We start from the raw sequence: 72,089 nt of genomic DNA, 5'->3' as shown, positions 1-72,089 counted from the left end.
CCCCCAAACCTTCCCACCACCTCATCTACAAAGGGCCAATGTGATACTTCAATAAGTGATGAGGCCTTTATGAATGATGCATTCATTTGTTCAATAAAATATAGATAGGCAGAACAGTTTTGTTTACTGTTGCATTTTAGCCCTGAAGAAAATGACTAGGTTGACATCCTGAATTTGTTCCAGTCTCATGCTCTCTAAATGGTTCTGCTTTTAGAGAACAGTAAATAATACATCTATAGAACTAGAGACCATGAGCTTCTAGTGCTTTCTATCAAACCTAGCTGATAATTAGCTACAAATGTGTCCAACATAATGGTCTGTTTTTGACTAAATGTTTCTATCATGGACAATGATCATAGCTAGGGTTGCAAAAATCCGGTTACTTTCCCAAAATTACAAGGTTTTCCAGAAATCCTAGTTAGAAGATTTCCAGAATCAGGAGGGAACAAGAAGGGAATCCAACATTTTTGGAAAACCTGAAGATTTTGGGAAATGTATTGAATTTTTGCAACCCTAATCATAGCCGTTGGTTGTTGGTGGGAATCAGCTAACTATGTAATCTATACATAAAACTCTGGCAACATTATCACCCAAATCAAAAGTAACATTGAAAAATAGTCATCAATATATAGAAAACCCAGAATCCCAAACACCAAGCATGATGTTCATAAATCTGAGTGTTGTGTAGTGTATACACTTATTATGTGTCATTTGAACATGTTTATTTGCTAATTGCAGTTGTACACAATGAGAGAATGAGACAGATCTGGGTGTCTGCTGTAGACATGAAACTGTCAGTAATTTGCATGTTTCATCATAGAGATACAATGTAATATATTGAACTATGTGGTTTTCATAGTAAAGTGCAGTGCAATAATGATCAGTAATGCTGGCTTGTTCCCAAGGGCTGAGGGAGGGAAAAACGAGAACATCAGGCACTGCAGAAACCCCTCCCACTTCCATTCACATTCAAATTTCAGTTATTGTCCACAAATAAGTGACTTCATTTTCACAGCTTGAGGAAAACAATGAGACGCATGAGAAATAACAACCGGCAATTTTCCCACAAGGCATTTCAGAATTCCAAGTAGAAGCAAACAATAATGTTCCAAATGATTCACTGCAGTTGATCTAAAATTCCTACGTGGGCCATATTGCATCAGAGATATGCATATTAAACCAATAGCATAGACTAGAAACATGTCTTCTAGCTAGGGTGAGACACTGATTTATGTTGTCATCTGGTATCCCAGTCTGTATCCAGTGTCAAGGATTACTTTTGTATTGACATGTCGAGGTTCAGAGATCCACAGTTAAGACACTGAAGCCTCCAGCCAGCAACTCCTGGCTTTACAGGCTAAACCACTCCACTGCAGCCTTAGGTACCCCCACAGCGAGACTAAGACCTGAGTCAATGTGAAGAGATACAGTAAACAATTGGCAAAACGAGTGAAGTGGAAGATGAGGTGTGAGCAGAATAACCTTAACTGCAATATTTCCTCACTCTGTAAGAGAAGATTTCGTGCTGTTTGTAATCTGCTCTTTGTAGAGATGCCATCAATCGGGGGAGGTGATTTCTCTGAGACAGAGAATTGTTGCTTAATGCTTTGAGGTAGGGTATAGCAAAAACCTACTCACGTATACACACGCACAACTACCTCTCCCCCCACACACACACTCCCCCAACACAGCTTTATCCTGTATCCTCCCATGAGGGCCCAGGTTGCTGCAGGTCTAACAGGTGTGCACCAGTATCAGCAGGGTTCCCTAACCCCCGTCAAGGCTGCTTCCCCCTGGGGTAACACCTAGCCTAGCGGAGTACCAGGTCTCATCCCCTCAGCAGCTCTCGTTCTGTCAATCACCCAGATGGAGCCAGGAGACAGGCAGAGGGATAGGAGATAGGGGGGTCTTCCTCTCTCAGTATGAAAGCTGTGGGACTCCCAGAGTGGATGGGAGGTAAGCCAGTGGAAGAGCATAAGTTTCAGCTCCTACTCAGGCCTTTTCATTAGCATACTCCCAAGCCAATACTGACAACCACACACACACCATGTGGGCTAGCAAGTATAAAGAGAGTACATAGTCATTATGGGTACGAAGATGCTAAATGTTTTAGTACAACTCCATATGAGTGCTGAACAACTCATGTCTGTATAACTCACATGACCCTCAATCTGCTGGAACATGTGTACTTGTTGTCCATAGAGACAGGACAGCATCAAGGTTGGTTATTTTGATCTCTATGCAGATGCATTCGTTTTTGTATTACGCACTGCGGACGTGACCAAACTCATGAATACAGACACATTAACAATGTGAATGTGAACACGAGCAAAGTGACTTTAGCTAACATGAACATGATTTCCCTCCATTCAGCCTCATGTGTCTCCTTTTCATGTGCACATTACACGTCTGCATTCGTCGCTGTAATATGGATGGACACTTTCAAAAGGTTTGGGCCAGAGCCGAGGAAAGGAAAGTAAAATCATCCCCAGGGATAGGTTTCCATTGTCCTGTCTGCTGTTATGATATAGAGTTGAGTCCAGTACAGTAGAGTTATGACATAGAGTTGAGTCCAGTACAGTTATGAATAAAGTTGAGTCGAGTTATGATGTAGAGTTGAGTCCAGTACAGTAATGAATAAAGTTGAGTAAGGTACAGTTATAGAGTTGAGTCCAGTACACTACAGTTATGATATAGAGTTGAGTCCAGTTATGATATAGATTTGAGTCCAGTACATTATTTATCTGTTATTTTACCAGGTAAGTTGACTGAGGAAGGGGATGAATGAGCCAATTGTAAACTAGGGATTATTAGGTGACTGTGATGGTTTGAGGGCCAGATTGGGAATTTAGCCAGGACACCAGGGTTAACACCCCTACTCTTACGATAAGTGCCATGGGATCTTTAATGACTTCAGAGAGTCAGGAAACCCGTTTAACATCCTATCCGAAAGACAGCACCCTACACAGGGCAGTGTCACTGCCCCTATTTTTTTAGACCAGTGGCCACCTCTAGCAGCATCTGGTCTCCCATCGAGGGACTGACCAGGACCAACCCTGCTTAGCTTCAGAAGCAACCCAGCAGTGGTATGCAGGGTGGTATGCTGGGTGGTATGCTGCAGGATGGTATGATATAGAGTTGAGTCCAGTACATTACAGTTATGATATAGAGTTGAGTCCAGTACATTACAGTTATGATATAGAGTTGAGTCCAGTACATTACAGTTATGATATAGAGTTGAGTCCTGTACAGTACAGTTATGATATAGAGTTGAGTCCTGTACAGTACAGTTATGATATAGAGTTGAGTCCAGTAGATTACAGTTATGATATAGAGTTGAGTCCAGTACAGTACAGTTATGATATAGAGTTGAGTCCAGTACAGTACAGTTATGATATAGAGTTGAGTCCAGTACAGTACAGTTATGATATAGAGTTGAGTCCAGTACAGTACAGTTATGATATAGAGTTGAGTCCAGTACAGTACAGTTATGATATAGAGTTGAGTCCAGTACAGTACAGTTCAGTAGCGGATGTAATAATAGTGGCCTGGACTTCCTGCTATGTCCCCTGGCTTGTTCACTCAATTATTTAAGAGAGATCTCTATCTGTGTTTTGTCAAAGGGTCAGAGGACACACAGCAGCCTGACTACAGCCTGTTAATAGTGCCAGTCTCCTATTTCACATTAGTCAGACAGACGGCAGAGTGGACACACACATGCCCATATGCAGATAGGCAATCAGACTGACAGGATGCACACACTCACACAGACACATACACACACACACACACACACACACACACACACACACACACACACACACACACACACACACACACACTGAAACCATTATACAGGGGTAACATTTGTTAGACTGATGGATGTTTATAATTCTCTTATCACGAGGGGGATGAAATATGCCATAAAACTTAGTCTTTCAATTCCACCGTGGAACGCTATTTAGCTCCATTCATCACAGGCCCATTGATACTGTGTGGAGGTATCTTCCACCAAAGTACAGTGGAAATGGAGAGGCATCTAAATGGTGTCTATCGCTATCAGGTAATGGCATTGAAAGGAGCGATCTAAAGGAGATAGTGTGTAATATCAAATTCTATCTAATTATCTCTGCTTGTTACACAGAGAATAAAAGATGCTGGGTCTATTTTTAGCATCATTCAGTCCCTTTCCTCCACGCTGCGCCCTGAAGACACTACTACCATGTGTGAGAATGCATCCATTCAATTAGCATTGGGTTTTTCAGGGTTGACGGCTGTTCACGGCAAGTTAAAATTGCTTATTTTTAATTTGCGTCTTTGGTGCTTCCACGTTCCCGTGTTCCCAAACATCCCCTCCCTCTACCAACCCCATTCTCCTGAAAATCTGATAATGAGGTTTTCATTTTAATTTTTTAAGTGGCCTAGTTTTTAGCAGAGAGCCGAGGAAATGGGGATGCATTGTGTTGCTCGCTCTAACACAAAACTACAGTATGAGAATGGTGGGGGAGGGATTCTGTGTGTGTAACTGTGTCTGTAACACTGGTGTATATCCACATACTTTCTTAGTATTTAGTGTGGGTAGTGTGGGTCCAACAAATCCCGGTCTGTTATGAGGGTATTGTGTCTGGTAAATGGCCAGGAGAGGAGCTGGCCTGGGGGACTCATAGATTAAACCTTACAATACAGTGGTGGTCATCTCAGAATATAAATGAGGCAGTTTTCACTCAAGGGACGCGCTCTGTTCACAGAGAGTCTCTTCTCTGATTTCTCAGCTCTTGTACAGGGTAGTGAAATGCCTGTTGGATATTTCAAGATGGTTGTGTGTGTATAAGCATGTTATGATGCATTTAATATACACATTTCACAATAGATATCTTCCTTGTTTTACTATACATTATTAATAAATGTGTTATACATCCATACTGTATTGAGAGGTATGTATACCTGGTGTAGAAGCGTAAGTATTATATACAATGGAGTAAACACATAAGCTACTGTGAATAGTGAAGGTTGTGAGATGAGAGAGTGTACCAATCGGCCACACCTCAGGAAGATGGGATAATGAGTGGGCTACAGGAAAGCTCAGGCCAGCCAGATGATTACCGATAGATCACAGGAGGCTCAGAGTGCTTTACTGTAGAACACAAGGGAGCCATTTTACATCTCTCAGTCTCCTGCTAGCTAAAAAGCCTAGCGCTGAAGATGTGAGTGAAATGCAAACAGGTTTGTTAAGACATGAGGTGAGATGCTAGATAATGTTTTATAGAGAAATAGTCATCAGTTTCCACCAATGGAGGAACGACTCATACATGGAGGAATGTGATGGTGATGTTTGGTTTGCTGGAAGTAATAGAGGTTTCATTCCAGATATGAACTCTAAAGTGAAAAGGTTAGCTAAAGCTTTCAGCGATGCAGGTCTCTGTCATGCATACTAACTACAGACAATACAGCACAGTTATCACAAGCCAAATCAGTAACAAACAGAAACAGCTCTTGATGAAGTCTCAATGAGACAACAGTGTCTTTCTTTAGGGCTGAGACACAGAGAGAGGTATCTGCCTACTCATTTGCTTCAGATGTAAATGAAATGCACGATTGTCTGACACACGTGTTCGGATTGCCTCAGAGAAGTCGATGTAGTGTTTTACACAAGGGGATTCAGGCAACCACAGAGAGAGAGGAGGAAGTAGAGCCTGCAGTGCAATGCTCTCTCCTCTGGAGAAGATTGTGTTCCTCATCGCAGCTTCGCTACTCCTTCTCTCGGTCTCTCCAGGGAATACGTTGATGAAAAAAATAAATATGTTTACGGCTAAAGCTCTTTGGTTGCGTGCGTGTATTCCCTGGGGTTCCCGCTTTAGCGTGCTGGTCTTCTGGAGGGAGAGAACAGACAAGGTGGGTGGCGCCAACACGTGTTGTCAAAACACCCTCAGGGCGACCTCTTAGTCCTAAACCACAATGCATGTTTCATAAATCCATACGCACACATACATACATACACGTAAAGACAAACAAACATGCCTTTTGAAATGTATTGCCATATAAAAAGGGCATTAGCACCTCGGAAGCTGGCATGTCCTGAAGCCTACTGTGTCTTTGTCCTTTATCAATGTAACTGATAACAGGTGTTTGCATGCTGGCCCTATGCATGTGGCTAGCATAGAGTGAAGGCTCTGAGACCAGCAGGAATCAATGGTAGACAGTATTTGTATAATTTTGCATTCCGAGCTATGGAGATAGCCAGGTGCAATGTCGGCCAAATACTCTGAATGGTGATTGGGAGCAAATCACTCAAATTAACTGCAATTACGGCACTGGCACTGCCAGGTGAAGGTCTCATCTCCCTAGTTAATCAGGCAAGGGGGTTGTGGCGAAATTACCATAATGCCTCTAGCCAGTGGGCTCTAAGCATGGACATTGTCATGACCAGCTGTGGTCAATGGTTAATGACTGCCTGCTGCCAGATCAGTGGTCCTTGGCTAAGCAGAACAGGTTACCTGTGGAATTCTTCTTCACATATAATTATTGTGATAGAGAACCTGCTGGTTGTGTAACACCAGCCTTTGTTTAAGACATGGAGTTAAGAGGCTTGGGCACCGCTTGTGCGCTTCTGCTCCCAATAAACAGCAATGAATCATTTGAGTGATGAGATGCAGAACCTTCTCTCTCTCTCTCTCCTCACTCATCCCCCTCTCCCTCTCTCCTCCCTGCCTGCTGCAGATAGACCCTCTGCCAATGGGAGGCTTCTAATCCATCCTCTCTTTTTTAGAATGAAAGAGAAGAGGAAAGCCTAGTCAGGCTCTGACATCGACACCTTTTCATGGCATCCAAAGATGCTTCTCTTAGTCACTGCCATCCAAAACATTTCAATTTCTCCATTTGACATTTCAGAATCCCCTCACTCCGTCCTACCTTCTGACAGTGATGGCTTAATTGTGTACTGCACAGAACAGCACAGCCATTTTGGTTAAAGTTTGTATTTGGAGGGAATTTCTTTTATGTATAATTATCCTCTTTCTGCAATTTGCATATGGGTTACATCAAAGGGATATTTGTCATCAACTTTATTACTCTTATGTTTATTTGATGCGATGATGCATCAGAGTATTTAAGATTGAACACTTAAAACCATACACACCAACTGCAGTAGAAAAGAGCCAGAAGCACAATTCAGCCTAGCTTCCTAGCATAACACACCTTGAAACGGTTATAGTGCTCAATAGTGCTTAAACCCTATACACCACAAGCCCACAGGAGAGAAGGAAATAGAAAAGGAGTGAGATCCATAAAACAAGACAAAAAGAGAGAGATCCATAAAACAATATTAAGCACTCATTACAGAACGTCGCCATCACAGCAGAATCAATCAGAAAGTGTTTAGAGAGGGGCCTGGGGAGCCAGTCTATTGGATTAATGTTACAATAATCAAAACACATGGTCAAAACACAACAGAAAGAGCCATATATCCTGGTTGTATTGTGGCACTGATTAGTTTTGAATTGATCATGCCATATGCTTTGTTTTAATAAACAAACACCAATTGAACTGCACAATCTGTACATTTATATAATGTATACAGTAGGCATTTTAATAATGTCTTCTTGGTTTCCCCTCATATGATTACAGCTTAGATCATCACTTTCTATATTGGCTGGAGCCATATGCTTTCAGTGCCCAGAGTTAAATGTTCTCTTAAAATAGAAACTTCCGCTATCAGCCGAGCAGGGCTATCTCATAGCCTCTGAGAGACTACAGTATGAATGTGGGTTTGAGGGCTTTCTCCTCTATTACTCCATTTCTCATATCTTCCCCATTGCTGGGGTGGGCTGGAGGAGGTTAAGGGTTAGGGTGAAGCGGCGATGAGGATGGGGATGCAGGCTGTGTGTGCCCGGGGGCTCTGTAATGGGTATTTTGTGTGTGTGTGTGTGTGTGTGTGTGTGTGTGTGTGTGTGTGTGTGTGTGTGTGTGTGTGTGTGTGTGTGTGTGTGTGTGTGTGTGTGTGTGTGTGTGTGTGTGTGTGTGTGTGTGTGTGCGTGCGTGCGTGCATGTGCGTGTGCGTGTGCGATCGGTAAGGCTCTGTGGGTGCATTCCACCAGCCTTTTATCACTGTGATGCTCTGCCCCATTGAGCTGCTTCTCAGCTACAGCCTGTAACACACTGCCATTACTGGAGCAGGAGAGAGAGGGGTGGAGATTGAGATAGATGAATAGAGATATGGATACAGATGGGATTATGGATAGGAAAGAGTTGATGAGAAGAAAAAGGAGACAATGTGGATGATTGAGCCTTAGAAAAGCTGGAGGGATGATGGGAGAAGGTGCAGAGGGATAGATAGAGTAAAGAGGAAGAGAGAGGAGGCAGGGTAGATATAGAGAGGAGGGAGATATGGGAGTACGGGATCAGGTATAGAATATGCTGTAGAGGAAAAGAAGAGGAGGAGGAGGAAGAGAGGGTAATGGAAGATGAAGAGGTCGATGAGAGGAGGGAAAACAGAAAGTAGAGTGGGAAGAGGAGTGGGAGTGGGAGGGTAATTCCCCACTTGAGCTACCTCATTTCCCTAAACCCAACCATCATATTGGCTGAACAATAAAGGAGGATAAGTAGCTTACTGTAATAGACAGATGAACATACACATATTTTCTATGAAAGAGAGAGAGGAAGAGAGAGAGAGACACTATAGAAGAGACAGACAGATATTCATAGAGAGGCCCTAGTGTCTCTTAGTTGCCATGGACACCAAGAAAGCTGACTTGAGGCTGTGCAGAAAGAATGTCTCACAATTAACACACACCAACACACACACATACACACAGCACCATTGCCACCACCCACTTCTCGCTTCAGCTTTCTCCCCTCCTTCAATGGGGGATGGTGGAGTTTTGACACAGAAAAATGCCTGTATGAGAAAGAAAAAATGGTATACAAATGATGTGCTTTTAACAGAACGACTGCGGTAACCGGCGCACAGTTCTCTGCTGTTCTTGTGTGATAAGTATGCAGTGTAGGATAAAAAAAAATCTTTATTGAATGCAGGAAAGCACAGCACGCCATTGGAGAAGCGGAGGAGGGCAAAAGCGGGAGTGCGAACACAAACTGGTTACAGTTCACTGTGAGTCGTGCATGTCTTTGATGGCATGAACACTGCTGGAATCTGTGTTCTTATTCGAGAGCAGGCAGAAAGCACATGAAGGCTCACTCATCTCTCCTATACTCCCTCAAATTCTTATATATTCTGTGTGTGTGGGGGAGTGGGGTGTGAGTGTGTGTGTGTGCGCACGTGTACGTGTTTGCGGGGTGGGTGTGGTATGTGTGTGTGGGTTGGGTGTATGTTTGTGTGTGTGTCTGTGTGGGGTGTGTGTGTGTGTGTGTGTGTGTGTCTGTGTGTGTGCGTGCGTGCGTGCGTGCGTGCGTGTGTAAAAAAACAATTCAAATGTCACCATATTTGCAAAGCTTATACCTTCACTGTATCTCCTACTCGACAAACGGGGATAGAAAAATCATAATTGAAAGATGATATTGTTTTCTCAATAGTGATACTGCATTTAGTGTGGATACACTGAGATGGAAGGCTCTGATCATGTGTCTCACAGATTAAACTTCATACAGGCTATGAAATGACCCCCTGATCATTCAGTCTGTTCTGATGTAGACTATGAATTGACCCCCTGATCATTCAGTCTGTTCTGATGTAGACTATGAATTGACCCCCTGATCATTCAGTCTGTTCTGATGTAGACTATGAATTGACCCCCTGATCATTCAGTCTGTTCTGATGTAGACTCGACCCCCTGATCATTCAGTCTGTGATAGGCTATGATTGACCTTCTGATATTCAGTCTAGTCTGATATAGGCTATGATTGGACCCTCTGATCATTCAGTCTGTTCTGATGTAGACTACGATTGGACCCCCTGATCATTCAGTCTGTTCTGATCTAGGCTATGATTGGACCTTCTGATCATTCAGTCTAGTCTGATATAGGCTATGATTGGACCCCCTGATCATTCAGTCTGTTCTGATGTAGGCTATGATTGGATCCCCTGATCATTCAGTCTGTTCTGATCTCGGCCTTGATTGGACCTCCTGATCATTCTGTCTCGTCTGATGTACATGTAGGCTATGATTGGACTCCTTAATCATTCGGTTCAAAGTAACTGACATACCAGATAGTTATTTTTATCCTGTCAACCATGTTTTCATACTGGTGTTCAGACAAATGGTCAGCATAGTTGTTTCTTCGCAGCACATTATGTATAACAAAGCCAACCTACAAAGACACTATGTCAGAAGTGGAAGCCAAATTAGTGCTGTGTCTGCTTCCTATACTGTTTACTGTTTCATCATGTCTTCCTCCATCTCCCAACATCACTAAAAATGTGGTTTCTCTCCCTTCCTGTGATGTAGAAGAATTGTTTGATGTGCTGTTGCATAATAAATTATTGCACATACTGTAGATCATAATTTTTCTATTTATTATCCCTTGTGGTGACCTAGGTTCGAACCAAATTATTACAGTGGCTTAGTATATGGTATGTGCTGTATGTACAGTGCATTCAGAAAGTATTCAGACACTGACTTTTTCCACAATTTGTTACGTTACAGCCTTATTCAAAAATTAATTAAATTGTTTTTTTCCCTTCATCAAGCTACACACAATACCCCATAACGACAATATTTTTTTGATTTATTTACCTTTATTTAACCAGGTAGGCCAGTTGAGAACAAGTTCTCATTTACAACTGCGACCTGGGAAAGATAAAGCAAAGCAGTGCGATAAAAACAACGACACAGAGTTACACATGAGATAAACAAACTTACAGTCAATAATACAATACAAAAATCTGTATACAGTGTGTGCAAATGAAGTAAGGAGATAAGGTAATAAATAGGCCAATAGTGGCAAAGTAATTACAATTTAGCAATGTACACTGGAGTGATAGATGTGCAGATGAGGATGTGCAAGTAGAAATATTGGTGTGCAAAAGAGCAGGAAAACAAAAACAAATATGGGGATGAGGTAGGTAGTTGGTTGGATGGGCTATTTACAGATGGGGTGTGTACAAGTTTTGAGAATGACACAAATATTAATTTTCAAGTCTGCTGCCTCAGTTTGTATGATGGCAATTCGCATATACTCCAGAATGTTATGAAGAGTGATCAGATGAATTGCAATTAATTGCAAAGTCCCTCTTTGCCATGCAAATTAACTGAATCCCCAAAAGACATTTCCTCTGCATTTCAGCCCTGCCACAAAAGGACCAGCTGACATGTCAGTTTCTGCGCGGGGTGCAGAGCTGTTGGCTGGGGTTGTGGTAGACAGGTGGAAAGCTCGGCCAACCGTAGAGAAATGCTTATTGAAATTCTCGATTATCGTGGATTTATCAGTGGTGACACTGTTTCCTAGTCTCGGTGCAGTGGGAAGCTGGGAGGAGGTACTCTTATTCTCCATGGACTTTTCAGTGTCCCAAAACGTTTTGGAATTGGTGCTGCAGGATACACATTTCTGTTTGAAAAAGCTATCCTTTGCTTTCCTAACTGACTCTGTGTATTGGTTCCTGACTTATTGTATGGGGTATTGTATGTAGATTGATGAGGGAAAAAAACTACGTAATATATTTTAAAATAAGGCTGTAACGTAACAAAATGTAGAAAAAGTCAAAGGGTCTGAGTACTTTCCGAATGCACTGTATATGACAATGTTCCATTGAAATACACTTGGATCATGGGAATAACCAAACACTGGTTCCTCTTCAAATGAATCATACGAAACAAAGATGTCTATGAGTTCACTGAATGCCTATTACATACATTTTTTTTGCCCTTTGGTGCAATTTTCACTCTTAGTACAAAACTCAAAACAGATCATCAAAAAGGCAGTTGTTTCAAAACTCTAAGCACAATTTCAATTGACAAAGTACAATACACAAAATCATACAGTTACTTTTTTACCTAGAAATACATGTTTGACGTTCCAATACATGTTAATAGAAAGTAATTGCTTTTCACAATGCAGTGATCACATTACTTTTGATATGATTATATTCTCTTTTGTTAAAATTCATTTTACTATTACTTAATCCGACTGCTCTTAATTGATGGTCACTTAAACGTTTGGTTTAAAATTGCATTACCCATGTCGTCCAAAAAGTTATACTTTTGACTCATCTGTCCATAGAACATTCTTCCAAGTGTCTTGATGATCATCAAGGTGATTTTTTGGCAAACTTGAGTCAACATTTTGGACTAGATAGGTCCCATTATGTCTGGTGAAAACCAAACACTGCATTCCACAGTAAGAACCTCATACCAATGGTCAAGCTTGGTGGTGGTAGTGTGATGGTTTGGGGATGCTTTGCTGCCTCAGGACCTGGACGACTTGCCTGTAGCATATTACATCCAAAGGGCAATTTATCTTAAAAGTTTTGCTGTTGGATGAACTGGTTGTTAAAATAACGACATTGAGAAGATATCATTATGTTGTGTTTTGGTGATTAAACCAATGTACTCATTATATTTTACATTAAACATTAGTTTGGATTGTTAAGTGTTAAGTGAAAAGCTCTTAAGTGAAAATAGTACCAAACCGCCAAAAACAATGTTAACATGTATCCAATGGTGCTAAGCTGTACAGGTCCAATTGTTGCTCTTTATGAGGTAACCATGCCCTTCAGCATGGAAAGGGTTTGCTCTCATTCATTATGGAGTCTGATTCTACTCCTGTATAAGACTCTATGGGGCTGGTAGCTTTAGCTCCATTGTGCTGCTTAAATAACTATTTGGTGCACAGGCTGTTTTCATTCATTTTTACAAAACTGTCTGGACAAGGGTTAGACAGGAATGTATTACATACACCTCAATTCCCCTATAGTTCCATCTTTAGATATATAGATCAAATACATATACTGTACATGCATGCATGCACACACACACACACACACACACACACACACACACACACACACACACACACACACACACACACACACACACACACACACACACACACACACACACACACACACACAGGCACACACACGTACACACTCATACAAACACACATTTCCACATGGTTAATACAGTGCCTGTCAATCACTGAAATGGATTGAGAAATTATTAAATTGACTGCACAATAAAAGAGGTGCATACTGATCAATTGTGCAAATCTATAATAGAATTAGTCATCAACCAGCCTCACCATACAGCCCTTAATGGCATTGACATAGTGTATATCCCAAGATAAACAGGTAGAACAACAATCCTACCTGGCCAAAGGATAAACAGAACAGTATAGAATACAACTGAGACAAACAATAGGAATTAATGCAGTAGCAGAAAACATGCACTTAATACTAAACAACGTGCACAATCAACACCACTAATTAGTTCGTTCTCAGGGCCAGTTGTATTGAAAGCCAGTTGGGCGTCACTCTTGACGTGCATTTGGATGACAGCCCTGGGGTCTCGGCGCAAAGAGAGCATTGGGGGTTTAGTGTTGGCGGCGCGGTTAATAAGCGGAGCGCTTTGAACTGTGGAGAGTCGGGATCGCGCTCGCTCATTGCTTGATGGTGAATTGAGCGACTGGCTGCGCGGCGCCGGTCATTCACGCATCGAAAGAGCGCATGCACTTTTTCAGCACCAATTGAGTGTGGACAGCGCACGGTGCCTCATAGCCTCCTGTGAGTGGTCGGACATTCAACCTGTGGCTAAATTGTACGATAGGCTACTTTTGATGGGGAAAACCCCACAATTGAATACTACACACTCGAACAGGGATGCCCGACGTTTGGAAAGAAATAAAGGAATATGATGGTTTTTTTTACCTAGTATACTTACCTGTTCCTCCTCCGCTACCCTGGTTTTCAGACAGCGAGAGTGGTGCTGAGCTGCTGGGTGTTGGTGACTCCGCTTCGGGTGGAGTGGTGCGCTGCTACTGGGGCTTTAGTTGACTCTGTGCCGGGAGGATTAGTGTGATTCTGCGGGGGCTAGTCGACTCTCTGGTGGGCGGGGTGGTGTGGTGGTGCCATAGGAGCCCCTCCATTCAGAAGGATGCTGGTGGGAAATGCCTGGCGACAGAGAGGACGAGATTTGTCAAAAAGCACTAGAACTACTGTCTGATCTGTGCTCTAAAGGGGAAGTACAGAACGAGAACTGTCTGGATTTCATTTACCATTTCCGGGACCTCGCCAGACCACGCTACACGGACTCAGGTACCAGTCAATCCTATCCAATTAATCGGCCCTGAGAGCAGTGTATGTGTATGCAATGCGTGTGCGCTTTTCGGTTTGAATTATACAGATGTAACTTGCTCTGAAACACTTTGATCTGAATATATTTTTTTTACACATTAAGTTTGGAGAGATAGGGTTCCATTTCTGCACAGAACTTGTTGCATGGAGATTAGGAGTGGGGGAAATTATTTTATATAGGGTTTTGCAGGAACAAATGTTTGATAAAAACAAAAAGTCAGTAGGTTATATTCAGCCTTGCCAATAAATGTAGTGTGGGATATGCAGTGCGCACTATGGATTTGTTATATGTGCATTTATTTCTGGTGCACCTGAGGTGGATGGGGTGTTAAGTGGGGGATGGGGACTAGTGCGAGTTTGCGTAATCCTTGGTCGCATTCATTGAAGCTTGAGCTCGCGTGATACCCAATGCTATCTCATTTTTTTGCATTGGCACATGCGATGCAACACTCGGCCACACTAAAGTTCTCAGCGGATTCGTTTTGTAATCCCTTACCCATTTACCAAGGGTTAGTGGTGAGTGCATGCATATACGTGCTAGCCTCAGCAAGAGAGGGCGACAGTGCTAAGGGTGGAGCGGGAATTTTGGGGAACCTAGCACGCCGTGCGAGCGCGCCTGGAGACGAGGGAGGAGTGCATTCTTAGTAATACCGTATCACACTAACCCACGCGAGCTGTTTGTGTGTGTGTTCGTGCGTGCGTGCATGGACGTGTTTTTCACTCTACCCACTGATCCATGGCTGCCTGTTGCAGACCCTTGTGATTACTAGAAGGTTCACAGGAGGTTTCTGGAAGGCATAAAATGTTACATATTGTGAACCCAATGGCCTGAGCTTGATCTAATAACCCAAACTTCTGCATTTCTCACATGCCCCTGATTGCTGAATTGTTCAAGATGTGGCCCGTAACCCCACCCCCATCCTTTCAGTCAAAACCTCTCTTCACTCTCCCATCTCCTTGCTCCCTTCTTCTTTCTCCTCTCCCCTCCCCTTCCCCCTATACCCCCTCTCCTCACCCCTTCTCATTTCTGCATACTATCTGTCCCTGCTCCTCTCCCCTATGCACCATTTCTTCTCCCTTCAGCACTATTCTCTGTGAACTCTCCCTTCTCCTCTCTCCATTCTCCTTTACCTCCATTCTCCCCTCTGCATTGACAGCCAGGTGGAGTGTATGGTGGGGTTATTGAACTGCGATCAGAGGCAGGGTCCCTTGAGTCCACAGTCCCTGGTTTTATTAACATATCCAGCTGAGCCATGTCATCCTGTCCTGGATGACTGGCACCTCAATAAAACCAGAGAGAAATACGGATGAAAGAGAGAAGAGAAAAAGATATAGGAAGATTGACAAGTCTTTTTGCGTTAGTCTCTGGCATTCAAAGATAATATGTGACCCAAACGGAGAAGAGTGTGTGTGTGTGTGTGTGTGTGTGTGTGTGTGTGTGTGTGTGTGTGTGTGTGTGTGTGTGTGTGTGTGTGTGTGTGTGTGTGTGTGTGTCTGTTTCTGTGTGGAGGGTTAAAAACCAACCATGGCTAACACATTTGCAGTGTTTGTACAGGCCAAGCGACCCCCTCACACCAGATCAGGTCAAAATGAATGTCTGCACCATACTCAATGTTAATGCCCCTGTGAAGCTTATTATTTTAAATCATCTGGAGAATGAAAAAAATATCTTACAATTGATCTCTCACCTTTACCAAAATAACTTCACAGACATCTGCCTGCTGTCTATACATTAATGTAGTGCTGAGCATGTTGCTAAGCACTCAGACCCATTATGCACATGGATGTGATTCTGGGCTATATGTGACGAGCTTGTGTTTAGAGGTAGGTGAAGGAGTGAAGCGCAGGAGAGCAGAGATGTCCGAGATGCGTTATTTAATAGGCAAGTCCACAAACATACAGGTCAGGTACAATACCAAAATAAACGCCCTAGACAACAGAGGAACCAGTACTCACGGAAGGAAGGGGGAAAAACAACGCTCCTAAACTTATACACACTTGGTATAATATGTGAAAACAAATAAGGCACAACCTTAACGAGCAACATCACATGAATAATCCCGCACAAACCTAGGCAGGCAACAGGGGTAATTATACACACAGGAATTATGGAAAATGAAACCAGGTGTGAAAGAACCACAGACAAAACAAACGGAAAAGGAAAAAAGGATCGGTGATGGCTAGTAGGCCGGCGACGCCGACCGCCGAGCGCTGCCCGAACAGGGAGAGGAACCACCTTTGGTGGAAGTCGTGACACTATATGTATAACATATGCCATTTTGAGTCCTCAGTAATAGCAACCCCGGGGGAAATTAAGCTATTCTATCTTAAGCCAGATCATGGCCATACAGCGAGTGGCTGGGGAAAGAGAGTTTTCCAGCAACATGTCCCCCTGCTGTGCTCACCTTGTAGACTTGATATATAGACTGAGAGCCGGACTCCCAGCTACTCAACACTGTTTAGGTGTCATTGCCACAGTATTATCAAACTCTACTTATACAGTTGAAATCGGAAGTTTACATACACTTAGGTTGGAGTCATTCAAAATCTTTTTTCAACCACTCCACAAATGTCTTGTTATCAAACTATAGTTTTGGCCAGTCGGTTAGCAGATCTACTTTGTGCATGACACAAGTCATTTTTCCAACAATTGTTTACAGACAAATTATTTCACTTATAATTCACTGTATCACAATTACAGTGAGTCAGAAGTTTACATACACTAAGTTGACTGTGCCTTTAAACAACTTGGAAAATTCCAGAAAATTATGTAATGGCTTTAGAAGCTTCTGATAGGCTAATTGACATAATTTGAGTCAATTGGAGGTGTACCTGTGGATGTTTTTCAAGGCCTACCTTCAAACTCAATGCCTCTTTGCTTGGCATCATGGGAAAATCAAAAGAAATCAGCCAAGACCTCAGAAAAAAATTGTAGACCTCCACAAGTCTGGTTCAACCTTGGGAGCAATTTCCAAACGCCTGAAGGTACCACATTCATCTGTACAAACAATAGTACGCAAGTATAAACACCATGGGACCACGCAGCCGTCATACCACTCAGGAAGGAGACGCGTTCTGTCTCCTAGAGATGAACGTACTTTGGTGCAAAAAGTGCAAATCAATCCAAGAACAACAACAAAGGACCTTGTGAAGCTGCTGGAGGAAACAGGTACAAAAGTATCTATATGCACAGTAAAACAAGTCCTATATCAACATAACCTGAAAGGCCGCTCAGCAAGGAAGAAGCCACTGCTCCAAAACTGCCATAAAAAAGCCAGACTACTGTTTGCAACTGCACATTGAGACAAAGATCGTACTTTTTGGAGAAATGTCCTCTGGTCTGATGAAACAGAAATAGGACTGTTTGGCCATAATGACCATCGTTATGTTTGGAGGAAAAAGGGGGATGCTTGCATCATGAAGCCTGGGGGTGGCAGCATCATGCTGTGGGGGTGCTTTGCTGCAGGAGGGACTGGTGCACTTCACAAAATAGATGGCATCAGGAGGCAGGAACATTATGCGGATATATTGAAGCAAAATCTCAAAACATCAGTCAGGAAGTTAAAGCTTGGTCGCAAATGGGTCTTCGAAATGGACAATGACCCCAAGCATACTTCCAAAGTTGTGTCAAAATGGCTTTAGGACAATAAAGTCAAGGTATTGCAGTGGCCAACACAAAGCCCTGACCTCAATCCCATAGAAAATGTGTGGGCAGAACTGAAAAGTGTGTGCGAGCAAGGAGGCCTACAAACCTGACTCAGTTACACCAGCTCTGTCAGGAGGAATGGGCCAAAATTTACCCAACTTATTGTGGGAAGCTTGTGAAAGACTAACCAAAACATTTGACCCAAGTTAAACAATTTAAAGGCAATGCTACCAAATACTAATTGAGTGTACAGTATGTAAACTTCTGACCCACTGGGAATGTGATGAAATAAATAAAAGCTGAAATAAATCATTCTCTCTACTATTATTCTGCCATTTCACATTCTTAAAATAAAGTGATGATCCTAACTGACCTAAGACAGTTAATTTTTACTAGGATTAAATGTCAGGAATTGTGAAAGACAATGAGTTTAAATGTATTTGGCTAAGGTGTATGTAAACTTCCGACTTCAACTGTAGATAATGCCTGTGGTAGATAATGCCTGTGAGGTTTTTGGTTGGTAGCAGCTCACTCAGATTCACATACAGTAGCTAATTTACACTGAGTGCACAAAACATTAAGAACACCTTCATAATATTGAGTAAAAAAACATGTCTTGCCCATTCACTCTCTGCATGGCAGACATACACAATCCATGTCTCAATTGTCTCAAAACTTAAAAATAGTTTTTTAACCGGTCTCCTCCCCTTTATCTACACGCATTGAATTGGATTTAACAAGTGACATCAATAAGGATCCTAGCTTTCACCTGGATTCACCCGGTCAGTCAAACTATGTCGTGGAAAGAGCAGGTGTTCCTAATGTTTTGTAAACTCAGTGCATATTGACTGCTGTTGCTGTTGATGAGTTATTGAGGAGAGGTGTAGGTAATGTAGATTATTACATATCAGTTTGCAATAGGGGCACACTAATTAGTGCTTCCTAACTAATCTCTCACTAATTCAACACCGAACAATCTGTAAGGCATCTTAGAGCAACACAAGGGAATACTACTGTAGGTCCAAGGAAATGCTTAAATCGGCAATATCCCCCCTCTCTCTTTCTGTTGGATGTTTTTGTTAGCTATCGGGGTTATTTGAGACTTTTCAGATATACTATGACTCTCTACCTCCTCAGGCAGTACCAGGGCAACCTGCCAAGTAAACCACCACTAGGCCTCTGGATCAATGTGCTCTCAGGCTACAGGGCTGCCCAAGTCAGTCTATCGCCCTCATCTCTGAGCTCAATAGCCACAGTTCGATCAGATGCCACAGTGTGGTCTAAACACAGCTCACCCCTGGTGTACCATGTCTTTGGCTGGTTGTGACATGGCCTGTGGTTTCACTGATTGACTTATTTCATCAGGAATAGTGACTGATTCTATCAGTAGCTTTGTGATTCAGAGAATGGGATTTGTGTGTTCAAATCCTCCATTCATGTTCAATACTCCACTGCTGGTCTGTGACGGTCACATGTGATGTGTGTACAGAGGACATCAGGTGGACATATGGACAATGCTCTCTATCACTCCAGTATCTCTGCACATTATACATATTGTATTGGAACTGTATGTAGCTTACTTACTTCTTGGGTGTTCTACCTTATGTTATTTTCAACATTACTACATTGATATTGATTACTGCATTGTTAGGTTTAGAGCTTGCAAGAAAGGCATTTCACGTGACTTGCAAACTTGAAGATTTAAATGTGTCCTACACAGCTAAAGAGGAGCTTCAGCACAGGTGACAGGAGTGGCATGACATTAATTTTACAACAGCAAAATGGCCACCCTGCTTAGTGGCATTGCAATGGCATTACTGTCATGAAGCACTCAATCAGCTGATAAAAAGAATGCAGGTACATACAGTATATGAACGCGGAGGTACATTTTCACACAGTTGGTTCTCCGTATTGCAGTATTTTGTGATCCTGGATCATGTTAATAACAGCTTGGAGGAGCTTGAAAGGAGGGATCAGCCCAAGAACATTCATGATTGTTTATGAAGGTTTTTTTATCTTCATAATTGCCTAGAAACACAAATTGAGATATTATGTGTGTGGTATGTTGGTATGACATCATCAAAGCAGAGTGGCCTTGTCCCATTTACCCGCCATGTACATTGTCGACTGTACACACGTTTTGATGAAGTGTTTGCAAGTGCTCTGAGAAATGCAAGAGCGGTCAAGGCTCTGAAGATAATATTTTGGGACAGACTTCATCATTCACCTTCTTCACACTATCACAATGTAGGCCAACTCACTGCAATATTTGAAGTGACACAATTAAGGGTGCATTTATTTTAGACTGCTGTGGGCTATAATCTATTATTTTACTCAACTGTTTGATTACTGATTGACGTGAGAGCTATCGGAACAGTATAATTATTGACTTTGATGTGTGAAAGGTGTTCTATCCCTGACATATCAGAGGGGTATGCACAGGTGAGGTTAAGGAGGAAGAGGGGGAGGGTAATAGAAAGTTAGCGAATGAGCATGTGAAGGAGGAGACAGCAATAAGAGGAGGAAGAAGAGGGGTAGGTGGTGTGCAATACTAGGCTCATTAAGGAAGCCCCAGACTCCCAGCTTGCTTTGCCTCAGCATTCTGAGGGAATATGTAATGGAAGGGGCCATGTCAAAAACAACCCTTTTGCTTTTTACTGCAATCAAAGGTGGTCAGCCTGGCCTTTTACCCTGCATGTGATTTCCCTTGGTCCGCCCAGCAGATTCCACATCCATTAGTGCTGAGCGATTACTGCTTTTTGAGGTTGGTTTGGTTTCTGTTCTATTATTTGGGTGGAATGCTGTAACAACACAGAATAAAACAATTAATAAAAGTCCCGTGATGGTAGTGACTGAACATTACTGTTTATCACTTATTAACCATCATTTAATAAAATAATTCAGTTGTGTATACTACATTTGTTTTATTTGATGACTTTATTATTTAATTCCAAGTCATCATCTCATCTCTGTAGAGCTGCTGCCTATGCTGTCTGACAAAATCAGAATTTTAGTCGTTCTTCAAAATAAATAAGGCATACTTTTATGACTGCTGAATACCAACTATCAATCACTTTGGTCATGTATTTTCAGGTAGAGATACCTGGCTAAGCAGCAGCTGCGCTCTATATCACCTCAAGATCACACATTCTTCTCTCTTCCGTAGCAGGAGTAAAAGAAACACAGATTGGCTAAGTAGATTCACAATGGATTATGGTCATTGTAGTTAATTACTACTGTTTATACTGAGCAAAAATGTAAATGCAACATGTTAAGTCTTGGTCTCATTTTTCACGAGCTGCACAAAAAGCTAATTTCTCTCAAATTGTGTGCACAAATTTGTTTACATCACTGTAAGTGAGAATTACTCCTTTGCCAAGTTAATCCATCCACCTGACAGGTGTGGCATATCAAGAAGCTTATTAAACAGCATGATCATTAAACAGGTGCACCTTGTGCTGGGGACAATAAAAGGTCACTAAAATGTGCAGTTTTGTCACACAACAAAATGCCACAGATGTCTCAAGTTTAGAGGGAGCGTGAAATTGGCATGCTGACTGCAGGAATGTCCAACAGAGAACAGATAATTTAATGTTAATTTCTCTACCATATGACGCCTCCAACGTTGTTTTAGAGAATTTCTCTGTACGTTGAACTGGCCTCACCATTTAAAAAAGAAATCATTCTGATTGGCTGGGCCTAGCTCCCCAGTGGTTGGCCTAGCTCCATGGCTGCACCCCTGTCATGTGAAATCTATAGATTGGGTGATAATGAATTTATTTCTATTGACCGATTTCTGTCTATGAACTGTAACTCAGTAAAATGTTTGAAATTGTTGGATGTTGTCTTTATATTTTTGTACAGTATAGAATATTGGCCTGTTGGAAACTACAACTCCATACTACATCGCACAGTTCAGGCTGGATCTGATTTATCTTTAGAGAAATTGTGCAATTTGCGCATTGAGCTCACAGACAAAAAAACAAACTAAATGGAATTAAAATAATTGAATCGATGTTGTTTAAAAAATGAAAAATAACCAACATTTTGATTAATCGCTCAACACTAAAATCCATGAAACAGACGAGGCATCAGGAGCTGCAACTCTCAACCTGAATGGTAATTAAATTTCAAGAGATTTGCCGTGTTTGTAATTTTGTCTTTCCACGGCTGTGCATCATTTTTACTGTTACTGATGATTGCCAAACAGCTGTCTTCACTATTTTCACTTTCACCCCTGTGGAGGTACAGTATGTAAAAGGTCTACGATAAGATTTCATTAAGATGTGGTCAGTGAGATCCAGAGAAACATGGTATCTCACAAACCCAGACCTTGTTTTAGACAAGATAACATCCTGAGTGTTCTCTTGCATAGCCCTATCTGTGCTTAGTCATTTAGCATACATATATAATTAAACAAATAACTAAAAAAAGCTTTCTCCCAGTGGATTAATTACACAAATCATAATTTCATAATTTCCTACGCCTCAGTTGATGTAAACCCACAGGGTTTCATTAACAACAGACAAACAGGGCTGGAGAATGGGACAGCATATGGCAAAATATGGTGAACTACACGGTACAATACTGTATGGTGCAAAACAATTTACAGTTGAGTGGGTCTGTTTTATAAATGCCTCTAGACAATCTGACCATTTAACTCCTATAAAGATAGTTAGGAAAAATGCCCGGCCTCTGCAGGTGTGCCATTATGTGTAGTAGTGATGAGTGGGGGAGTGCTGATTTGCTCTGTAGTTCGGAAGGTGTACGTTAGTTAGGTGTCATGCATTGTGTTACATTGTGTGACACTAATGTCTGAGAGTTTGCCAAGTCCTCCAAGTTCAAGGGGTGACAGCTGTGCCAAAATGATGAATTCCCAATGACACTGATTCATCTCTTTGAAGATCTCTCTTTGGCGGAACTTCATCCTCTTCAGAAGAATTCCCAGAGAGGGATATCTCATCATCACTTCACTTCCTAGGATTGCTTAGGAGGCAAACGCCAAGATGAATCAGAAGGCTCTTCGTGATTGTCTTTCTGTTCTCCCCCTCCCGCGGTGACTGGTGGACCCTGTGCCAGTGTGAATGAGCACACTTTATTATTCATCACAACACTTTGAAATCTTAATCTTTTATTTTGTGATATTTGAGGCTGCCTTGATATGGCCAAAAAGTGCCTGCAACCGATGTTGCATGGAAACATGGGAACACAGTAAACCCTAAACAGTCTCTCTAGCTCTCATTCTGAATGTGAGTAGTACCACGATGCTCTGTAATTATGATGATGTTGACAGCATTGTAAAGACAAATTTCACATTCATAGGACTGTCACTGCTTCCTACAAGACCGTTATGGGGACAACAAAGTGCAACACATCAATAGCATCATCAACATACAACTACACAACATGTTGCAAGTCATGCTGTAAAAGCTGTCACATGAAAATATAATTACAGGATTACTCGCAGCATTTTCACAAGGCTTCTCACACTGTATACATACCTGTAGTATCTCAGTTCAAACTGTGTAGAGGATGAGGACCAGCCTAGATATAGGGAGATTCTCCATTGGGCATAAATCCATCCTCTCCTCGACTCCTCTGTCCTCCTCCCTCCTGACCCGGAAGGAAACCGATAAGTCGTTACTATATGTAGGAGAATGTCATTTTGTTCATTGGTGAACAGAGAAGTTTGCACCTCTCCTCGATAGCCTTTCCCGGCTGAGAATTCTTACGTATATCCTGCCGGAGTCCTACCAGGAAGAGTTTTGTAATCCGCCACACCCCCTTTGAATCAACTGTTTTTTTCTCAGAGGAGAAAAGCACGCACACGTTTTAAAACCCCCACTTTTAGTCTATAAAATGTCTGTTACAACTAGCAAAATGTGTTTGAACCACTTTATACACAGTTTGCCTGATGACAAGCTTGTGGAGGGGAGTCTCATTTCATCAAGCACATTTGTTTCCACATTTCCTCTCCTCGATTACATTGACATTTTTCAAAAGGAGGCAGGAGAGGACGGAGAGAGGATGCATCCTTCCATGATTCACAATTTCTTCAAAAATAAGTTGAAATTGAAAACGTTGGTGTTCACATGTGTATTTGTCTGATTTACAACTACACAGGACCAAACGCTTTCATTAAAATAAGTACTGAAATTGATTCTCAGCATGTCACGTCCTGACCATAGTAAGTTGTTATTTTCTATGGTAGAGTAGGTCAGGGCGTGACAGGGGGTGTTTGTCCGTTTTTGTATTTATATGTTTAGTTTCTAGTTTTGTATTTCTAGGTTAGTTTCTGTTTGGTATGACCTCCAGTTAGAGGAAGCCGGTTGTCATTGTCTCTAATTGGAGGCAATATTTAAGTTGATGTTTGTCCCACTGGTGTTTTGTGGGTGATTATTTTGTGAGTAGTGTATGCCTGCTCTGCGTCACGGCTTTCTTGTTTTTGTATTTGAAGTTTATTGTATATTGCATTCGTTTCATGACTGAATAAAAGATGTGGAACTACGATCACGCTGTGTATTGGTCCTTCCGAAAGCCCTGACACAGCAGGTGTAATTTATCTCACCTGCGGTAATTTGCAGGGCCAACGGGGCAAAAATAGCCATTAAACCAGCCATTCAACCAGTTGGGTTGAAATCTGGTGACAGAGACGGCCATGGCATATGGTTTACATAATTTTTATGCTCATCGAACCTTAATTAACTCAGTTTCCACACCAGTGTGGAAGCTCATGCTTTCAATATACTTTGTATCCCTCATTTACTCAAGTGTTTCCATTTACTTTGGCAGTTACCTGTATGATGTGATTAGTTGGTACGTAAAACACCTATCCAGGCGTAAGATCTGGCATGTGTCAGCAACGCCTGGGCAGAGGAGTGTGCCTTTTACCTGCACCAACAGCTCTCCTTAGATGAGGAAGAACGTTGGGCATCGTAAAAGGACCTGGCATAAACCATTCAAACCTCTAAACAGGTATTCTGTTCACTATGAACATAGCCTTAGTTAGTGTAAACCTTTATACTGTTCATACGGTCCATGTCTATGGCATAAACATTAGAGTTTCCAATACTAAGGCTAAACATTTCAAATGAAATTACATTATAAGAAGACACACTCGCCGTTTGTTATTTTATATTACCCTACAAAGCACAATGTTTTATCTTGAATTAGATATAAAGTTGAAGTTGGAAGTTTACATACACTTAGGTTGGAGTCATTAAAACTTGTTTTTCAACCACTCCACAAATTTCTTGTTAACAAACTATAGTTTTGGCAAGTTGGTTAGGACATCTACTTTGTGCATGACACAAACCATTTTTCCAACAATTATTTACAGAGAGACAATTTCACTTATAATTCACTGTATCACAATTCAAGTTCCAATTCCAGAGTCAGAAGTTTACATACGCTAAGTTGACTGTGCCTTTAAATAGCTTGGAAAATTCCAGGAAATTATGCCATGGCTTTAGAAGCTTCTGATAGGCTAATTTACATAATTTGAGTCAATTGGAGGTGTACCTGTGGATGTTTTTCAAGGCCTACCTTCAAACTCAGTGCCTCTTTGCTTGACATCATGGGAAAATCAAAAGAAATCAGCCAAGACTGGTTCATCCTTGGGAGCAATTTCCAAACGCCTGAAGGTACCACGTTCATCTGTACAAACAATAGTACGCAAGTATAAACACCATGGGACTACGCAGCCTTCATACCGCTCAGGAAGGAGACGCGTTCTGTCTCCTAGAGATGAACGTACTTTGGTGCGAAAAGTGCAAATCAATCCCAGAACAACAACAAAGGACCCTGTGAAGATGCTGGAGGAAGCAGGTACAACATTATCTATATCCACAGTAAAACAAGTCCTATATCGACATAACCTGAAGGGCCGCTCAGCAAGGAAGAAGCCACTGCTCCAAAACCACCATAAAAAAGCCAGACTACGGTTTGCAACTGCACATGGAGACAAAGATCGTACTTTTTGGAGAAATGTCCTCTGGTCTGATGAAACAAAAATAGAACTGTTTGGCCATAATGACCATTGTTACATTTGAAGGAAAAAGGGGGGCTTGCAAGCCAAAGAACACCATCCCAACCATGAAGCACGGGGGTGGCAGCATCATGTTGTGGGGGTGCTTTGCTGCAGGAGGGACTGGTGCACTTCACAAAATAGATGGCTTCATGAGGCAGGAAAATTATGTGGATATATTGAAGCAACATCTCAAGATATCAGTCAGGAAGTTAAAGCTTGGTCGCAAGTGGGTCTTCCAAATGGACAATGACCCCAAGCATACTTCCAAAGTTGTGGCAAAATGGCTTAAGGACAACAAGGTCAAGGTATTGGAGAGGCCATCACAAAGCCCTGACCTCAATCCTATAGAAAATGTGTGGGCAGAACTGAAAAAGCGTGTGCGAGCAAGGAGGCCTACAAACCTGACTCAGTTACACCAGCTCTGTCAGGAGGAATGGGCCAAAATTCACCCACTTATTGTGGGAAGCTTGTGGAAGGCTACCTGAAATTTTTAACCCAAGTTAAATAATTTAAAGGCAATGCTACCAAATACTAATTGAATGTACAGTATGTAAACTTCTGACCCACTGGGAATGTGATGAAAGAAATACAAGCTGAAATAAATAATTCTCTCTACTATTATCTCTCTACATTCTTAAAATAAAGTGGTGATCCTAACTGGCCTAAGACAGGGAATTTTTACTAGGATTAAATGTCAGGAATTGTGGAAAACTGAGTTTAAATGTATTTGGCTAAGTTGTATGTAAACTTTCAACTTGAACTGTAGCTAGTATGTTTGTGGCAAACAATTTAGCAAACAATGAGTTCTGTGAGGAGAAATGAACAGAGAGGTCCGACGTCGTCACACCAATTTAAACTCTTTCAGAGGATCCATCACATACTTTAATCGCTCAAAATGGCTGTTAAATATCACCTGCTCCCCAGGAAAATCTAAATATTGAAGATTTAAGTGTGAAGTTTCTTGGAACTTGTTCAAGTTGGGTAAATTGATTCCCATAGAATGTTTCTCCACAACACATTTTCTTGCTCTATTCCTATCAGTCAAGGTCAGTGGATTACAGCAGCACTAAAATCGGGACCCTGGCCGCATATGGGACTCCAGAGGAGATAATTAAACAACTTTGGATAATTCCTAATTAAGTTTGTCACGCTCTCTCTTTAAGAGAATATTAAGGGAGAATGAGAAAAGTTCCCGCAAAGCACACTTGTAATTAACCAAGCAATGTTTTTTTTTAAATTAGCGCACAGTGATTTAATCAGTCTTAGGCCGTTCCTTATGGTGTGTCTTTAATACACACAGCTAGAGAAGCCCAAAGGCAAATTATAACATACACTACATGACCAAAAGTATGAAGACATCTCATTTCAAAATCATGGGTATTAATATGGAGTTGGTCCCCACTACGCTGCTATAATAGCCTCCACTCTTCTGGGAAGGCTTTCCACTAGATGTTTGAACATTGCTGTGGGGACTTGCTTTCATTCTGCTGAAACAGGAAAGGGCCTTCCCCAAACTGTTGTCATAAAGTCGGAAACACAGAATCGTCTAGAATGTAATTATGTGCTGTAGCTTTAAGATTTCCCTTTATTGGAACTAAGGGACCTAGCCCGAACCATGAAAAAAAACAGACCATTATTCCTCCTCCAATGAACTATGAATTGGGACAGGTAGCATTCACCTGGCATCCGCCAAACCCAGATTTGTCCTTCGAACTGTTAGATGGGGAAGCGTGATTCATCACTCCAGAGAACGTGTTTCCAATGGCGGCGAGTTAAAAATGTTGTTAAATAATGATGTGATGATTCATTCTCTCCCAAGCCTCTGTCTTGTACATGTGTCATTGATCTTTGTTTGTCTCACTGTGCCTCTCACATCCTTGTATAAGTAAAATTACCCTACTAACTCTCTCCCTTTCTTTCCTCCCTCTCTCCCTCTTTCCCCCCCTCCCTGCATTCTGTAGATGTGTCGGTGAGCCTGCTGTCCCTGGTGGTGACAGCCTGTGGCCTGGCCCTGTTCGGGGTCTCAATCTTCGTCTCCTGGAAGCTCTGCTGGATCCCATGGAGGGAGCGTGGCCTCTCCCCCAGCATCAAGGAGCCCACCCACGGGCACCACGATTCCCCCATGGCACCTTTGCAACCCTACGTCCCAGCCAGGGAGCCAGTCTACACGGCCGTCGACCCTCCCGTCCCTGCCCTCGACCGCCGTGAGTCCCATCGCTGCTCCATTGTCCCTGTGGCATCTGGGACCGTGACGGGGCCGGCGACCCCCGTATCGCCACCCCCCATAGCGGCAATCATCCCCATCCCAGAGGCAGCCATGAAGATTAGCCACACGTCTCCAGACATCCCCCTGGAAACCCAGAGTAAAGGCCGGGAAAACGGGGTCCACACCAACCCTCGTACGCAGAGGCAGACCACTGAGCCCTCACCCTCTGTCCGGTCAATGTCTATACACACAGAGATTGGGCGAGTACTATATCACAGTCCTCTACTATGATGAAGTCGCTATTGTGCTATGTACTGTGCTTGTATACTGTAGTTTTTTATTTTTATTTATTTCACCTTTATTTAACCAGGTAGGCAAGTTGAGAACAAGTTCTCATTTACAACTGCGACCTGGCCAAAATAAGGCAAAGCAGTGTGACACAGACAACAACACAGAGTTACACATGGAGTAAACAAACAAGCCAATGAGACAATAAACAAGTCAATGATACAGTAGAAAAAAAGAAAGTCTATATACAGTGTGTGCAAAAGGCATGAGGAGGTAGGCAATAAATAGGCCATAGGAGCAAATAATTACAATTTAGCAGATTAACACTGGAGTGATAAATGAGCATATGAAGATGTGCATGTAGAGATACTGGTGTGCAAAAAGAGCAGAAAAGTAAATAAAATAAAAACAGTAAGGGGATGAGGTAGGTAGATTGGGTGGGCAATGTACAGCTGGGCTATGTACAGCTGCAGCGATCGGTTAGTTGCTCAGATAGCTGATGTTTAACCTGTTAGGGCTAGGGGGCAGTATTGACACGGCTGGATAAAAAACGTACCCGATTTAATCTGGTTACTACTCCTGCCCAGTAACTAGAATATGCATATAATTATTGGCTTTGGATAGAAAACACCCTAAAGTTTCTAAAACTGTTTGAATGGTGTCTGTGAGTATAACAGAACTCCTATGGCAGGCCAAAACCTGAGAAGATTTCAAGCAGGAAGTGGCCTGTCTGAGAAGTAGTGTTTCATCTTGGCTCTTTTTATTGAAGACTCAGGATCTGTGCAATAACATGACACTTCCTACGTCTTCCATAGGGTCTCAGAGCCCGGGAAAAAGTTGAACGATATCGAGGCAGGCTCTGGCTGAAACACTTTATCGCTTTTGGCAAGTGGCCACTCAGAGTACTATGGGCTTAGGCGCGTGCCCGCTTCGACCGAATGCTTTCTTTTCCTTTTTCTGTTTATCTAAACGCAGATTCCCGGTCGGAATATTATCGCTTTTTTATGAGAAAAATGGCATAAAAATTGATTTTAAACAGCGGTTGACATGCTTCGAAGTACGGTAATGGAATATTTAGAATTATTTTGTCACGAATTGCGCCATGCTCGTCACCCTTATTTAGCCTTTAGGATAGTGTCTAGAACGCACGAACAAAACGCCGCTGTTTGGATATAACGATGGATTATTTTGGACCAAACCAACATTTGTTATTGAAGTAGAAGTCCTGGGAGTGCATTCTGACGAAGACAACAAAGGTAATAACATTTTTCTTATAGTAAATCTGACTTTGATGAGTGCTAAACCTGCTGGGTGTCTAAATAGCTAGCCCTGTGATGCCGGGCTATCTACTGAGAATATTGCAAAATGTGCTTTCACCGAAAAGCTATTTTAAAATCGGACATATCGAGTGCATAGAGGAGTTCTGTATCTATAATTCTTAAAATAATTGTTATGCTTTTTGTGAACGTTTATCGTGAGTAATTTAGTAAATTCACCGGCAGTGTTCGGTGGGAATGCTAGTCACATGCTAGTCACATGCTAATGTAAAAAGCTGGTTTTTGATATAAATATGAACTTGATTGAACAAAACATGCATGTATTGTATAACATAATGTCCTAGGGTTGTCATCTGATGAAGATCATCAAAGGTTAGTGCTACATTTAGCTGTGGTTTGGGTTTATGTGACATTATATGCTAGCTTGAAAAATGGGTGTCTGATTATTTCTGGCTGGGTATTCTGCTGACATAATCTAATGTTTTGCTTTCGTTGTAAAGCCTTTTTGAAATTGGACAGTGTGGTTAGATTAACGAGAGTATTATCTTTAAAATGGTGTAAAATAGTCATATTTTTTAAAAATTGAAGTAATATCTTATCTAAGGATTTGAATAACGCGCCCATAGAGGTTAAAGTTGGTGAGGGAAATAAAAGTCTCCAACTTCAGCGATTTTTGCAATTCGTTCCAGTCACTGGCAGCAGAGAACTGGAATGAAAGGAGGACAAATGAGGTGTTGGCATTGGGGATGATCAGTGAGATATACCTGCTGGAACGTGTGCTACGGGTGAGTGTTGTTATCGTGACCTGTGAACTGAGATAAGGTGGAGCTTTACCAAGCATAGTCTTATAGATGACCTGGAGCCAGTGGGTCTGGCGACGAATATGTAGCGAGGGCAAGCCGACTAGAGCATACAGGTCGCAGTGGTGAGTGGTATAAGTTATTTGGTAACAAAACGGGTGGCACTGTGATAGACTGCATCCAGTTTGCTGAGTAGAGTATTGGAAGCTATTTTGTAGATGACATCGCCGAAGTCGAGGATCGGTAGGATAGTCAGTTTTACTAGGGTAAGTTTGGCGGCGTGAGTGAAGAAGGGTTTGTTGCGAAATAGAAAGCCGATTCTAGATTTGATTTTGGATTGGAGATGTTTAACCTCTATGGGCTAGGTGGGACGCTTGCGTCCCACCTACTCAACAGCCAGTGTAATCCCGTGGCGCGATATTCAAATACCTCAATAATGCAAAAACTTCAATTTCTCAAACATATGACTATTTTACACCGTTTTAAAGACAAGACTCTCGTTAATCTAACCACACTGTCCGATATCAAAAAGGCTTTAAAACGAAAGCAAAACATTAGATTATGTCAGCAGAGTACCCAGCCAGAAATAATCAGACACCCATTTTTCAAGCTAGCATATAATGTCACATAAACCCAAACCACAGCTAAATGCCGCACTAACCTTTGATGATCTTCATCAGATTACAACCCTAGGACATTATGTTATACAATACATGCATGTTTTGTTCAATCAAGTTCATATTTATATCAAAAACCAGCTTTTTACATTAGCATGTGACTAGCATGTGACTAGCATTCCCACCGAACACTGCCGGTGAATTTACTAAATTACTCACGATAAACGTTCACAAAAAAACATAACAATTATTTTAAGAATTATAGATACAGAACCCCTCTATGCACTCGATATGTCCGATTTTAAAATAGCTTTTCGGTGAAAGCACATTTTGCAATATTCTCAGTAGATAGCCCGGCATCACAGGGCTAGCTATTTAGACACCCAGTTTAGCACTCACCAAAGTCAGATTTACTATAAGAAAAATGTTATTACCTTTGCTGTTCTTCGTCAGAATGCACTCCCAGGACTTCTACTTCAATAACAAATGTTGGTTTGGTCCCAAATAATCCATTGTTATATCCAAATAGCGGCGTTTTGTTCGTGCGTTCAATACACTATCCGAAAGGGTAAATAAGGGTGACGAGCATGGCGCATTTCGTGACAAAAAAATTCGAAATATTCCATTACCGTACTTCGAAGCATGTCAACCGCTGTTTAAAATCAATTTTTATACCATTTTTCTCGTAAAAAAAGCGATAATATTCCGACCGGGAATCTGCGTTTAGGTAAAAAGAGGAAAGAAAACAAAGCACAGGGTCGACTCGTGCACGCGCCTAAGCCCACTGTCCTCTGATCGGCCACTTGCCAAACTCGATAATGTGTTTCAGCCAGAGGCTGCCTCGATATCATTCAGCTTTTTCCCGGGCTCTGAGAGCATATGGGAGCCGTAGGAAGTGTCACGTTACAGCAAAGATCCTCAGTCTTCAATAAAAAGAGCCAAGATGAACAACAACTTGTCAGACAGGCCACTTCCTGTAAGGAATCTTCTCAGGTTTTGACCTGCCATATGAGTTCTGTTATACTCACAGACACCATTCAAACAGTTTTAGAAACTTTAGGGTGTTTTCTATCCAAAGCCAATAATTATATACATATTCTAGTTACTGGGCAGGAGTAGTAACCAGATTAAATCGGGTACGTTTTTTATCCGGCCGTGTCAATACTGCCCCCGAGCCCTAACAGGTTAATATGAGTCTGGAAGGAGAGTTTACAGTCTAGCCAGACACCTAGCTATTTATAGTGGTCCACATATTCTAGGTCGGAACCGTCCAGGGTGGTGATGCTAGTCGGGTGGGCGGTTGCGGGCAGTGAATGGTTGAAAAGCATGCATTTGGTTTTACTAGTGTTTAAGAGCAGTTGGAGGCCACGGAAGGAGTGTTGTATGGCATTGAAGCTCGTTTGGAGGTTAGTTAGCACAGTGTCCAAGGAAGGGCCAGAGTATACAGAATGGTGTCGTCTGCGTAGAGGTGGATCAGGGAATCGCCCGCAGCAAGAGCGACATCATTGGTATATACAGAGAAAAGAGTCGGCCCGAGAATGGAACCCTGTGGTACCCCCATAGAGACTGCCAGAGGTCCGGACAACATGCCCTCCGTTTTGACACACTGAACTCTGTCTGCAAAGTAGTTGGTGAACAAGGCGAGGCAGTCGTTAGAAAAACCAAGGCTATTGAGTCTGCCGATAAGAATACGGTGATTGACAGAGTTGAAAGCCTTGGCCAGGTCGATGAAGACGGCTGCACAGTACTGTCTTTTATCAATGGCGGTTATGATATCATTTAGTACGTTGAGCGTGGCTGAGGTGCACCCGTGACTGGCTCGGAAACCAGATTGCACAGCGGAGAAGGTACGGTGGGATTCGAAATGGTCAGAGATCTGTTTATTAACTTGGCTTTCGAAGACTTTGGATAGGCAGGGCAGGATGAAAATAGGTCTGTAACAGTTTGGGTCTAGGGTGTCACCCCCTTTGAAGAGGGGGATGACCGCGGCAGCTTTCCCAATCTCTAGGGATCTTGGACGATACGAAAGAGAGGTTGAACAGACTGGTAATAGGGTTTGCAACAATGGCAGCGGATAGTTTTAGAAAGAGAGGGTCCAGATTGTGTAACCCAGCTGAATTGTACGGGTCCAGGTTTTGCAGCTCTTTCAGAACATCTGCTATCTGGATTTGGGTGAAGGAGAAGCTGGGGAGGCTAGGGCGAGTAGCTGCGGGGGGTGGGGGGGCGGAGCTGTTGGCCAGAGTTGGAGTAGCCAGGAGGAAGGCATGGCCAGCCGTTGAGAAATGCTTATTGAAATGTTCAATTATCATGGAATTATCGGTGGTGACCATGTTACCTAGCCTCAGTGCAGTGGGCAGCTGGGAGGAGGTGCTCTTGTTCTCCATGGACTTTACAGTGTCCCAAAACCTTTTGGAGTTAGAGCTACAGGATGCAAATTTCTGCATGGCAAAGCTAGCCTTTGCTTTCCTGACTGACTGCATGTATTGGTTCCTGACTTCCCTGAACAGTTGCATATCACAGGGACTATTCGATGCTATTGCAGTCCGCAACAGGATATTTTTGTCCTGGTCAAGTGCAGTCAGGTCTGGAGTGAACCAAGGGCTATATCTGTTCTTAGTTCTGCATTTTTTGAACGGGGCATGCTTATCTAAGATGGTGAGGAATTTACTTTTAAAGAATGACCAGGCATCCTCGACTGACGGGATGAGGTCAATATCCTTCCAGGATACCCGGGCCAGGTCGATTAGAAAGGCCTGCTCGCAGAAGTGTTTTAGTGATGAGGGGTGGTCGTTTGACCGCGGACCCATAGCGGATACAGGCAATGAGGCAGTGATTGCTGAGATCCTGATTGAAAACAGCGGAGGTGTATTTGGAGGGCAAGTTGGTCAGGATAACGTCTATGAGGGTGCCCATGTTTACGGATTTGGGATTGTACCTGGTGGGTTCCTTGATGATTTGTGTGAGATTGAGGACATCTAGCTTAAATTGTAGGACTGCCGGGGTGTTAAGCATATCCCAGTTTAGGTCACCTAACAGAACGAACTCTGAGGCTAAATGGGGGGCGATCAATTCATAAATGGTGTCCAGGGCACAGCTGGGAGCGGAGGGGGGTCGATAGCAGGCGGCAACAGTGAGAGACTTATTTCTGGAGAGATTAATTTTTAAAATTAGAAGTTTGAACTGTTTGGGTATAGACCTGGAAAGTATGACAGAACTTTGCAGGCTATCTCTGCAGTAGATTGCAACTCCTCCCCCTTTGGCAGTTCTGTCTTGATGAAAAATGTTGTAGTTGGGTATGGAAATCTCAGAATTTTTGGTGGCCTTCCTAAGCCAGGATTCAGACACGGCAAGGACATCAGGGTTGGCCGAGTGTGCTAAAGCAGTGAGTAAAACAAACTTAGGGAGGAGTCTTCTGATGTTGACATGCATGAAGTCAAGGCTTTTTCAATCACAGAAGTCAAGAAATGAGGGTGCCTGGGGACACGCAGGGCCTGAGATAACCTCCACATCAACCGAGGAACAAAGGAGGAGTAGGATGAGGGTATGGCTAAAGGCTATCAAAACCGGTCACCTAGAGCGTTGGGGACAAAGAATAAAAGGAGCGGATTTCTGGGCGTGGTAGAATAGATTCAGGGCATAATGTGCAGACAGGGTATGGCGGGGTGCGGGTACAGCAGAGGTAAGCCCAGGCACTGAGTGATGATAAGAGAGGTTGTATCTCTGGACATGCTGGTTATAATGGGTGAGGTCATCGCATGTGTGGGAGGTGGGACAAAGGAGGTAACAGAGGTATGATGAGTGGAACTAGGGGCTCCATTGTAAACTAAAACAATAACTAACATAAGCAACATTATACAAGTCATATTGACATTTGAGAGAGACATACAGCGAGGCATAAAGTAATCATAGGTGTTGATTGGGAGAGCTAGCTAGACAACAACGGGTGAGACAACAGCTGATCACCTAAAACAACAACAACAACAGGTAAAATGGCGATGACTGGACAGAGAGGGTCGGTTAACTACACACACAGCCTGAGTTCGCGGCTGGGGCCGACAGATAAACAAATAATAAACAGAATATAGTACCGTGATTAATGGACAGTTCAGCAGGCATCGGCTATGTAGCCAAGTGATCATAGGGTGATCGTAGCTATGTAGCCAAGTGATCGTAGTAGCAACTATACCAGGGTCCCTTACAAAAGACTGTATAAGACTGCTACTTTCTTTTCATAATACATAGTATTTAATTAGTTCACCACAATGGTTATCAAAGTAGGAATAAAGATTTCAATACTGTACATTGCCATTACATGAGTACCACAGTCCACCAGAATTGGAGTTAATTCCACAAATGTAATTCTAATTCAATTCTCTCTCCCTTTAAATTCCATATAATTTGTTCGAATTCCAGGTCAGTCTTTGAATTCAGAGATAATTACATTCCCCTAAATTCCAATGTTAGGTTTAAATTCCAAGAATTCCACAAATTCAAATTCAAATTAAATTCCCTCAGGCTTTCAGGCTGATCATGTCAGACAGCCTAGCTATACTGGAAATATAGGAATGCAGGTTGAAATTATTAGAAATAAATCCCACTGTAAATTTGTTATACTATTTGTGATCATTCCTTTAATTGCATAATGTAATAATACTGAATTCCAATTAAATTCCAGAGGTTATATGTTCTTACAATTCCAATTCCATTCCAATTAAAGAAAGTCCAAACAGTCTAATTCCAATTCCGTAACTTAACATTTTTTCAATTTCAATGTAATTCAATGTCAATTATCCATCATGAGTGAACTTATGAATTGAATTGGAATTTCTAATTAAATTGGAATTTACCCCAACCCTACTGTACAAATATTTATACTGTCCTTCTGAAGTACAGGCATCATAATTGGTTTGCGACTTTGGTTTGCACAATATTTTGCAAGAGTGAAATATACCCCGACAGCCCATTCATTCATTTGAAATAATTTTCTTCCGATTTTTAATTTCACCTTCAGAACATTGTAAACTCTTCCACACTTAGGTAGAAACCATGACTCACTCAATTGTTAAAGCCCTGTGTGACACAAAAGAGGCAGTTGGGAAGTTCTGGCATTAATCAGGTTTAGAGTACTGAACAGAAGCTCAGACATAGCAACCCAGCAGCTGTAGGGCAGCTATCCCATTGAGTCTTGTGGAGTCAAGTCCTCTACAGCAAACAATGTTCTATGAGTAATTCTAACCACAGACACACTCTTTATATCAATGAGTTTCACTTTAGTTTTAAGTAATTTGTTTGTGTTTGACGGAAAGTCTATCCACTGCTCAGCCAAAAACCAAGTACAGTGAATTGTTATTTTTGCCGATTGTTGCTTGAGCCGTAATGGTCATAATTGCAGAAAGCCTTTGTCTATTTTATTCAGGTACTCTGTTGTTGTATCAAATACACATTTGCTGTCTCTCTGTGTGTCTCCTCTCACCTATGCTGACAATGGTAATGTGTCTCTTTCTGTCTGTCCTCTACACAGGTCTGACTCTATTCGTAGATTATCCGTAAACAGGTCCAACCCGGACTTTAACGTGGCCCAGTTCCAGAGACAGGACTCCCTGACTGGGATGGGCCTGGGTCTGGGCCGTCTCAAACCAGAGCTTTACAAGCAGCGCTCCCTGGAAGGGGATGAGGGGGGCCGGCGCGGGCGGAGGCTGTGGACGCCTACACTTCATTCTCAAGTTCGACTGTGACCTGGAGCAACTAATCGTCAAAATCCACAAGGCGCAGGATCTCCCCGCCAAGGACTTATTGGGCACCTCGGACCCATACGTCAAGATCTACCTACTACCGGACCGGCAGACCAAGCACCAGACCAAGGTTCACCGCAAGACGCTCAACCCCGTGTTCGATGAGGTATTCCTGTTCCCAGTGGAGTACGCTGAGCTGCCGACGCGCAAGCTGCACTTCAGTGTCTACGATTTTGATCGCTTCTCTCGCCACGATATCATCGGCCAGGTGGTGGTGGACAACTTCCTGGATCTGGTGGACTTCCCTGCAGAGACAAAGCTTTGCCGGGACATCCAGTACGTCTCCACGGTGAGTCAACACGTCCTGTTTGATCACTTCCTGTTTCTGGCTTGTAGGGGAATGATTGTTCTGCTTAAAACCTGTTAGGGCTAGGGGGCAGTATTGACACGGCTGGATAAAAAACATACCCGATTTAATCTGGTTACCACTCCTACCCAGTAACTAGAATATGCATATACTTATTACATATGGATAGAAAACACCCTAAAGTTTCTAAAACTGTTTGAATGGTGTCTGTGAGTATAACAGAACTCAAATGGCAGGTCAAAACCTGAGAGATTCCTTTACAGGAAGTGGCCTGTCTGACCATTTCTTGAACTTCTTTTCCATCTCTATCTTTTACTAAGGATCTCTGCTCTAACGTGACACTTCCCACGTCTTCCATAGGCTCTCAGAGCCCGGGAAAAAACAGAATGTCGTCATTCCAGCCCCAGGCTGAAACACATTATCGCCTTTCTCAAGTGGCCGATCAAGGGACTCTGGGCTTATGCGCGTGACCCGACCGCCCCCGCCTTTGTGATTTTTTCCTCTGTTTGCCGAAAAGGAGATTCCCTGTCGGAATATTATCGCTTTCTACGAGAAAAATGGCGTAAAAATTGATTTTAAACAGCGGTTGACATGCTTCGAAGTACGGTAATGGAATATTTAGAATTTTATTGTCACGAATTGCGCCATGCGCGCGACACTTCTTTACCATTTCGGATAGTGTCTGGAACGCACGAACAAAACGCCGCTATTCGGATATAACGATGGATTATTTTGGACCAAACCAACATTTGTTATTGAAGTAGGAGTCCTGGGAGTGCATTCTGACGAAGACAACAAAAGGTAATCAAACTTTTATAATAGTAAATATGATTATGGTGAGTGCTAAACTTGCCGGGTGTCTAAATAAGCGAGCCCGTGATGCCTGGGCTATGTACTTAGAATATTGCAAAATGTGCTTTCACCAAAAAGCTATTTTAAAATCGGACATATCGAGTGCATAGAGGAGGTCTGTATCTATAATTCTTAAAATAATTGTTATGCTTTTTGTGAACGTTTATCGTGAGTAATTTAGTAAAATGTTAGCGAATTCCCGGAAGTTTGCGGGGGGTATGCTAGTTCTGAACGTCACATGCTAATGTAAAAAGCTGGTTTTTGATATAAATATGAACTTGATTGAACAAAACATGCATGTATTGTATAACATAATGTCCTAGGGTTGTCATCTGATGAAGATCATCAAAGGTGAGTGCTGCATTTAGCTGTCTTCTGGGTTTTGGTGACATTATATGCTGGCTTGAAAAATGGGTGTCTGATTATTTCTGGCTTGGTACTCTGCTGACATAATCTAATGTTTTGCTTTCGTTGTAAAGCCTTTTTGAAATCGGACAGTGTGGTTAGATTAACGAGAGTCTTGTCTTTAAATAGCTGTAAAATAGTCATATGTTTGAGAAATTGAAGTAATAGGATTTTTAAGGTTTTGAAAATCGCGCCACAGGCTTAAAGTGGCTGTTACGCAAGCGTCCCACCTAGCCCATAGAGGTTGCTGTAGATTTACTAAAATAAATGGTAAATTATAACTATAGCAGGATATTAATTTCAGATTAGCCATTTTTACGGCACTTTCCTCTGGTTGAATGCCTCATATACATTTCTCAAGGTGAGCCACAGTAAGCTCTCAGTGAGTCGCTTCATCTGCAATAGAGAAAATGGGCTCTATTTTCGGCGTCGTTATTAAGGCGGCGCTTGTGTCAAACGTGTGTTAGTTTGCAATTTCGTCATGTAAAAACTGCCGCACTGGCGCACTGGTTCACCAGTGCACAATCACAGCCCGGTGCGCTCGGTGCAAGCTCCTCACCGTTGCCGTGCTAGAGTTGGCCGTCAGCCAGGAAGAAGTGCGCCGGCTCAGCGTATCTGGTCTCCAGTGCGTCTCTACGGCCCAGGTTATCCTGCGCCTGCTCTATGCACGGTACCCCCCGTTCACCAGCGCAGCACAGTCTGTTCTGTACCAGTGCCCCGCCCTTGCTGGGCTACAGTGACCATCCAGCCAGGACGGGGTGTGCCAGCCCTGAGCTCCAGACCTCCGGTGCGCCTCCACGGCCCAGTGTGCCCTGTGCCTGCTCTGCGCACCCAGTCTCCTGTGTGTCTCCCCAGTCCGGTGAGACCGGTTCCAGCTCCACGTAGGAGGCCTCCTGCGATGCTCCCCAGTCCGGAGCCTCCAGCTACGCTCCTCAGCCCGGAGCCTCCAGCGATGCTCCTCAGCCCGGAGCCTCCAGCGACGCTCCTCAGCCCGGCGCCTCCAGCGACGCTCCTCAGCCCGGCGCCTCCAGCGACGCTCCTCAGCCCGGCGCCTCCAGCGACGCTCCTCAGCCCGGCGCCTCCAGCGACGCTCCCCAGCCCGGAGCCTCCAGCGACGCTCCTCAGCCCGGAGCCTCCAGCGACGCTCCCCAGCCCGGAGCCTCCAGCGACGCTCCCCAGCCCGGAGCCTCCAGCGACGCTCTCCAGTCCGGAGTCTCCAGTGACGCTCTCCAGTCCGGAGCCTCCAGCGAAGCTCTCCAGTCCGGAGCCTCCAGCGACGCTCTGCAGCCCCGGAGCCTCCAGCGACGGTCTGCAGCCCCGAGTCCTCAGCGACGGTCTGCAGCCCCGAGTCTTCAGCGACGGTCTGCAGCCCCGAGTCTTCAGCGACGGTCTGCAGCCCCGAGTCTTCAGCGACGGTCTGCAGCCCCGAGTCTTCAGCGGCGGCCTGCAGCCCAGAGCCTCTGGCGCTGATCCATGGTCTGGTTCCTCCGGCGACACAGAAGTCGGGGGGATCAGCGGGCGGTGTGGGGGCTACGCCGCGAACCAGAGCCGCCGCCAAGTATAGATGCCCACCCGGACTCTCCCCTATAGCTTCAGGTTTGCGGCCGGGAGTCCGCACCTTTGGGGGGGTACTGTCACGCCCTGACCTGAGAGAGAGGGTTTGCTTCTCTATGTGGTTAGGTGAGGGTGTGGGGTGGGCATTCTATGTTTTATTTTCTATGTTTTGGCCGGGTATGGTTTCCAATCAGAGGCAGGTGTCTGTCGTTGTCTCTGATTGGAAGCCATACTTAGGCAGCCTTTTTCCACCTGTGTTTGTGGGATCTTGTTTTTGCATTGCTGTTAGTAGCCTGCAAAACTTTTCGTTCGTTGTGTTGTTCATTGTTTTGTTTTTGCTGGTTCACCGTTAAATAAAATATGATGAACCCAACCCACGCTGCGCCTTGGTCTACCTTTAACGACAGACGTTACAGACTGTCAGGGATATGTAAGACGAATCAAAAGCTGGTTTTAGCATTAACGCAGTTGGTTAAGGCATGTATTTTGATAGCAGAAACGCAGCCTGTCCAGCTGTGACACACACTGCCCATATGCGCATGGCACAAGATTAGCCTAATGTGCTTTTGGCACATGCATATACTTCGTATTTAGAAACAGAAAAAAACATTGATACATTTTTTTCATTTTATTTGGTTAGAACCCAAGCATAGCCTCACCTCTCAATCAAGGCTTTTTGTAGTCCTGCCTAATGCAATTGCGAAGTAGTCAAAACTCGATAAAGGGTTTGGCTCCTGAGACCGCTTGGTTATAAATCTTAATTACCAAAACTTTATTAAAGTATAAAGTTTGAGAGGTGTAAAACTGAGCTGACATTCCCTTTTTATCTATGCATTGTAGGCAAGCCCACATTATTTTAGCTATGCAAGTCCCGTTTGGACGTGTTTAGAAAAGAAATGTTTGATGTAGGCTATGTGTCAATGCCCATCATGAATAGAGAGATGAGAACCTTGGTGAATACCGGTGAACCTTGTATTTAGAAGTTATCTGTACCTGAAAATTGCTTGTTTTCCGTTTTATATGTTCAAAACCCAAGCGCTCCCTTAGGCCTACTATAATGAAGGCTGGTTCAACTGCAATGTGTGTCTTTTTTATCCTGGAGATTTTATGATATAATTACATTTTATATTTCTTTATTGTTGTTGTTTAAAAAAACTGATTGCTGTTTTTTTTTTCGTTTAATTTTATTACAACCAATCTTAATGGAATGATTCACCTGTCTGGTTTAATGGTTATAATGTCTGGCACACCTGCAATGCAACTTCTGCAGATGTGTGAATGGACCCTGATCTGTAAGATGGATCCGATTATGTTCATAAAAAATAGGCAGATTTGGGAGCAGTATGATGGTGAATGGACATTCTCCCTTTCGCTTTATATTGGATCTTTGTCCAGCTACTGTGAAAAGTTACGATGTTCCGTTAGTCTGATTTGTTTTAATATTATATGGCCACGGGGAGAAATGATGGTGCTTGTAAGTGTGACATAGCCTATTTAAAACAAGTTGTTATTTCATTTTGTTTAAAATTTGATTATAATTATGTGTTCTATTTTTAGGCCTTATCAATAATGAATTTAATCTTGCTTATTGACAATATTTGGCATGTCCCTGCTCAGCCATAATGCAATTTACAGTAGGCCTAGCCCCTATATCATTGTGAATGCTTTTGAAGCCAAGCAATAACTTGGAACAATGTAGACTGCAAATGGGTTCAAGTTAACGTGTTTAGCAAAGATAGGTCTACATTTAGTTATTTAGTTTCTGTAAGCCATTTAAGCTTTAATGGACTAACATTGGAATTGGAGTTGACTCCAAGGCAATACATAAAATACAGTAAATACACAACTTGAAGCAACCACATATTTCACCAGGGAGCACGTTCAGGGAGCACGCCAAGACTCGACACACCCATAACTTGTTTATTCATCAAAACACAGCCCTTTCGCACCAACGCCAGCAAATGCGCCGATAATTGTAATAGTGATAACAGCAAAAATATTTTGGACACACCACTGAACCTATAGTGCTACCGCTTGCACTTACATTTACCATTGCATTAGGTTTGTTAAAATAGAGCCCAATGTGTTTCATTTGTGAGAGAAATAAGTCGGCAGGAAACATCTGACAGTGAAGACGCACAGTTGAAGTTGGAAGTTTACATACACCTTAGCCCAATACATTTAAACTCATTCTTTTTCACAATTCCTGACATTTAATCCTAGTAACAATTCCCTGTTTTAGGTCAGTTAGGATCACCACTTTATCTTAAGAATGTGAAATGTCAGAATAAGAGTAGAGAGAATTATTTATTTCAGCTTTTATTTCATCACATTCCATCATATTTCATCACATTCCCAGTGGGTTAGAAGTTTACATACACTCAATTAGTATTTGGTAGGATTGCCTTAAAATTGTTTAACTTGGGTCAAATGTTTTGGGTAGTCTTCGACAAGCTTCCCACTTTAATTTGGGTGAATTTTGTCCCATTCCTCCTGACAGAGCTGGTGTAACTGAGTCAGGTTTGTAGGCCTCCTTGCTCGCACACACGTTTTCAGTTCTGCCCACAAAGTTTCTATGGGATTGAGGACAGGGCTTTGTGATGGCCACTCCAATACCTTGACCTTGTTGTCCTTAAGCCATTTTGCCACAACATTGGAAGTATGCTTGGGGTCATTGTCCATTTGGAAGACCCATTTGCGACCAAGCTTTAACTTCCTGACTGATGTCTTGAGATGTTGCTTCAATATATCCACATCATTTTCCTTCCTCCTGATGCCAGTGCACCAGTCCCTCCTGCAGCAAAGCACCCCCACAACACGATGCTGCCACCCCCATGCTTCAATTCTCATCACTCATCTTGAAAAAACGTATACTAAAAACTTGGAAGTCAATCAACCCGACATCATTGACACAAAGGAAAAATCTAATGATTTATTATTTACATTTTGAAAGGGAAAGGGATACCTAGACAGTTGTACAACTGAATGCCTTCAAAAATAGCATGCACAACCGAGAAAAATAAATTGGAACAATTTAAGGCCAAGTGGCAAACAATAAGGCAGGCACTAGGGATGGAGGTGTGAGCATACAGGTCTGGGAAGATTAGATGTAGTCATTGTGTGTGTGTGTCTGTAAGTTGCTGTTCATATGTATAAGTTTGTATATGGAGGAATGGTATAGGCCTATGTTAGGAAATTTGCCTCTTAAGCTGCAGTAACAGTGTCCAGCCAGCCAGAATAATCATATTTGTTATATTCTAATTCATTGGCTGCCTTCCACTCAGTGACTCCTCAGCTTGATTCTCGCATCTCACAACTCCTCAGCTTGTGCTCGCAACTTAATTCTGCCTTCTTTACTGATCGATCCAGTTTAAATCTTTCTATTCTCCAACAGTGAGGCATGGAGGTGAAGACTTATTGTGGTCCATTTAGCTGATGATATCCTGCGGTAGAGAAATTACAGCATTGCTGTTTACAGTAAATGTGCCAATTAGCACATACTGTATGTTCATTTTACAAGGCTTTTTTTTCGAAACGGGACTGTGCATCTCACTGAGTAATTATGAGGTTGTATCCATTTTTTCACACTGTAACATTAACAGGAGGCACTGCTAGTGTACATCCATTGTTTCTTCAGGATATTGATTTTGTAGTTTGGACTTTAGACACTTTTACCTTGAATAACCTACAAACTTCCATAAAATCATAACCATCTATAATTCCCATCCAATCATAACACTGGGAGCTTCCAGAATACTCAGAAGGTAATGTTCCTCCATTTCTGGAGCTCTGATTTTGTGCTCTGATTAGCGGGCAGATTTACACACTGACTTCTGAATAGTAGCTAACCTTTTACACTCCGATTCAAACTATTGAGTTGATTTCAATCATGACTCCAGAAAGCACCGTGGTTCCAGATCTCATAGCCTCAAATTTGGGTGAAAATAATATTATTTTCTTGTCTGTGTAATAACTAACATTAGACTTTAGCATTGTGCTCAAAATAATGGAGTAATGGAAATGTCTCTGCTTAAGTGTAAGGTGTGTACACTATATTAGACAGTAGAGGCCACTTTCTGCTTGTCTCAATGCATGTCCACCCTCATCTCCCTAGCCTCAAAGACAACCAATCACAGCTAACATGTCATATGTCTTTGTGGATGTAAAAGGCACCAGGCCTCGACATACATGTTCTCAAAAAGTCTTTAACAATAACTCTAAAACGTTTCAGCACTGTAGTGATTCCATGGCACATGGTTTATGAACTTATACACAAAGTGACACCAGATTCAAAACATAGAGTTTTTCAATTAAAATAATTAGAAGGTTATATGTATGGGGGATACAACCATCCCAGCTCTGCAGATGTTGCTGCGAAGAGACAGAATCATTAGATCATTTGTTTTGTTACTGTCCATATGTAGCTACATATGTAGCTTGTTTTTGGTTGCAGGTTCAGGAATGGCTGAAGAATTGCAACGTTTACCTGGAGCTAACTCTGCAAATAGCACTGCTGGGTGATTTGAAAAGTCATAGTCATAGTCAATCGATCAATAATTTAATAATACACTTAGCAAAAATGTTTCATTTACAATCTGTATGAAACTATGAGAATAGAAATGTTCAGAGCTTTTGTAAAATATCACAGTTGAAAAATATATGGCAAATAGAAATCAAAACTGGATGGTGTTCAGAGACTTGAAGGAGGCTGTAGGGAGGGACTAAAAATAAAAAATAAAGCAACATAACTCATGTAAAAATACTGTGTCCGTAAAATGTACAGTTGAAATCGGAAGTTTACATACACCTGAGCCAAGTACATTTAAACTCAGTTTTTCACAATTACTGACATTTAATCCTAGTAAAAATTCCCTGTCTTAGGTCAATTAGGATCACCACTTTATTTTAAGAATGTGAAATGTCAGAATAATAGTAGAGAGAATGATTTATTTTAGCTTTTATGTCTTTCATCATATTCCCAGTGGGTCAGAAGTTTACATATACTCAAATAGTATTTGGTAGCATTGCCTTTAAATTGTTCAACTTGGGTCAAACGTTTCGGGTAGCCTTCCACAAGCTTCCCACAATAGGTTAGGTGAATTTTGTCTCATTCATCCTGACTGAGCTGGTGTAACTGAGTCAGGTTTGTAGGCCTCCTTGCTTGCACACACTTTTTCAGTTCTGCCCACAAATTTTCTATAGGATTGAGGTCAGAGCTTTGTGATGGCCACTGCAATACTTTGACTTTATTGTCCGTAAGCAATTTTGTAAAAACTTTGGAAGTATGTTTGGGGTCATTATCCATTTGGAAGACCCATTTGCGACCAAGCTTTAACTTCCTGACTGATGTCTTGAGATGTTGCTTCAATATATCCACATAATTTTCCATCCTCCTGATGCCATCTATTTTGTGAAGTGCACCAGTCCCTGCTGCAGCAAAGCACCCCCACAACATGATGCTGTCACCGCTGTGCTTCATGGTTGGGATGGTGTTCTTCAGCTTGCAAGTATGCCCCTTTTTCCTCCAAACATAACGATGGTCATTATGGCCAAACAGTTCTATTTTTGTTTCATCAGACCAGAGGACATTTCTCAAAAAAATACGATCTTTGTCCCCATGTGCAGTTGCAAACCGTAGTCTGGCTTTTTTATTGCGGTTTTGGAGCAGTGGCTTCTTCCTTGCTGAGTGGCCTTTCACGTTATGTCGATATAGGACTCTTTTTACTGTGGATATAGATACTTTTGTACCTGTTTCCTCCAGCAGCTTCACAAGGTCCTTTGTTGTTGATTTGCACTTTTCGCACCAAAGTACGTTCATCTCTAGGAGACAGAACGCGTCTCCTTTCTGAGCAGTATGACGGCTATGTGGTCCCATGGTGTTTATGCTTGCGTACTATTGTTTGTATTGATGAATGTTGTACCTTCAGGCATTTAGAAATTGCTCCCAAGGATGAACCAGACTTGTGGAGGTCTAAAAAAATTTTCTGAGGTCTTGGTTGATTTCTTTTGATTTTCCCATGATGTCAAGCAAAGAGGCACTAAGTTTGAAGGTAGGCCTTGAAAACCATCCACAGGTACACCTCCAATTGACTCAAATTATGTCAATTAGCCTATCAGAAGCTTCTAAAGCAATTATATAATTTTCTGGAATTTCCCACGCTGTTTAAAGGCACAGTCAACTTAGCGTATGTAAACTTCTGACCCACTGGAATTGTGATACAGTGAATTATAAGTGAAATAATCTGTCTGTTAACAATTGTTTGACTAATTACTTGTGTCATGCACAAAGTAGATGACCTACCCGACTTTCCAAAATGATAGTTTGTTAACAAGAAATTTGTGGAGTGGTTGAAAAACAAGTTTTAATGACTCCAACCTAAGTGTATGTAAACTTCTGACTTCAACTGTACCCAAGGAAGAGCATCTTAAAGTGGAAAAAACAGAAATGACTGCTAGCCAGCTCACTGAGCTGACAGTTGGGGAGAAAGTAGAGGAGTTAGCTGGTGTGTGGAGCGAATGGATCTCCACTTTTTCAAAGAGGATTTCTCTTATGATGACTTTGTTCTGTCTTACTATAGTTCTGGTGCTGGTGAAAATAATGTTTCTTCAACCTGGAGTATAGTATCAGATCATTGTTACACCACTGAGCCTAATGAGAGACTCGGATGTATTATTCTGACAATATGAAGTTAATATACACTGCTCAAAAAATAAAGGGAACACTTCAACAACACAATGTAACTCCAAGTCAATCACACTTCTGTGAAATCAAACTGTCCACTTAGGAAGCAACACTGATTGACAATAAATTTCACATGCTGTTGTGCAAATGGAATAGACAACAGGTGGAAATTATAGGCAATTAGCAAGACACCCCCAATAAAGGAGTGGTTCTGCAGGTGGGGACCACAGACCACTTCTCAGTTCCTATGCTTCCTGGCTGATGTTTTGGTCACTTTTGAATGCTGGCGGTGCTTTCACTCTAGTGGTAGCATGAGACGGAGTCTACAACTCACACAAGTGGCTCAGATAGTGCAGCTCATCCAGGATGGCACATCAATGCGAGCTGTGGCAAGAAGGTTTGCTGTGTCTGTCAGCGTAGTGTCCAGAGCATGGAGGCACTACCAGGAGACAGGCCAGTACATCAGGAGACGTGGAGGAGGCCGTAGGAGGGCAACAACCCAGCAGCAGGACCGCTACCTCCGCCTTTGTGCAAGGAGGAGCAGGAGAAGCACTGCCAGAGCCCTGTAAAATGACCTCCAGCAGGCCACAAATGTGCATGTGTCTGCTCAAACGGTCAGAAACAGACTCCATGAGGGTGGTATGAGGGCTTGACTTCCACAGGTGGGGTTTGTGCTTACAGCCCAACACCGTGCAGGACGTTTGGCATTTGCCAGAGAGCACCAAGATTGGCAAATTCGCCACTGGCGCCCTGTGCTCTTCACAGATGAAAGCAGGTTCACACTGAGCACATGTGGCAGACGTGACAGAGTCTGGAGACGCCGTGGAGAACGTTCTGCTGCCTGCAACATCCTCCAGCATGACCGGTTTGGCGGTGGGTCAGTCATGGTGTGGGGTGGCATTTCTTTGGGGGGCCAGACCCCTTGTGAGACCATATGCTGGTGCGGTTGGCCCTGGGTTCCTCCTAATGCAAGACAATGCTAGACCTCATGTGGCTGGAGTGTGTCAGCAGTTCCTGCAAGAGGAAGGAATTGATGCTATGGACTGGCCCGCCCGTTCCCCAGACCTGAATCCAATTGAGCACATCTGGGACATCATGTCTCACTCCATCCACCAACGCCACGTTGCACCACAGACTGTCCAGGAGTTGGCGGTTGCTTTAGTCCAGGTCTGGGAGGTGATCCCTCAGGAGACCATCCACCACCTCATCAGGAGCATGCCCAGGCATTGTAGGGAGGTCATACAGGCACGTGGAGGCCACACACACTACTGAGCCTCATTTTGACTTGTTTTAAGGACATTACATCAAAGTTGGATCAGCCTGTAGTGTGGTTTTCCACTTTAATGTGGAGTGTGACTCCAAATCCAGACCTCCATGGGTTGATAAATTGGATTTCCATTGATTATTTTTGTGTGATTTTGTTGTCAGCACATTCACCTATGTAAAGAAATGTAAAGAAAAAAGTATTTAATAAGACTATTTCTTTCATTCAGATCTAGGATGTGTTGTTGAGCAGTATATTTGGGCAGATATTTAAATACCTAGTCTTGGAATCCCACAAAGGAAAATTGGAGTCATTAATCCATACAGTGCAAAGCATGTTATTAAATTGAGTCTAATTTCAGTTAGCCTACACATCATTATGTTTCTCCTCAGATTTTTCCTGCACATATGTGACTGGTTACAAGATCCTATGCATTTGATGCTAGTTCCTACTTCAAAAGGGAGCCGTTTGAAAATAATTGCATATAGGGAGAAATACAGGATTCTTCCAGGCTATCCATGATTGGCTGAGATAGTGGAGGGGCTGGAAATGCCGAGAGATGAGTCCTTATTGGTGTGTCATGTCACAGGCTTCTGTGTAACAATGATTGGGGGCTCCCCTGGTCAGTACGCTACAGCTTTGGACAACTGCAACGGTGTTGCTAAAGCTCTCAATAATATTGCTGCTCTGAATTTAACTGGTGCCATCAAGAAAGCTCAGTAGCAGAAAGTTGTGAGAGACTACTTTCTAGATGACAATGCCATGCTGACTCCCAGGTGTTTACATTTGAATTCTTAAAGAGATGGGTGGGGCTAAGGCTTAAGAGGGTGTGAACGATGCTGAATACCCATAAACAAAGAAGAGCTCACAAGCAAATGTTAAATCACATCAACAACTTTGAAGTGCTTTTTCTCAAAAGTGGGTAAACAAGTACATAAACTTTCATAGCAGCATTCCTTTCCAATTCCTTTCACCAGTTGCAGTGTATGATACACCATTTTGAAGATCTAAGTCTTTTATTTATTTATTTTATTTTATTTCACCTTTATTTAACCAGGTAGGCCAGTTGAGAACAAGTTCTCATTTACAACTGCAACCTGGCCAAGATAAAGCAAAGCAGTGCGACAAAAACAACAACACAGAGTTACACATAAACAAACGCACAGTCAATAACACAATACAAAAAGCTATGTACAGTGTGTGCAAATGTAGAAGATTAGGGAGGCGAGGCAATAAATAGGCCATAGAGGCAAAATAACTACAATTTAGCATTAACACTGGAATGATAGATGTGCAGATGATGATGTGCAAGTAGAGATACTGGAGTGCAAAAGAGAAAGATGGTAAGTAATAATATGGGGATGAGGTAGTTGGGTGTTGTAACGGCCGTCGTTGAAGAGAGAAGGGGACCAAGGCACAGCGGGTACGTGAATACTCATACTTTAATTTATTTAATTAAAGTGAACACAAAAACAATAAACAAAGAACGACAGACCGACAGTTTCACAGGCTAACAATAACAGCAGTGCAAAATACAACTACCCACAATCAACCAGGTGAAAACAAGCTCCCTATATATGACTCTCAATCAGGATCAACGATGTACAGCTGTTCCTGATCGAGAGCCACACAGACCAAAAAATAAATATACAAACTAGAAAAACCTAGAATACCAAAACAAGAACATACACCAAAACCCCGGAACACATAAATAAAACACCCCTCTACATACACATAACCCCCGAACCACATAAAACAAATAACCCCTGCCGCGTCCTGACCAAACTACAATAACAAATAACCCCTATTACTGGTCAGGACGTGACAGGTGTGCTATTTACAGATTGGCTGTGTACAGGTACAGTGATCGGTAGGTAAGCTGCTCTGACAGCTGATGCTTAAAGTTAGAGAGGGAGATATACATTTCCAGCTTCAGTGAAGTCTGTACTGTTATAAACTGTATAAAAGAACAGTTTTTGTCAAGAATTACAATAAGCCTAGGATCGTGTTGCCAGTCACATATAGTAGACTATCTATTTTAATGTGCAAGGTAATGATGGAGTATATGATCCTGGTTTCCAGGGCAGTGCACAGAGGCATGCGGGGGCAGGTGCTCAAACTGAAAAAAGGCACCCCTCCCCCCAACATAAAACAAAACATGTACAGCAACAAACTTCCACACTCACAGTGGCAGAAAGGCAGGGGAGGTGACTTTTTTCAAGATTCTTAAGTTTATGAGAAATTATCTAGTTTGGTGGGCAATTCATTATATTTACAGTTACAATTTTTTTTATTTAACCTTTATTTAACTAGGCAAGTCAGTTAAGAACAAATTCTTCTTTACAATGACGGCCTACCCCGGCCAAACCCTAACCAGGATGACGCTGGGACAATTGTGCGCTGCCCTATGGGACTCCCAATCACAACCAGTTTTGATACAGCCAGGAATCCAACCAGAGTCTGTAGTGACACCTTTAGCACTGAGATGCAGTGCCTTAGACCGCTGCTCCACTTGGGAGAAGAGACAAAAAATAAATAGGAAAAGAGACAAAAAATAAAACAAGAAGTAATTTGTAAAAGAAAAAAAACACCACCAAAATGGGCAGGTGCTCCAGCACCACTAGGGTTCTACCTGAACACGTGCATGCTAGTAACTCATCTCTCAGTAGTGAAGCATTGTCTCCGTCAGGAAGATAACTCATAATCTCTTTCTCTGCATTGTTCCATCCAGTGGACCCTGGTGAAGGACACAGAGACATTTCCATTAGTATTAGCATTAAGCCCTAATCTTTCCAATTCACCCCATCTCAGCTCCTTTCCAACAGGTCCTAACCTCATTCAGCAGAGCTAAATGGGCCCATGGTGATGATGACTGAGGTCGTCAGTAATGAGTGCTCATCACAGTGCCACACAAATTAGACAACTGACAGCTCTGTGTGTGTTTGTGTGATGGAAAGTTCAGTGTGTGTCTGTAAAAATACACTACCATTCAAAAGCAGCCAACAAGTGCTAAGCATATGTGGGAACTCCTTCAAGACTGTTGGAAAAGCATTCCAGGTGAAGCTGGTTGAGAGAAGGCCAAGAGTGTGCAAAGCTGTCATCAAGGCAAAGGGTGGCTACTTTGAAGAATCTCAAATATAAAACATATTTTGATTTGTTTAACACTTTTTTGGTTACTACATGATTCCATATGTGTTATTTCATAGTTTGTATGTCTTCACTATTATTCTACAATGTAGAAAATAGTAAAAATAAAGAAAAACCCAAGAATGAGTAGTTGTGTCCAAACTTCTGAATGGTACTGTATGTTTGTCACTCTTAGGACTGGCACAACTACAAGTACTGTATAACCTTGTAACCGACTGTTATGGATGAAGACCATGAAAATAAAATAGCTGTCTTAAGAAAAAATAAAATGGGACGGGACAGCCGGGCATTTGTGCGGTCGAGTCAATTTCTGCTGTACATTTTTATTTATTTTTTATTTCACCTTTATTTAACCAGGTAGGCCAGTTGAGAACAAGCTCTCATTTACAACTGCGTCCTGGGAAAGATAAAGCAGAGCAGTGTGACAAAAACAACAACACAGCATTACACATGGGATAAACAAACGTACAGTCAATAACACAATAGAAAAATCTATACACAGTGTGTGCAAATGTAGAAAGGCAATAAATAGGCCATAGTGGTGAAATAATGACAATTTAGCATTAACACTGGAGTGATAGATGTGCAGATGATGATGTGCAAGTAGAGATACTGGGGTGCAAAAGGAGGTGTTGGCTTTGGGGATGGCGAGAGAAATATACCTGCTGGAGCGTGTGCTATGGGTGGGTGTTGCTATGGTGACCAGTGAGCTGAGATAAGGCGGGGCTTTACCTAGCAAAGACTTATAGATGACCTGGAGCCAGTGGGTTTGGACTTTACAATGTGAAGAAATATTGTTGCTCCTTGCTGAAACAAGCAAGGTGTTGTAGCAAACAAGTATTTGGTTGCTTAGGCAATGCCCCCCTTCCTGCAGCAGCACATACAGTCGAGGAGAGGAGAAAATGTACATTTAAAAAAAAAGTTTATTTCTCTCTCTACTTTTTTCTGTAGACTGCTGTCTCCTGCATTTTTTTACATGACAGCCTCCAACCTCTTCTTCCCATTAAGTCTTCTAAGAATAGAGATGTTTAATCATCTCCTCACAGCAATCCTTTTCAAAGCGGTGTAAGATCAGACAGACCTGTCTTGTTGTGGACAATCGCAGGTAGGCCCTGTCTTCAGTGATTGCATTGATTGACCAGCACCTTTCTCAGTGTGTAAGTGTGTGAGCTACAGTAGCTGTGATGATCCTGTCTGTTTTTCATGTCGTATGGAACTGGCATTTATCAGAGCTCTGCCCTCCCATTGATTATAAAATACGATTCATATTATTCCAGAGAGGTCAATGCTGAATCAATGACGCATAGCTGATGAAGAGAACACCCTCACACACACTGGCATATGACATTTGTCACAGATGATTTAACACCCACTCAGAGCATTCCTGTACACACAGGTTTGCGATAAAGTCACAAAGCAAGGACAGCATGCAAATGTTGACAGCATGCATAATAATAATTCATGAGCTGGTTATTCTGTCCTCTGTGTTGGGGTTCAGGTGATTCTGTACATTTAATAGTGATACAAGTCTTTGTAGTTTGTCTGAACAGCGACCATTTTGACTTTCATGAGTTTGGAACACAGGTGACCTGACTCTAGGTGACTCATTATTCCTTCAGGATGACTGTGTTAGAGCCCTGTGCGCTGTTGCCTGGAGAATAATAGGGATAACTAATGAACTGTCCTTCCCTTCAACCCATATCAATGGAACTCAAAGGCACCCCTGGTGGTGGTCAATCCTACTCTGGCCCTGGCTGTCGACTTTTGTTCCAGCCAATGTGGCTGGTTGGATAGTGTAAGTCAGGGCTGGCCAGCCCTACTCCTGCGAACATACATAGAGGGTGTGCAGACTTTTTTCCCAGCACTGATTCAACCAATGCCCTGCTGATTGGTAGAACCCTGTGTTAGTGCTGGGCTACATTCAAATAGAGATTTTTTATTGAGGCCCTGGGGTTTTGGATGTAATGGTTGGGCTTCAGAGTGTACTCAGTGGTAATTATCTGAATGCAGGCCCTCTGCTGCCTTGTTAACATCAGCCGTCCTCTCCTGTCCCCTCTCCTACTCTGCTCTCTCTCTTCACTGCTCTACTCTCCTCTCCCCTCTCCTCATCTGCTCTCTCTCTCTCTCGTCACTGCTCTACTCACCTCTTCCCTCCACTGCTATCTTCTTGTCTCACATAATTGGTTGTCTAACATATTGACCACGTGTGTGCGTGTGTCTGACTGTCTCACTGTGGTTTAATTGGATGCTCTGTGACACAACTGAACCCTACCTCCATCCCCTCACCTCCTCTTCCTCCTCTCTCTCACCTCCCTCCTCTCCTCAGCTCTGCCTCCTCCACCTCCACCTCACCTGTCTGTTAATCAGGCAATTGGTTCTCTCTCTCTCTGGGTGATGACAGTGAAATTCCGCTGTACCCACCATCTCTGATGAGCTCTACTGTAACCATGAATACTAATGTTCGACTAAATAATAATATGAATACATTCTTATAAAAAACAGTTCTACCTGGAACCAAAAAAGGGTTCTAACTGGAATCCCAAAATATTATTTTTCTAAGAGTGTACAGTGGGACACAATGAGGGTGGTAGTAGGCTTGGCAGAGAAATACAAGTATATAGTGGAGGGCAGACTCAGTGTAGGTAGTAATTAATAAATGGTTACTCATATTGAGTCTTTGATAAGTTAAATTAAACTTTAAAATATCTTTGCCACTTTGATCCAGCCATTATTTAGGAAGATTACCTAAATAATGTGCCAGTGAGGGGTTGTCTGGTAACATGGGTCATTAGCTCTGAGTGTATCTATATTTGGGAAGGACAAAAATATCAGTCTCAAGCCTATGGCATTTAATTTGACAGCAGGCACATGATTGAGAGCAGTGGTATTTGGATGTATGTGTGTGTGCATGTGTGTGTGTGCGTTTGTGTGCGGGAGTGTGAGTGTGCATGTATGTGCCACATGTGCTTCGGTGCATGTTTATGTTTGCATACACATAGCAGGATGGAGGGCTTAATTTCAGAGGGGAGTGACCTACATCTCGGCTGTCAGTGAGAGAGAGGCAGCTTTGACAGGTTGACACAGAGATGGTGATGGCACCCATTAATCACTAGAGCCTGTCTAGGGCTGGACCGGGCCTCCCACTAAGTCTGGAGCCCCAGCTACAACAGGGAACAGCCCTACCCAAGACCAAGACCAAGAAATCATACATCCCTCATGACTAAGACCAGGAGGTTTCCTGACCATGTAACCTGACCAGGAAAAACTCTAGGCCTAGTTATATCCTGTAAGTTATACATTTATAGTTTTTCTCTTTATATTTTATTTTCACAATGATATTACAATTGGATTGCAATAGTCTTGTTTGTGTTGAGCTGCCTGTGGTTAGCGATCCTTAGCCTGAGGACACATGAAGCTCTCTGGAACAGTTCAAAACCTAAACCAAACCACATGATATCTGTCTAAGATGCTCTGTCAAGCTAAGGACCCTGGGAGTAAACACCTCCATCTGCAACTGGATCCTGGACTTCCTGACTGGCGCCCCCAGGTGGTAAGGGTAGGTAACAACACATCCGCCACTCTGATCCTCAACACGGGGGCCCCTCTGGGGTGCGTGCTCAGTCCCCTCCTGTACTCCCTGTTAACTCATGACTGCATGGTCAGGCACGACTCCAAGACCATCATTAAGTTTGCCGATGACACAACAGTGGTAGGCCTGATCACCGACAAGGATGAGACAGCCTATAGGGAGGAGGTCAGAGACATGGTCGTGTGGTGCCAGGACAACAACCTCTCCCTCAACATGATCAAGACAAAGGAGATGATTGTGGACTACAAGAAAAGGAGCACGCCCCCATTCTCATCAACGGGGCTGTAGTGGAACAGGTTGAGAGCTTCAAGTTCCTTGGTGTCCACATCACCAACAAACTATCATGGTCCAAACACACTAAGACAGTTGTGAAGAGGGCACGACAAAGCCTATTCCCCCTCAGGAGACTGAAAAGGTTTGGCATGGGTCCTCAGATCCTCAAAAGGTTCTACAGCTGCACCATCGAGAGCTTCCTGACTGTTTGCATCACTGCCTGGTATGGCCTCCGACCGCAAAACACTACAGAGGGTAGTGTGTACAGCCCAGTACATCACTGGGGCCAAGCTTTCTGCCATCCAGGACCTCTATATCAGGCGGTTTCAGAGGAAGGCCCTAAAAATTGTCAAAGACTCCAGCCACCCTAGTCATAGACTGTTTTCTCTGCTACCCCACGGCAAGCGGTACCAGAGTGCCAAGTCTTGGTCCAAAAGGCTTCTTAACAGCTTCTACCCCCAAGCCATAAGACTCCTGAACAGCTAATCAAAGGGCTACCCAGAACCCTCTTTTACGCTGCTGCTACTCTCTGTTTATAATCTATGCATAGTCATTTCAACTCTACCTACATGTATATACTACCTCAATTACCTCAACTAACCAGTGCCCCCGCACATTGACTCTGTACCGGTACACCCCCTGTATATAGCCTCGCTTGTTATTTTACTGCTGCTGTTTAATTATTTGTTACTTTTATTTTCTATTTTCAATTTTTTCATTATCTATTTTTTACTTAACACTTATTTGTATTATTTTCTATCTTAATTAACTTCTTAAAGCATTGTTGGTTAAGGGCTTGTAACTAAGAATTTCACTGTAAGCTCTACACGTGTTGTATTTGGCGCATGTGACATAAAACATTTCATTTTATTTTATTTGAGAACAGTTCACAGACCCAGCCCAGTGAAATGGCTTTCTCTTGACTTTCATAAGCAAGCACATGGCCCCAAACACAACAATTTACTGCAAATGACAACCCGCTCACACAGTCTAGCTACAGTATATTATGTACACTTGGGTTAACCGCTCACCGTGTACTGTGACATGAATACACATATCGGAGGAGGTTGTTAGGGTCTTGAAGGTAAAACTGTTGTGGATGATGAGGGGGCTTGAACCAGAGACCCTCCAGTTATAAGTAACGCATTACCTCCAAAGCTATCATGTAGCCAGTCAGAGTCTGGACCCAGTGAAAAAGGTCAGAGCACACTTATATTAGCACAGATCAGAAGAAACAAAGAAACCTGACAGGACTACTCTCTAGTGTCTATAACACTCTGTGTCCACCCAATATATTCTATCTTCCCTCTCTCTGAACCACTACTCAAGGGGAAAAGAGAAAGAACAAAAAACAGAGTGAGATGAAGGGTGAGACAGTATGAAACAACCCCGCTGAAGCGTTACTGAGAAAGAGGGAGGAGTGTGTCTCATAGAGCTGACAAGATCATTCATCTCTCCCTTCTTTCACAACCTGAGGCAATCAGATCCAAATCTCCTCACATAGCTGACAGAATCAAATAGGCGAATCCTCACTGACCAGCTGTATCAGTGCTTGGCATGATGGGGAAGATATACATGGGGACGGAATGTTATTCTTTACAACATGCCAGTTGCACTGAAATATCACAATTATTGTAAGATAACAACACGCCTCAATTACTTTGGAAATGTAGCAGTTTCTCTGAAATGGAACAGTTATTGTAAGATAGCAACTTGCCTTGAATGACAAAATAACTCCTCATCCCTTTCATCATTAGCTAGACACAGTTGTATTGTACAGTTGTATTGTTCAATGTTATTTTCACAGCCTTTCGGATCTGTTGTAAGTTGCTGTTATGTTTGCCAGCTGCGCGTTAACTATGAATATGTGTAGACATAGTGTGTGTTACTACTGCACTCTGATACCACTGCACACCAAACATAGACGAAGTCGATGACAGTCATGGCTCCCGAAATAGGAGAGCAGTGATGTTGTTCAAATGACATTCCAGAAAACGTCAGAGAAACAGTGAAAGTACAGTTTTATTTGTAGGTTGGCCTATTTCGAGTACGTCAAACAACACATCGTTGGTTGGTGGATATAAAGTCTAAGATCTTTGATAGGCTGATGAAGATTTTGTGCCAGGATATAATCAGTGCCACCTATTGAGGTTAGCATAGGGCTAATGTGTGCCATATTATCTGATGGGACCAGCTGCAACTTACCGTTCTGTAATGTGCAAGTAAATCGACAATTTTAATTGGCTGATACGCATTTTGTGCCGGAGAACCTGTTTATATTTAAATGGTTCCTTGTGGTCGCAAGTTGCACCCTGTGTGTTTGCACTTATGTGATGAGCATTGCTATTGTGATTTTCTAACAGTGAAAAAAGTAATTTTCACAAATCCATCTTTCTTGGAGGAATAGCCTTGTGGTTGCCATTTAAAGACCATCCAAGGTGGTTGTGGGGAACGTGACCTGTTATTTGTGTTGTTGTAGATGAGTGGCCCCCATTAACTCCCATATGATGGTGGGTAGCGTGATGTGTCTGTCTGCCTGACAACCAATCAGAGGGAAGGATTCCTGATGGAGGTCGATAAGAGTGACTGACAGAAAGCTGGAGCAGAGATGGGGTAGGAGGGAGATTCAGGGTTACATCTGACCTCTGCTTATAGTTTGAGTACACAAATTGTTACTCGAACAGCGTCCTGTGGGATACATTTATTATGTTCATATTGATCTGTTACCCCGGATATTAAGTTTACCTGGGATTTTAAAGCAAAGTAATTCGAAATGCATTGCTTGTTGTGTGGCCTTAGTGGCATTTCTGCCCATTTCTATTCTCTGTCTTGGGACCAGCCCAGTTTGACAGGGATGATTGAAGACTGTAGAGGAAAACCGTAACAGAGACTGTGAAGTCATCTGGATGTATTCCTGTGTCTTCCTCTCACTGGTTTTCCTCATCAAGCAATGTGAACATGGGAGGCTGGTGGGAGGAGCTGTAGGAGGACAGGCTCATTGTAATGGTTGGAATGGAATATGGAACGGAGTCCAACCTGGTTTCATTATGTTTGATAGCATTCCATTCCAGCCAGTATAATAAGTCCGTCCTCTTATAGCCCCTCCCACCAGCCTCTTCTAAATGTGAAACATCCTGTATTTTATGCTTTGGCACATTCACTCTTCCTTATTCCCTCCTTCAGGTTCTCTACAATCCTTTGGGGGTTGTCTCAACCAAGTCTGGCCTTCTGTTGTTTGCCAATGGATAGTTTTACATTTTAGTCATTGAGCAGACACTTATCCAGAGCAATTTGGGTTAAGGGACAGATTTTTCACCTGGTCGGCTCAGGGATTTGAACCAGCAACCTTTCAGTTCCTGGCCCAATGCTCTTAAGCGCTAGGCTACCTGCCGCCCCGCACGCACATACATGCACGCGGACAGGAATGTGCACACACATGCACACAGACACACACAAACACGCACACTCACACACACACATACACACACACACTCATACACACACACGAACACACACACAAAACCAATATCCGCTTAGTTGAAGTATAACTGATTGTTAGTCCCGCGGGAGAGCAGCCCTGCTAGTCATAGAGGGGTGTTTGCTTATCTGCTGCAATATTGGCCATTTGTCAAAATCACGGCACAGCATAGGCTTCTATTGATGGTGAATGCAGAGTCATTGTTATAAATGAAACAGAGACAGCTTCCCTGTATAACTGACTGGGTGCTATTTTAGGTTTGTGCTCCTCTGCTCAGGGAAGATGCAGCACCAAGGAGGCAGCAGCATTGTCACATTGTAATGATTTAGAGCTATGAGCACACAATAAGAAGACGTCTCTGACAAACACAGGATCCAGTACATTTGTTGTTTGTCTCTAGTGTGAAGGGCCTATACAGTTCAATGGAAGTGCAGCTATATTCCACATCTGTGCTGAGGCCATGACCATAGAAGTAATCCTTTTATATGTAAGACTGTAGGACTTACTTAGCTTCTCCTAGGCAGAGTAGTAGCTACTGTAAGTAGATTATGTTACCTGAAACCATGGCTATTTCTTTGATCATTAGCATTAGCAGTGTATTGTCTGTACTAGGCTGTACTTTAGCTGGGCTGTGTAAAGCCAGTGAGATTTGGGGCTGTGAGGCGACGTGATGACCAGAGACTCTCAGTAGAGCACAGTTGTCACCTTCTCCTACATCCGCTGTTGCCTCCTACACCTACTGTTACCCCCTTCCCACCCATGCCCTCTTAAAATGCAATTTCCTGCTGGCGAAGGCCCTACGGGGGGTCCCCGGGTGCCTGGGACACGGATCTAACCCTTCTCATCCTGCTTGCACCCCTGAGCAACCCGATAGGAAGACAATTAGGGAGAGGCGTGTAAATGTCACAGGACGCAGGGACCTCATCATGGAACACCGCAGGGGGTTATGGGAGAAAACAAACGCCCCCCCCTCGGGCAAGGTAGACGGCAGAGAGAGACCTGCAGAACGCACTGCTATTAACAGTCTGAGGGGCATTCTGTTTGTGTTCACTAATCTAGTTTGGGAAGGAGAAAGTAACTGTAAAAAAAATGTTTCCGAGTTTTTTGATGGAGTGCAAGGCTGCATACGCATCAAGATGCCTTAGGAATGCCTAGTGGTATTCATTAGTGGGACTACAGTACTATATACAGTGGTTCCTCCTTTAAATGTTGCGAGCTTAGACCGCGGGACTTAGAGGTAATTTGTGGTTTAGTACGGTACCCTGCGTCACCACTTCATTGCTTCAGACCAGCGCAAGGGGGAGTTAGAGCACTGATTATGCTTTTGGGTCCTACTGTGTCTCCAACTGACAATGAATGGGCGACATAAACCTAAATAGAAAGTGATAATTGTGCACGACTTCAGTATTACTTACTAAAACTATTGTTACACTAAGGTTTTTTTTATTTTATTTTGTTAGGATTATTTTGCTCTTACTGTAGTACTGTGTGCCACTCCCGACTGGTCATGTTGTACAGCACCTGAGTGGCGCAGCGGTCTAAGACACTGTGTTGCTACAGATGCTGGTTCAATACCTGAGGTGGCCTTGACTGGGAAACCCATGAGATGACTGTAGGTTTTTGTTAAGTCTCCCTCGAAAAACAGAAATAAATCATTCTAAATAACAAACTGGCTTTATTTACAAATTAGTAATAATGTCAAGCCCCATGTTCAAGAATGGCCTTTTTCTCGCTCATTTTACATTATTTGAAAATGAAATAATCTCCAAAATATTGTTATTTTTTAAACAAAGCGATTATTATTATTATTATTATTAATTTAGAATTATATAAAATCCTGTTGGATATTCTCACAATATATATATATATATATATATATATATATATATATATATATATATATATATATATATATATATATATATATATATATATATATATATATATATATATTATTAACCCTGTTATTAGCAGTACAATATCATGGCTCCCAAGAGGCGCACAATGGGACTGCCTTGCAGTTCTCCAGCTGTATCTACTGAAAGAGTGCAAGGTTCAAGGCACGAGGGCAGGGGGCACGGGATGGGCCGCAGAGCCGCACACAGAAGTCCGACCTAGCCCATGGGGAAGGGAGGAGGAAGGGGGAGGGGGTGTACCCCCACCCCGCCACACTGGCAACACTTTAAGGGGCATTGCACTTATAATGGCGCTGACTAGGGAAACGTTCTCACAGTTCTGTTCTTAGTACCAGTCTGCAGGTTCACACTAAAATGATGTAACTAATAATGGCATCTTTATGCTTTCATTAATAAAAGAATTATAAAAATACTCTTTCAAAAGGCCGATGTTTAGTTAGTTGGATAGTTGGATCCATAACGAATTACTATGGGAATAAATATCACTGAATTACAGAAATATCCTCCAATCCTCCAATCCTCTATATGTAATTATTGGCGGAGAGTCACGTCATATTTTTCAATTTACTGTAGGCCTACCATAGGCGACATGAGTCTCACTAGTGTTGAGTAATGTGCTGTTAAAAGTTTATTTATATAAAGAGTATATTGAAGTTAAATGCAATCGCCTACAACTATTTTAGCACCGTTTTGCGCTGCTCTGAGACAAGCATGGAGACTGGTCTTGATAAATCAATGAGATTTTTATTTTCACTGAATCTCCGTTTAGGTATTTGACTAGAATTAGAAAATGAGGGTGTAGAAATGTTATACTCTTACTGTATCCTTCATTTAACTAGGCAAGTCAGTTAAGAAAATATTCGTACTTACAAGGACAGCCTACTTCTTCCTCCCTGTCGGGGAATTGAACCCCAGTGTCCCGCGTGCCCGCAGGACACTGCATTTTTTAGTTAAATATCCCAGAACAGTACTCCCGACCGTCCGTTGTACAGCTAATGGAAACCCAGAGGGTTTTTCGTTTTCTTTGGAATAGAAACACCATAATATTAATCAAATTAATCCCAAACTCTAAAAGTAATTGGAAAGGTAGATACAAATTATTTGTGACGTGGTTACAATAAAGAATGTAAACAAGATGTAAACAATATGCTGTGTTTTTATTTACAGTCGTGATGGACAGCTGGTGGCATTTTGAAAACAGGTTTTCAAACACTTGTAGCACGATTAGCAGGACAATAGACTCTTAATAGCCCGGCTACTGTAGGTGTGAACATCCCCCTACCTGCAATGTATTCGATGCTTAAGTACTCTGAAGTGTTACATTTCTAACTCAAAACAGCAGTACAGTAATTCTTCATCAACATCTTTATGCTTTAGTTAATAAAAGAATGATAAAAATACTCTTTCAAAATGCTGATGTTTATTTAGTTATGGATCCATAACGAATTACTATGGGAATAAATATCACTGAATGACAGAAATATTGGAACAAAGTTGTTTAATGAAGGTAAACAAATTGTTGCTTACTGAATACTCTTTCAAACACGTTGTACAGTACCATTATGGCTATTAGCAGGGCTATATTTTGTGTAAGTTCGGTAACGTTTTTATGAAACCTTTTATTGGGTTAATCAATTAAAATCTTGCATAGAAAGTTATTGCTCTCCCATTAAAATGTTCCAGTGGAATTCTCAGTGTGTAAGAGAAGATCACCAGGAGGAGATCTCACCAACTCTACGGAGTTATTTTCAGAACAGGGTGATAATTGAGCTGTTGCTTTTTACAGCCGAACACAAGTCTTCTCTCTCGGGTAGCATCAATGTTTATTATTGGAAATATGAGAGGGTGTTTTCCAGACCAGTGACTGGGAAGGGTTTCAGATAAATCTATCCTGACATCTTTGCTACTACACCGTTACCTGTGAGTGAATGTTTTTATTTTTTATTTCACCTTTATGAGTTAGTGATGATACTTATGAGGACATGTCAGTGATGAGTTCTCCTATAAATTAACAGCATATTAGTTATAAAGAGAGTGAGGGAATTTGCCATTGTTAATCTCATAAGAAAAAGCTCTTCCTACCCGTCACTGAAACTAACTAGAGAGTTGCCATGATGGGGTTTTTGGTCAACATGTTGGCTCAAGTCCTTGTAAAATCCCAAGGCAATGGTTTGAGCTTGTTGTGATAGCGTTCTATTCCATCCTTATTCTAATGATATTGAGGGTAAGAACGATAAGTATCTTGTCCTTGACCAATCCTGACCGTATGTTGATTATTTTGAGATTATTTATTTAGTGGTTGATATAGTGGTGTTGTGTTTCCACCCTGCAGGATACAGTGGTTGATATTGTTGTATTGTGTTTCCACCCTGCAGGATACAGCGGTTGATAGTGTTGTACTGTGTTTCCACCCTGTAGGATACAGTGGTTGATATTGTTATGTTGTGTGCTTCCACCCTGCAGGATACAGTGGTTGATAGTGTTGTACTGTGCTTCCACCCTGCAGGATACAGTGGTTGATAGTGTCGTGTTTCCACCCTGGACACAGTGGTTGATATTGTGGTGTTGTGTTGTGTTTCCACCCTGCAGGATAATGTGGTTGATATTGTGGTGTTGTGTTGTGTTTCCACCCTGCAGGATAATGTGGTTGATAGTGTTGTACTGTGCTTCCATCCTGCAGGATACAGTGGTTGATAGTGTCGTGTTTCCACCCTGGACACAGTGGTTGATATTGTGGTGTTGTGTTGTGTTTCCACCCTGCAGGATAATGTGGTTGATATTGTGGTGTTGTATTGAGTTTTCCACCCTGCAGGATAATGTGGTTGATATTGTGGTGTTGTGTTGTGTTTCCACCCTGCAGGATAATGTGGTTGATATTGTGGTGTTGTATTGTGTTTCCACCCTGCAGGATAATGTGGTTGATATTGTGGTGTTGCATTGTGTTTCCACCCTGCAGGATAATGTGGACCTGGGAGATCTGATGTTCTCTCTGTGCTACCTGCCCACTGCTGGCAGACTGACCATCACCATGATCAAGGCCAGGAACCTTAAGGCCATGGACATCACTGGGGCATCAGGTAGAAGTCAACACTACCTCACACCATAACAACACTACCACAAAAGCACATAATATCTCACTGTGTATTTCTATTCAGCACTTTAACACTGTGTTTCTATTCAATACTACCTAACATCAACATATGCTGTATATAACAAAAATAGCACAGCGGACTCTTTCTCAGTCTCTATGTCTCGGTCTCGGTCGGTCTCAGTCGGTCTCAGTCTCTTCCTCTCTCTCTCTCTCTCTCTCTCTCTCTCTCTCTCTCTCTCTCTCTCTCTCTCTCTCTCTCTCTCTCTCTCTCTCTCTCTCTCTCTCTCTCTCTCTCTCTCTCTCTCTAGACCCGTATGTGAAGGTCTCTCTAATGTGTGACGGTCGGAGATTAAAGAAGAGGAAGACCTCCACTAAGAGGAACACTCTGAACCCTGTCTACAATGAAGCCATAGTCTTTGATGTCCCCCCAGAGAACATTGACCAGATCGGCCTTATGATCGCCGTCATGGACTATGACCGGTGAGTAAATGGGCGTTAACTCAGAGATCCAGTTGTTGTTAACTCAGTGACTCAGTAGCTTTTAACTCAGTAGCTTTTAACTCAGTGACTCCATAGCTTTTAACTCAGTGATTCAGTAGCTTTTAACTCAGTAGCTTTTAACTCAGTGACTCAGTAGCTTTTAACTCAGTAGCTTTTAACTCAGTGACTCAGTAGTTTTTAAATTGTGGTTCTTATGCAGTATATATCTTTGTGCTACTTGTCAGTCTATCAGGCTTCTTATAGCCCTTTGAGAGAGTAGATACCTCCAGTCAAGACAATACTTATTCAGAATTGATGCAAGACCTATAGAGGGTTAAAAAGCTTTCAATGCCGATGGGAGTGAAATAGAGAAGGTTACGTTACTCCAGGGCCTCCTATCTTGTGGGTAGCAGTCCAACATCTTCTCGTCTTTATCTTCCTTCTATTCTTTCTCTTATCAATTCTCATTTTAGTACCGCTATGTTTTTCCACCATGACAAATGTATCATCATTACTGTGAAGGCAGACATATTCACACGATCACCTAGCTTTGCAACACCCACCCGTAGCACGCGCTACAGCAGGTATATTTCACTGGTCATCCCCAAATCCAACACCTGCTTTGGCCGCCTTTCCTTCCAGTTCTCTGCTGCCAATGACTGGAACGAATTGCAAAAATCACTGAAGCTGGAGACTTATTTCTCCCTCTCTAACTATAACCATCAGCTGTCAGAGCAGCTTACCAATCACTGTACCTGCACACAGCCAATCTGTAAAAAGCACACCCAACTACCTCATCCCCATATTGTTATTTATCTTTTTGTTCTTTTGCACCCCAGTATCTCTACTTGCACATCATCATCTGCACATCTATCACTCCAGTGTTAATGCTAAATTGTAGTTATTTCACCTCTATTTATTGCCTTACCTCCCTAATCTTGTACATTTGCACACACTATACATAGATTTTTCTATTGTGTTATTGACTGTACATTTGTTTATGTGTAATTCTGCTTTATCTTGGCCAGGTCGCAGTTGTAAATGAGAACTTGTTCTCAACTGGCCTACCTGGTTAAATAAAGGTGAAATAAAAAAAAATGTTAAAAAATCATGAGTGTTCTGTCACACCGTTATTGAAAAGATACTCTCATTCTGTCACATCATTTAGTTCTGTCACACCTTTCATACAGACGCAATATGAATGTTCTTTCCTGAGATTTCACATCCCATCATACATTTTGGTTGATGCCCTATTTTTCACTGAATTCACACATTTTCAATTAGTCATGTGATTCACTTTTAGATCCACACAGGGTTACTGTAATGTTACTTTAATGTTCTATCTAAAGTTAGGAATAAACTTGTAGGTTTATCTTACTACCCAAATAAATGTTAAGTTTAGTTAGAGACAGTACTCCTTCATCTCCCGTCCAAAGGCAGGAGTAATGAAGGCCTCTGTGTGTTTCCCTATCCAGTGTAGGCCATAATGAGGTCATCGGGGTGTGTAAAGTGGGCAACGATGCAGAGCACCTGGGCCGAGACCACTGGAGCGAAATGCTGTCGTACCCACGAAAACCCATCGCCCACTGGCACCCGCTCATAGAGGTAAAGCCAGTGTTCGTTTGTGTGTGTGTGTGTGTGTGCCCACATATGTGTATTTGTTTCCAAGTGCAACATTTTCAAGGTTTGTCTCAGCTGAAATAGGTTTGTATTGCATATTGTCAAAATGACTCAAATACCCGACATCTTGAAGTTGACTAGTTTGACCTATGTCTGGTGGTTTCAGATTTCAGACGGTAGAGTGTCGTTACCTGCCACAGAAACTCATTCATCAAAATTATCCTACTCTTTTCTAAGGCCTCATTCTTCTCAGTAATCAATACCCTAAGAGGCTCTCAACCTCTCTACCTCCCAGCGCAAAAAATCCTCCATTGTTAAAAACAACCACAGCTGAGAATTTCCAAGGCTTTCAGCGAGTAGAACTACCTTGATTTTTTGTTGTTGTTGTTGAGCCAAATCTACTAAGGAAAAATACAATTAAAATCAGACTTTCATGTGTACAGGTGGTCAATGGTAGTTACTTCCCAAGCATGGCAGCAAGAATACTGTTTCTTCTGAAGAAAAATCTAGGCCTTTCTACATTTCATGTATACATTGGATTGTATAAGATGTTGCTATGTACAAGTTAGCTGAACAACGGTATACATACAATAGCTGACATTAATTGGAAAGATATAATAACACATCTATTTTTATTATTATTATGGCGGATAAATTGAGTGAAGAGGAGTGTTGAGGAGTTGAAGGAGAGAGTTTGTGACCTGTGCACTCAGCCTTGCGTAATGGCTTTATTGTGTTGGCATCAAAGGAGACGGTCTTCCTTTAGAACACAGCTGAGTGAACCACCAAGGTTTAGAGAGGGAATGAGGGAGAGAAAGAGAGAATGAGACAGACAGATAGGGAGAGACATACTGCAGATAAAGTGAAAGAGACAGTACGAGAGCAAGAAAAGAGATAGACAGACAGACAGAGCAGGATTTGAGAAAAGGAACAATTAAGCGGACTATTGTGTTTGCTTCAGGGTTACTTACTTAGTTAGTTACATTATGTGACTATGCTTTGAAATCCTAATTTGAGCCCCCAGGAAAGCACATCTATTATTTAGCAGTCTGCCTCACCAGCCATTTGAATCAATGTTGTTCTGCCTTCACAAGACCCTCCCCCCAAAAATCACATATTCAAAACACGCCCGGGACGCAAAAGGACTTCAAACGTAACTATGTTTATTTGTGTTTGTTTGCTCAGTAACTCATCACTCTCTCCCTCACTCTCTTTCTGTAATGGCTTCTGTCTTTTTGCTTTTTAGCCAGCAAACAAAACAATTACTTGCAAGAAGAACTGACCCTTTCACTGGAAAATAGATCTGACCTCGATGAGATGAAAAGAGAGGAAGACGTTTTTCTGCTTGCTTAACTAACCGATTCTGAGCGGCTAGATTTCTGCAAGCGAAATAATCAATCAAGTGCTTTCATGTTGAAGTGCTGGGAGTTTGAGAGAATCTCTGCTTTCACTACGGGTGTTTTAGAGAGTAGTTCTGTTTGGCAGTCCTCTAAGGAGGATTCAGAGGCAATGAAGATTATTTCAAAAACAGATTTTAGTTTGGCACAGCTTGTTGCTTATCACCTACAATTAGTGAGAGAGTCTTGAATTTGTGAGCTCTTATTAATGTCTTTATGTCACAACTGCTACTATTAAGCTTTAACTAAAGTGCAGTGAACTTCACCTACTAACAGAACTCACAACTTAATCGGTTTATCAAAGTAGCAGATTTGGTCAATACCCTGACCCGAAATGATCTGTTATCTTCATCCCCTTTACAGAATGTCTCTAAGACTACTAATCTACATGTACACAGCTATCTTTATTGGAGGTTTATCTCTCTCATCTCTCTCTCTCTCTCCCACAGTACCAAGGCACCACAGGCGGGAGCCAGGCAGGGTCCTGTAATTCCCTGAAGACTCCTCCGTCTCCGTAAGCTTAACCGTCTGGTCCCTCCCAGAATATGACCACAAGGAGAAGAGCCAGGCGGCCCAGCCCAACCATAGGAGCACCATCCTGCTGAGTGGTCGACATACTGTTATACGTCACGACCGTGTGCGGTCGATCTTATGGTTGTCAGAGACCAATTATTGTCTGCTCTGTGTCTCTGGGACAGGACGTTTGCATGGGGAGTTGGATTGATTCAGTTGCATGTTGAGTGACCACATAATATGGTTGTTTTCTTTTTATTCAGTTCCAAAAAGAAAATTGATGACAAAAACAACCAGGAGGTTTTAACAGTTTGCTCTAAGCCTGAGTTTGAAGTAACCGTTTTTTACATTAGTCTTGCTCTACCTGTTTTTAATGGGGTGTGTCTGTATTGCACAGTGTACTTAAAAACAACCAGTCGAATTGACATACATATTTCATTTGGAAACGGTGCATGAGGTCATGGTTTTTGGTGGAATATCTTCTCCTCAGTTTCTTTCGGTTTCTGTTCTTGGAATAGAATGTTTTGTCGGATGATCACATGACATGTGCAGTGGCTATTCATTTCTTAGACTTAGTACCTGTACGTAAAAATGTCCTTTCAAATGTTATCAATAAATATTTATTAATAAAAACACAGCTGGATGGTCAATGTTAATATTCCTCACCTGTTGCTATGACAACCGCAGATTATCGTGAGGCGATAAAAGGCAAGTGTAAAACTAGATGGTAATGAAAACCAACATGCCTAATCTGATCATGTAAATTAATACAATTATTGTGTGTAATTGGGGGACGGTGATTCTATTAAGTTATTACAGTAAGCTAAATGTCCAAATAAAATAGGTAAAGGCACAAACTGAGTGACTGTGAAATACTGTAGAGAGAGGGGGAGAGACGACCAAGAACAGAGAGAAGGGGTATCAAGAGATAGTCATATGACATTTAAAAAAAAATAAACAGCGAAATGTGTGTGTGTGTGTGTGTGTGTGTGTGTGTGTGTGTGTGTGTGTGTGTGTGTGTGTGTGTGTGTGTGTGTGTGTGTGTGTGTGTGTGTGTGTGTGTGTGTGTGTGTGTGTGTCTAAGTGTTTTCTGAGAGATGGAGATGGGGTCTAGTCATTTGTTTTGTACCTTGTCGATGATCCGTTGTTTATTTTTGCATATTACAATTCCAATAAATGAGATTGCAGCCGAGTGGATAACCATGACAGGAAGAAACGCCTGTATTTGTGAGAAGGTTACTAATGAATCCACATAGAAACCAATCCCAAATGAACATCTGCTCGGAACATTCACAGATGATTTATCAATATGGTTTAGAATAATCTGGATACATGCCTAGTTGCTAACTACTGTTTCACTTTGTCAGCTGGGTTCAGCCAGTAATACTGTGTGGCTATGCATACCTCTTGGGGATACATGTACTTGTACATTTGAGGCTCTGACAGAATATTGACTCCACTGTTTCCTTCAGTGTCAAACAGGCTCGTCAGTTTTAGAGCAAGCTGATTGGCTATCGAACCATTAGCTCCTTATTGCGTAGGCTGCATGTTCTGGGGCTAAATTGGTCCACCGTCGCTCTCCATGGATTAGCTGCCTCCAGTGATGATGAGCTGTGATTTGTCACTGTCAGAGAGGGTGTTTTCAATTAGACATGCCTGCCCCTCACAAAGTGCCATCAGAGTCTGATGGAGTTGTACCTACTCCATATGCTGTTCTCAGGTCAATTTAGCATGTTCCTCCAAATAGTAAAGTTAGGGATTAGGAGGGTAAACTGATCCTAGATCTGTGCCTGCTACCCGCAGCACTAGAAGTGTGGTGTTCTAATCTAATCAATTGTACCTCGTGTATTGAGCCAGTTTATCAGATATACTGTAGATCAGAAGAGTTCTACCGTGACTGTCTTTTGAATATCCATGTTTCATTATCTGATGCTTTTAGTGATTAATGACTTTATATATTGAACTCTACCTGAATGATGGCTGCCATTGTATTGACTTTAGTCATGGGAATTACGTAACGTCTGTTGTACTATGGACTTTTACCATTTCTGGAAATCACTCTTATGGCTACTGTGAAGGTTAACCACATTTACCAGCAGGACTTCATAGCTCCATACACATCTATAACAAGCCAACATTGTGTACGTTTTGAATATGACAAGATAGAACACTAGGAACTGGAGCCATCTATTTATTTTTTAGCTGAGCATGTCATCAGCAGTGGTGGAATGTATTTGAGTAAAAATCATTTAAATTACTACTTAAATATTTTTGACAACTTTTCCTTGGCTACATTCCTAAAGAAAATAATGTTATTTTTACTCCATACATTTTCCCTGACACCCAAAATACTCATTACACCCAAAATACAGTGCTCAGCAGGACAGGAAAATGATCCAATTCACTCACTTATCTAGAGAACATCACTGGTCATCCCTACTGCCTATGATCTGGTAGACTCACTAAACATACAGTACATGCTTTGTTTGTTAATTATGTCTGAGTGTTGGAGTGTGCCCTGGCTATCCGTAAATAAAATAAAAAACTAGAAAATGGTGCCGTCTGGTTTGCTTAATATAATGAATTTTAAATGATTTATACTTTTACTTTTGATACTTAGGTATATTTTAGCAATTACATTTACTTTTGGTACTTAAGTATATTTAAAACCAAATACTTTTAGAATTTTACTGAAGTAGTATTTTCTGTGTGACTTTCACTTTTACTTAACCTGTCTGGGCCAGTGGGACGCTTGCGTCCCACCCTAATCAACAGCCAGTGGAATCCCGTCGTGCTAAATGCAAAACCTCATAAATGCTATAACTTCAATTTCTCAAACATATGACTATTTTACACCGTTTTATAGATACACCTCTCCTGAATCGAACCACGTTGTCCGATTTCAAAAAGGCTTTACAGCAAAAGCAAAACATTAGATTATGTCAGCAGAGTACACAGCCAGAAATAATCACACAGCCATTTTCAAAGCAACTAGCATGCATCACAAATACCCAAAACACAGCTAAATGCAGCACTAACCTTTGACAACCGTCATCAGATGACACTCCTAGGACATCATGTTACACAACACATGCATTTTTTGTTCGATAAAGTTCATATTTATATATAAAAACAGCATTTTACATCGGCGCATGACGTTCAGAAAATCTTTTCCCTCAAATGCTTCCGATGATCAGCGCTACAATTTACAAAATTACTATTCGAAAACATTGTTAAAATGTAATATTGTCATTCAAAGACTTATAGATTAACATGTCTTGAATGCCATCTCTTTGCCAGATTTAAAAATAACTTTACTGGGAAATCACACTTTGCAATAAATGACATGGTATGCCCAGAAAAGAAGTCTATGTTGGAGCCATCTTGGAACGATCAACCATCAAAAATGCTATTGTAAATAATCCCTTACCTTTGATTATCTTTATCAGAAGGCACTTCTAGGAATCCCAGGTCCATAACAAATGTAGTTTTGTTCAAAAAAGTTAATAATTTATGTCCCAATAGTGTTAGCGCGCTCCGAAGGCTAGTGAAAATGTACCGTGTGCGTCTGACTTGTCGTCAGGAATGAGCAAAAAAAATATATTTAAGTTCGTTCAAACATGTCAAACGTTGTATAACATAAATCTTTAGGGGCTTTTTCAACCAGGGCTTCAATAATATTCCATTGGGATGGTTGCATTGTCTTTCAAAACGTTTCGAAAAGGGAGAGTACCCATGGGCGCCAACGTCACAATGGTAATGGCCCATCCCCTGTGACCAAGGTAAACATCCTCTCTTTCAGTCAATTTTGATGGTAGGAGGTGGTAGGAGGCTCAAACCACTTTGTAAAGACTGGGGACATCTAAATGAATCGCAAGCCCCTGTGTGTTTCAATGGCAAATGTTTGAAGTGATATCCACACATCAGATTTCAGTTTCCTGTCAGGATTTGTCTCAGGGTTTTGACTGCCATATGAGTTCTGTTATACTCACAGACACCATTCAAACAGTTTTAGAAACTTTAGGGTGTTTTCTATCCAAATCAAACAATTATATGCATATTCTAGTTACTGGGCAGGAGTAGTAACCAGATTAAATCGGGTACGTTTTTTTATCTGGCTGTGCAAATACTGCCCCCTAGCCCTAACAGGTTTTAAGTCATTTTCTATTAAGGTATCTTTACTTTTAGTATGACAACTGGGTACTTTTTCCACCACTGGTCATCAGCCAATACATTCTCCCCCTGCATATGGGACACTTAGAAGATGACGCGTGACACCATTTAGATGATGATGATGATGCAATGCTCGCTATAAACAGGGCAATTTCCCCTTTCTGTGTAACCTACAGGATGCTTTGGAAATAGAATTAGGAATTAGAACTCTAGAATGGTTATGAACCTTCTTATGACGGTCTAAAGGGTCAGCCATTTTGGTCAGGGAGGTGGTCAAACATGATTTGCCAGTGCTGTGATAAGATAGTGTAAAACAATGAATTTGAAGATTATCTGCATTGTATGTTTGTTAGCTATAGCCAGACAGTTTTATAGCAATGATTTCACACATTTTTCAAATTATATGCCAATATGCCAACATCCCATTTAAACAAAGCAGTCAATCCACAGC

The 72,089-nt window shown here is 42.2% G+C and overlaps 1 pseudogene; it reads left to right on the top strand.

The window, feature by feature from the left end:
• Positions 1-13,469: 13,469 nt before the first annotated feature.
• Positions 13,470-68,100, top strand: LOC106587460 (synaptotagmin-9-like; annotated as a pseudogene).
• The last annotated feature ends 3,989 nt before the right edge of the window (positions 68,101-72,089 follow it).

Source organism: Salmo salar, chromosome ssa26 (assembly GCF_905237065.1).
Source record: "Salmo salar chromosome ssa26, Ssal_v3.1, whole genome shotgun sequence".
Taxonomy (NCBI): Eukaryota; Metazoa; Chordata; class Actinopteri; order Salmoniformes; family Salmonidae; genus Salmo; species Salmo salar.
The sequence above is the reverse complement of the archived record's forward strand: the minus strand, read 5'-3'. Positions and strand labels throughout refer to the sequence as shown.